The sequence below is a fragment of the Coffea arabica genome, chromosome 10e (genome assembly GCF_036785885.1).
Source record: "Coffea arabica cultivar ET-39 chromosome 10e, Coffea Arabica ET-39 HiFi, whole genome shotgun sequence".
In the NCBI taxonomy this organism is placed as follows: Eukaryota; Viridiplantae; Streptophyta; class Magnoliopsida; order Gentianales; family Rubiaceae; genus Coffea; species Coffea arabica.
In genome coordinates this window covers 35,465,400-35,537,488 of record NC_092328.1, presented here as the reverse complement: position 1 = coordinate 35,537,488, position 72,089 = coordinate 35,465,400, and the positions used below count along the sequence as shown (strand labels likewise).

Sequence of the window (72,089 nt, the reverse complement as noted above, 5' to 3'; positions counted from 1 at the left end):
TCGAGCAGTATCGCCTCAAACAAATGAAAGGCGGGCTCGGTACAGGGGTATGTAACGGTGAACGGGGACATGATAAGTGAAGTTCTACGGACTATAGCCTACCCGATTGACGGAGTGTCAATTCGTGGAGGTTCTTGATCGTGCAAGTGGAAAATAGCTCCTGAGAGTTTCTATATCCTTGAATTGTTTCCGTTTACTATTCTCGCTCGAATTGTCATTTACTTGAAAATTATTGTTTTACTTGTTAATTGGGCTTGTTACTTGGACAATGTGCTTGCATGAGTGTTCTTGGCCTCACGAGCGATTGCTCACCCCGTAGATTTGTTTTCCTTAATAGGTATGGACATGGAGCGAAATTCGGAGAAACCCTTTGGATGTACTTTTGTATTAGGGTTTTAAACTTAATTGACTAGACATTGTGGTTGTTGTATATTTTTGGGAATTGATGTATCTTTTGGGAATCTAATGTAAGAATTGGATAGCTGATGTATCTTGAACTCGTGGTGTAAGATTTGGATATTCAATTATGGAAGTGACTTTTCTTTATTAGGCTTATATTAATTGTTATGTATCGTTAAGCTTGAATCGATTTGTCTTGAGTTCTGGCGAGAGTTGGGCAAGCGTCCCGCGGATACCCTTTGGTTCGCCTTTGGGAGAAGTGGGGGCGTCACACTTGTTAACGTTGGAAGTTGAGGAAACTGGATACAGTTTGCAGAGTAAGGTTGGGTTCTACAGCATTGAGGGGAAAGCATCAAAATACTCTTGTTTACACATTTCTTGAAAGCTAGACAGGTCGAATAGTGGCGGCATTATTTATTTATTTATTTTTTCTCTCTTGCAGGTCCATACATGTTTCAATTAACAAAATTGGGGCAAATTTGTTATAATTGTGAAATGTCGCCCAAGAATTGAATATTCATGGTTCAAACCGAGGAAGAGGTGTGAATCAAAATCTTAAAGAGGAACAATAATGTTATAATGCAAAACAAATGATAGATTGCACAATAATTGGTTGAAGTTGGGACAAATAATTTGGAATTTTGGCAGGCTTGGGTAGTATCATGTTGGATTTGGAATTTCGGCAGGTTTGGGTAGTATCCCACTGACCGTTTTATCATATTGGATTTGAAATTTCGGCAGGTTTGGGTAGTATCCCACTGATCGTTTTATCATGTTGGAGTTGGACTTTCGGCAGGCTTAGGTAGTATCCCACTGACCATTTTATCGTGTTGAATTTGGAATCTTGACAGGTTTGGGTAGTATCCCACTGACCGTTTTATCATGTTGGAGGTGGAATTTCGGCAGACTTGGGAAGTATCCCACTGACCGTTTTATCGTGTTGGATTTAGAATTTCGGCTCTGACCATTTTATCGAGTTGAATTTGGAATCTCGGCAGGTTTGGGTTGTATCCCACTGACCGTTTTATCATGAATGGATTTGGAATCTCGACAGACTTGGGTTGTATCCCACTGACCATTTTATCGTGTTGGATTTGGAATCTCGGCAGGTTTGGGTTGTATCCCACTGACCATTTTATCGTTGGGCTTGGGTCTTATTCCACCAATCTCAGCAGGATCGGGTTTTATCCCGCTCACCCTTTTATGTTTACAGGTTTTAGCTCATGACAGAATAACTACAGGTAAGTATTTGGCGTCTACGTCTTTGTCTCGAGTCTCTTCGAAACTCAGACACAGAGGGACAAGCTGTAGACACCAAATTTTTAATTTTTAATTTTTAATTTTAATTTTATTATTTTTATTTTTATTTTATTGATTAAATGATAGTGGTATTCATTTTTACTTATTTTTATAAATTAAGTTCATAATTTTTATTTTTTAAATTATTTTTTACATTAAAATTTTGAAAAAAGGAAAATTTTCACAAAAAGATGTTTTAATGATCATAAATTCAATTTCTTTAAAATGAATGAGAATTTTGCAATGTAACTTTTTTTAGGAATTAACTGTCTTTGTTTACCTAAATTAGTTTTGAAAAAAAAAAAAGAGCACACACGCGTTTTCTTCTTCGGCAGAGGTACAGAAGCATGCATAGTACTAGAGTTGCAGCTGCATGCCTGTTTGTTTTTTTTTTTATTATTTTCTTCATTCTATTTTCCTCCACTCGATCAAGCTAGTACCTAAGCCACTTGGCTTTAATCTAAACATCAAGAAGGATCTAGGAGGAAATCATCTAGGGGCACAAGATAATTACCAGAAAAAGGCAGAAAACCCGCACCATTGATGCTAGGTTTTGAGGATATCTGGTGCCTATAAAAAGGCCACAAAATGAGAGGGTTTAAGAGGACAAAAAAGGGGGTGGCGGCTGAGTAAAGAAACTAAGGGTTTCGGGTGAAGAGGGAACAAAAAGGAAAAGAGTGGAGCAAGAAAACAAGGAAAACAGCAGGGTTTTCGGGGAACCGAGGAAAAACTAAGCTAGAGGGGAGGCTATGGAAGAATCGAGAGGGAGTGGGGCGGAAAAAAAGAAACCAGAGAAACTATGCAAGAGGAAACCTACGGGAAACTAAGGAAAGAAACAAAGAAAAAGAGAGAAAAAGGGGAACCAAAAAAAAGAAAAAGAGAGCTGGGCTACGGAAGAACCGAGAGGGAAGTAAGGGTTAGGAAGAATCTGGAACATTGAGAGAGAGCTAGCAGTGAAGGAATCTAGGCAAAGATCTGGGCAAGTGAGGAATGGAAAAAAGAAGAGACGGCTAAAAGAAAAAGAGAGGAGAGCTTGGGAAAAAGGCCGAGAGGAAAAGAAGGAGTTTCGTGGGTTTTGAGAGAGGCTTCGGGCAAGAGTGAAGCAAGGAGAGAAACAAAGAGAGGCGTTCGGCTGGAAAAAGAAAAAGCTACGGGAAGGAACCGGGAAACGAAAATCTGGGGAGAGGGTTGGAGAGAAAGAAAGGAGGAAAACCAAGCAGAAAAAAGCAAAGAAAAGCTTTGGGAAGGAGATTGAAAAACGAAAAAAAACTGGAACAGCAAAGGAGGGTTTCGTGGGAAAAGAAGAGACCGAGAGAGTGAAGGGAGGAAGGGAGATTAAGAGAGTTTCGGCGGGGCAGTAGAGAGCTGGAAGGAGAGGAGAAAGGCTTGGAAAGGTTACGGGAAATGCAAAAGAAAGGTAGCTACAGCTGTGGGGAAGAACAGAGCAAGAAAAGACGGAAATCTGGAAGGGAAGAAAGAATCGAGGCTCAAGGCGACTAGGTCGGCAGCACTATTTTCCACTGGCGTTCCCTTGAAGATCCGGTGGATCCGTCTTAGCCCTTTTCCTTGGTCAGCCCGCACTTCATTTCGTGGTTAAGGTAATATTCTCATCTTTTTCCAGTCAAGTATCGTTAGATTTAGATCAGAATAGTCTAGATCTTTGCTGCTGTGTTTTTGTTGTTTTCTTTTCGTGGTTGTTTGCTTGAGTGTTTAGTTCGTGGTGAATTTGTTCGCTCTTTGTTGTTCTCTCCCCTCTACATCAGTAGATATTGATTTCATGTGCTTGAGTGTTTAGATTTTGTATGTGTTTGAACTTGAATCTCGACAAAACTGAGTTAAGAAAATGCAAGTCATTCGAATCTGATGCAAGGAAATTTCTCCTGTATTTGGACAATTAAAGAGCACTGTAACATGTTTGCCTAAGTTATGCTTCCCCTGTATGTAAGAAATTCTAAAGTCTTCTCTTGATGCAATAGTCAGAAACTGTTTGGTTGTGTCAAATCAGTTGCAGGTAAAAGAAGAAAAGAAGAAAAGTTGCAGGACCTTTCCTCGAATCAGATTTGCATGCTTCTTTGTTCTGAAATTTTTGTGCTTAAATCCAAGGGTTTTTATGTTGAAAGCTGAAAACAATATTTGGTGATACTGTTGCCTGGGTCAGATTTCGTTTGGTTGAAAATGTGTGCGTAAAAATCTGCTGCAACAAACTTGAAGCACTCTGCTTTGTTGCAGCAGTGATGAATGATGCATTGTTTGGTCACAAGAAGTCTTGGTTTGCTTGAACTTTCAGTTTGATGGTTATTAGAATGTGTTATTATGAATAAATAGCAGCAAGGTGTGGTATAACAGCAGGCCACAACATTGACATTGTTTTACAATTTTGAAGCATTAGTTACTCCAGTTCTGTTTGAAACGTTGTTTGGCCGCAAGATGTGTTTTGCTGAAATTTGTGTTCATAGGCAATAGCTTTGGGGTGTAGCATTGGTTCAGTATGTTTGTAGCCTCTCCCCTTTTGCTTATTTTGGGTTCGGTATTGGGTAATGGGTAAGTGTTGAGATGACTCTTTGCAAGGGTTAAAATGTTTTCTTTCTCATTGTGTTCTCTCCTGCTTCACGTTCCTATCTCAGAACTCTTGTTGGCCAGAATTGGGTAGCTCAGTTCGTGTTCTTGATGCTCCATTTATGTTGTTAAAATGGCATGTAGGTCACTCCTTTTCCTTAGTTATGCCATAAGACATGAATGAACGAATAATCGAAGGAAGTTGCAAGGTCATAGACGAATGAAAAAAGAAAGCTGTGACGGAAATCACAGAAATTCTTCTTCTTCTTCGTAGCTTGCAAGCACGAAAATTTTCCAAAAATTACACTTCAGCCTCTCAAGTTCTCCATAGTGCTACTTTGGCCCAAAAAATTGGAAAAACTAAACAATTTTACCCCTTCAACATGTTGTTTTTCTTTGGCATGCTTTAAGTTGATTTTTTTGGACAGAATATTCATGAGTTTTGGGATGAAATTTTGAAGGTTTAATAAGTTTTTGATAGATTTAGTTTTAATTTGGATTTTTGTAAAAATAGTTGGATTTGGATAATGCTTTTTGTTTGGGGTTTGGGTGAGAGGGTTTTGATTTATTTTTGCAATTTTATCATTTGGTTTACGCAGGTTTCACCTTAAACCCTAATTTTATTTTATTTTAGTTTAGACCCCTAATACTTGTAATAATAATGATTTGACCCCTTAAACTTCTTTAATTCTTTCAATTGGGTCATTGTTTGTATTAATTGTTGAATAGGGGTTATTTTTACTTTTATTTGAATGCTTTGATTGATTCAATTTCGTATTTATTTTTATTTCTTGTAATTATTTGTTAATTAAAGTGATGCCTTGACTATTTTATTGTTTTGGAGGGTAAATAAGTAATTTTGTTTCACTAGGTCACCAATTCAAGGGAGGTACACTCTAATCCTTTATTTTGATTTTATTTGACCCTATGTGCCCCTATGTGATTTTATGTCCGTTTTTGCATGTTTTTTTTGAATGTTTTTATTTCATTTAATTATTTATTTGCTTTATTTGTTTAATTTTGTATATTTATTTTAGTATATTTTCTTTTAATTATTTAAGAGGCATTTAAATGCCAAATTGTAATAGTACGTTAGGGGGTTCAAGACCTGTATTTAGATAGAATATGTAATAGTTAGGTATTTATCTTATTTATTTTATTTCTTCCCCTCTTTAGATTGTAGTTAGGACCCCCAAATGTAATAGTTAGAACTTTATTTGCTTTATTCGCCTTGTGTGTTTTGCATGCTTATGTGTTTACGTGTTACTCGCTTACGTTAGGGGGTTCAAGACCTGTATTTAGATAGAATATGTAATAGTTAGGTATTTATTTTATTTCTTCCCCCCTTTAGATTGTAGTTAGGACCCCCAAATGTAATAGTTAGAGCTTTATTTGCTTTATTCGCCTTGTGTGTTTTGCATGCTTATGTGTTTACGTGTTACTCGCTTTCTTAGGGTCTTGCATCTAGATATCATGCTTACGTGCTATGTGCTATATATGATTTATGTGTTTATTCATTTTATTATGTTTTATATGATTTATTTGATTGTAATAAATGCATGACGTCACCACACTAGTCCAACGCTAGTTGTGGCACCTTTTTCTGATTCCACACTAGTCCAATGCTAGTTGTGGCCCTTTATTCCGATTTCTCGCTAGTCCAATGCTAGTGAGAACTTATAGACATGGGCTAGTCTAACGCTAGACCCTTAGGGACTGTTCACGCGTTAGACCATCTTTGTGTGGACACAATCACTATATTTTCATGCATATTTTCTGCTTTTTAGGGTCTTTTATCATTTTTCCATGACATCCCCTTATATGTATATCTCTTATCCCATATTCTCCCTTATATGTATATCTCTTACTTCCATGTATGAGACATGACATTAGACTTGCATTTCATTTAAGAAAACTAGAGTTAGGTTAGATCATTTGCTTGATTAAATAGGAAAATTATCCTTCGAATATGGGATATGGACGAGTTTGGCTTTCTAGTCTTAGCACGCTCATATTCCCTCTATTAAAGGGAACATTGAAGTCATGAGTATTAGCTCCCCGCACCCGTTATGATGCATTCCTTTATGTCATGTATATTTGTATAATTATTATTTTCTTTTCTTTTCTTCGAGTCTCATATTTTTGCATATTCGTGACCTCTTCAAAGAATCACTCTTGGGCATCACAATTAATGTGATTTGTACCAATTAAGCTTTGAAGAGACATTTCGACCACCCGATATCCTCCTAGGTTTAGGTTTTGCATCCATATAGTAACATCCAAATGTGATAAATTTTTAGATTAAAATAAGAAAATTTTTTGACTAAATCACGCAACTAACCTTGGTTAGGTTGAAAGGGTGCCTTGGATTTTATCCTTGCCTTCCCTTTCTTCAAATGTGACTCTTGAACTCTCTTCTCTGATTTTTGAAGATTTGGAGTCGTTTAAAAAGGGTTTTTCTACTTTTTCTTTAAAAATTCATTTTAGGTGACTTGGTATACCTTAACTCATTACCAAGTGGCGACTCCTATTTTATATTAAAAACCCCTTTTAAACTATTATTTTTGGGTTGAAATCGTCGCACTTTTAAGTCCCATTTAGACCCATTTTTCTTTATTCATTTTTCTAAAAAACAAAAATCATTTTTCAATCAAAAATCAATAAAAATTCATTTCTTTATTCATTTTCTAATTAAAAATTCATTGTTCTCAAAATTAATCAACAAATTCATAAAACATTTATTTTTCATTTTTTAAAAATGGGGCGCGACAATATGTTAGTGATTAGAGACAAATAGAGAGACAATACATCTTTCCTTGACATTTGTCAATTAACTAACCAAGCTTGACCAACCAAATTTGACCAAGACCAAGCCTTCTTGTGTTCATCATTTTCTTCTTTTTGCACACAGCATGGATGAAATTTTGAGAGAGGAAAGGGAGAGAAAATACAAAAAATCCAGTGTTGATATCTTGCTTGAATCATGAAGAATCCAACAAAAAATCCTAATCTTCTCCAATCAATCTTGAGGTAAGCTTGGAGGGAAGCTATTGGAGGAGTTCTTGGAGGAAGAAACTCTTAGTACTTCTTGGTTGCTTTTCATCTTAAGTTTGTGGGAAACAAAAGGTAAATTTGCTAGACAATCTATCTTTCTTTTCCTGTACTTAGCATATGAAGTTTTGTGAGTAAAAAGGATAAGACTTTATGGAAGATTTTGTTTGTTTACTAAGTTATTGATGGCTGATTTTGATGCATGAAGTGGTAGTCTAGGGTAAACTTTTATATTTGCAATTGTGATGAAATTCTTTGCTAAGAATACCTGTTAAATAACTCATGACATGTTGGATAAGATATATTGTATATTTGCCATAGAATTAAGGTTGGAAGTTGGAAGTTTTGTTGGGAAAACTTGGGAGAAATTTGCTGAAATTTCTGCTAGAGTTGGCCTATTAGCAGAGAGAGATTTTTCAGCTTTACTTTCCAGAATTTTATGGTGATTTTGGCAAGGTTTTTGCTTGAGATGCTTTGTTAAACCATAATCTTCATATTTATGTTGAATTTGAGCCAAGGGAGTGAGATTTTGTTAAGAAAAGTTTCATTTTCTCAAGTTGTTAGCAATCTGGAAATTTCCGCAGGAAGCTCTGCGCAACTTTGGGAAATTAGCTATAACTTCATATAGGAAAGTCGAAATTGAGTTTTGTTTGTTGCATTTGGAACTAGACTCATAGAGCTTCCAACGGTATAAAATTCAGGGTTTAGTTCAATATCTATAAAGATTAGTAAATCTGCAAAATTTCTTGAAAATCATGACTATTTTGTTTCTGCACTTGTGATAGCAGTGATTTTTAAACTGAAATTTGACTAATCTATGAGTTGAATTTCATGAAGATGCCTTCTAAAGTCTATTAGCGCTTCGAGTTTATTGTCTAATGGTGTAAGTTTTGTGATTTTTTGACTTATGGAACTCAAGTTATACCTTTTTAAAAAAATGTCACCAAAGTTGGAAATTTTATCAAATGGATTGAGTAGGACTTGTAAACTTTGGAAAAACATTTCTGGGTTTTAAACCTAACTTTCTTTGGTTAAATCCTGTTTATTTTGATTTGAAATACTTAGTGGTGTATTAACCTTAGCATGCATGAAATATTTCACTTGATTGGAGCAAACCGTGAGTATGAGCTGTGAAATTTCAGGTTTATTTGCACATTTTGGTTGAGTAATGACTTGTTTCTACTTTGCATGATAGACCCTATATGTTTACCTTGAAAACTAGTAGAAATTTGATAATTTGGCTGGAGAGCAACTTGAAGAAACTACTGGAAATCCACTTGATTGTCCGAGTGAGGAAGAGAGGAAAATTTCCAGCTTTTACACGACTTTTAGGGCTGTAAAATTTTAGATTGTTATCCAATAAACCTCATAACATATTAATCTTCATATGCATGTTGAGTTTAAGTGATAACTAAACAGTTTTGTTCAAGAAAAACTCCCTTAGCAAACTGTTTTCTTGCTAGAAAATTTTCCAGCTTTGAGCTGTAGAGAAAACTTGAACTTTCAGTTTTTAAATGTAAATTTTCTTGTTGAGTTTTGCTGGAATCCATGATTAGTACCTCCTCTATTGGTACAAACCTATTTTTGTGTGATTTATGGTTGAAATAAGTATGAGAGGGGCTGTTTTGGTGACAAAAATGAGGAAAGGCTTGCTGGAATATTGCTTGCTTAAACCGTGGACTATATGCTAGGTCTTCCATCTTATAACTTCATTTTGTTGAATTTTTTCAAAGAGACTCATGCTCTATAGTCACTCAATGATGCCTTGCATGATTCATGTTTGAACCATGGCTGAACTTCAAGCCCTTGATTTGAAATTTTGCTACAATCTTCATCATACATTCATGTGATATGCCTTGATAAAAGTTAATGTAAAGTTGTTTTTGGTGCGTTAAATCCAAAAGGGTATAAGGGAATTGGAGGGGTAATGCTTGAATTTTTGGGGTGATTTTAGTGAGACAATTTTATTGAAAAGCTGAGAGTAATGGTAAATTTTCAACCTTATTTTCATGAATTTGGTTGCAAATTGATATGTCTTTCAAGAGAAGTTTTGAAACTCCAAGTTCTCATTTCTTTTTGGCTAATAGTGTAATAGATTCTTGATGTATTATCTAATCACAGGATTCGAGAGTGTCCAAGAGGATGAACCAGGGTTTGAAGTGGAAATATTATGATCAATTGGTAAGTGTCCCAACCGCAAGTTCCATGTTACTTGATCAAATGTGACTTGTTGTTAGAAATTGTTAGGGATTCCGAATTGTTATTTCATAAGCGAGTATGTACTTTATCGCACTTGAACTTTGTAAAACAAATTATATGATCCTGCATGCGGACTTGCATGTACATGTGTATGATTATAGGCCGGCTATATATGTCTCCTTGCAACGGCTAAACTGGGCTCTTTGCTGGTACCCTTATCCGAGATGTCAGGTAAGTTAGACAGCCTTGAGTTACTCATGCGTATGCGTAAATGGAAGCCGATAACAGCTGAACTGGGCCCTTCATTGGAACTCTTACTTGTGGCGACTCCACTTCCCCCTAAGGTGAACCAGAGGGTTGGCGGGCCGTCTGCCTAGCTCTCGCCAGGACTCACGCAAGAAATCTAGCCCAAATCCTTCCGAAGTATAGCCTAAACGATTACAATATTGATCCTCCAAAAATAGACCAATAACTAAGACCACATTAACTTCAGAGAAAACAGTACCTTAAGATAGCGACTCGTCGATTCTTAAATACCTTACGCATTACAAACCACGGAATAAAGTCAAACAGTCCCATTTAACAAAGTCATACAAGCCACATACATTCTTACAAGCCAAGTAACAAAACCAGGGTTTGCACTTCTCCAGCTTCAAGTGGCAACCCGAAACAAAACTACACTGTTTAATTCGAATTACATTCATAACAAGTAAAGTAGATTTCAGGTCTTTCTCACATGCCAGAACCTGTCAAGGAAAACAAAATAACGTGGGGTGAGCTAAAGCTCAGTGGTGCCCCAAAACATGCAATCACATAGAACAATAGCGAGTATTAACTTCAATTAAAGTAAACAATTAGGAAAGCGTTTAACAGCACAAGATAGGATACAGGGGCTCTCAGGAGCCATTTCTCCATGAGCTTGATCAAAATTTTCCGTAGTCGACCCTCCGTCAACTTTCACTACCTAAGGTCCGTGTAGATCTTTTTATTTTTCTTAACTCCGACCACCAATCTTACCCCTGTCCCGGGCCCGCACGCCAAGCACGAAAGTGGTAATACTCGAGTATACCTTAGACTGGTCGAGGGATTCACCCAATGACGTTACGTCCAACATTTATAGACTGGTCGAGGGATTCACCCAACGACTTTACGTCTAACACTTATAGCAAGTGCAAGCAAAATATTCACGAAAAACACTTCAAGCAAGTCGCCACTCGAAAGGCTAGTGTGATAAAGTACACACTGCTCACTTCGATGGACCAGCAATCATTTTCCAATTATCACATATCGAGTCACGAAAGCACTTTAACCAAATAAGCATAGAACAAGCAAGGACACTCACCAAGAGTGAAGTTCAGAGATCAAGTTGAGAATCGAAATCCGCGTTCTCGCTAAACCCTAAAATATCAAATTTTAAAAACTATAAGTTGGCTATACCAGTTCTAGGGTTACGTAGGAAAAGTTGTCTGTGTATATAACTAGTTTATCCTTTCAAAACTGAATCAACAATTTGCTTAAAATCAAAACTAGTAAAAGTGTTAAAATATTTCTTAGGGTTTCTTGCCGAACAAGTTTTCCCACGCTTTTTAGTTAAAGTTATTAAAATCTCATTTTTTTTTTGGACAATTTCCTCTGGAACAACTAACCAGGGACAATTTCAAGGAAAGAGAAGGAATAGAGTAGAACCTAGGGTTTTAAAACTAGTGAAATCATTTTCTAACAATAACAAGGTTAGTTTAAGCTAAAGGAAGAAATATCGGTTTGACAAAGTTTAGAAGTCCCGACACACGAGTTTCTTAACGTTAGCGTTCAATACCAAATTTTATAGTTCAATACTAGGGTAAAATATATTTAAATAGCTTGACTAAAGATACTCAAGTTCACAGGATCAAAACGGACTTCATGACTCCGATTCACATGCACATTATATCTCAGATTTGCCAATATAGTAAAATCACATTTCAACCAGCAATTTCACTAGGGCTTCGTCAATCATTAGCCCTAGGTTTCAACAGATTCATTTGATCAAAAATTAAACAAATGAGCCAAGAGCTTCATCAATCATTAGCTCTTAGCATCAATTAATCCCTGCTCATGACAACTCAATTGAAAATTCAACCAAGTAGCTTCCATTTAAAAAAAAATTCCAGCTCAACCTCTCGGTTACTCCTAAAATTTCCAGCAGCTAATTGGTCTTAAATCCAATTTTTTCTTCGGCTGAATCAGTGTGTTAAGTACCCAAAACTAACATGCAAGGCTACTTAATGAAGTTACCATCATTTCTAGTTCAAATCAAGTTCGGACAGCACCTGTAATCATCCACAATTTCCAGAATTTCTTCAGCTATTCTCGAGTGAACTTGCATGCGTCAGATTTCTGTTTCATTTTTTTTTCTTGTTTAGCCGAACTGATTAGCCTCATGCACGACTTAATTGTCTTGTTCTTAGTCAGATAATCATGTTTATCAGCTCATGTTACTACCAAGAGACAAAATTAGAGCTACATTCCAGATTAAGTTCTCAGCTAGGCTTGCATGCCAGCTCATCCCATTTCATTTTTATTTTTCTGGTTTATACCAACTAATTAACTGCATGCAGAGCTTAATCATCTTGTTATTAACCAGCTAATCACAGTTATAAGCTCAGATTATCAAGAAATAAACAAATTAACTCTGCATTATCCCATTCAATTCTCGGCAAACACATTCCTTCGCACATCAGATTTTTCTTTTCCTAAATTCATCATCCAAACGCCTAAGCTTCACACGCATGGCCATAGATAGCTTAATCTACCCTTGATCAGTTAGTTTCAGTCCAGAAATTACCTCACCGAAAGTTCACTCACGCGACAGAAAGCTGATGTTTCTCTCCTCTCGGCTCGCTCGCGACTGGATGTGTTGGTCCTGGTTGCGGATGGTTGAAGCTGTGGTGTTTCGGTTGGAACTGGTGAAGATGGTGATGATCAGTAGCTCACTCGACTGCCTCTCGCTCTCTCTCTCGCTTGACTTCCTCGGACAGAACAGAAATACAGCTCGCGGCTCGCTCTCTCTCTTCACCTTTCTCCTGCTCAAGCCGAGGAGTTCTCCCTCTCTTGCTCTCGTCGATGATCACGAGGTGGAGAATGGAGTGGAGTGTTTGTGGTTGAGGCTGATGTAGTGGAGTGATTCGCGGTAGTGGAGGTTGAGTGTGTGTGTAGAGGGAAGGGAATGCACTTCGGCAGAAATGGAAATGTTAGTGTTTTTAAGAGTTGGCCGAGGATACTTTGTGGTTGCATGGAAATTTTTGGGATAGTGGTGGGTATTTTAGTCTTTTCACGTTTCCTCCAAATTTCTACTCAAGTCCTCAATTCTAATCTAATTCCAAAGTTTACCCCAAATGTAATTTGAATGCCTAATAATGTACTAATCTTACGAGAGTTCAATTATCGAAATTTTTATGTCCTAAGTATACTTAGTATACTTATATCGATTTTGTTATAATGCTAAGTTTCCAATTAACACTTAACCTTATTAGGGATTAAAATGAGCTATCGAAATTTCGAAGAATTTATATTAAGGCAATAAAATTACTCTAACTCAAGAAATATTAATTTAACATAGCGAAACCAAGTATGTTAATATTTTGGCACAATTATATTATTTATCACATAAAATTATTTCTACGTACTTATTTAAAAACAAGTAGATATGATGCTAGAATTTATTAAAGAATTAAAATTGCAATGGAATATGCATTGATATCTATATATTTTTTCAAGGTTCTCACATTACTTGAGACCAGCTTTAGAGCGGTCGGGTAAGCTGTATAGCCTTGGGTAAAGGAAGAATTTCCTAACCTGTTTACTTGTGACTTGAACTCGTGACATGCTTGATACGGAGCGTCAAGTAACAGCTAACGGCTCCAATCATTACTTGCGTGAGCGTTGGGTGACAGCCAACGACTCCACTCATGAATACTTGAATAGTTGGGACTTTAAGCCCAAATCATGTATACTTGAATACTTGGGGCTATAAGCCCAACCCATGGTTAGTTGGTCGAATCGAGTCAGCAAGGGTTTAGTTGAGGAGATTGACGAACCTTGGATACTTGATTGGTGTTCGGGCCCGGTAAGAGGATGATCGGTGGACGGAGATTGGCATTTAGTGATGATCTACGAACATTATAATTTCATGGTTGACGGAGTGTTAACAGACCTCGGACAAGCTACTGTGGAACCTGCTCCTGAGAGCAGAATATATCCTTGGATATGAATGTGTTCTTTACTATACATTATTGCATGATCTATCTGATTACCTACTTTACTCTATATTATGTCATGATCTAGCTAGACATGACTTGTTTCTTGATATTCTGTGGATCGTAACATGCCTGCTAGTTTACTTGCATGTTTTTCTGGAACCTTACTGGGCAAAAGTTCATCCCATTAATTTGTTTTCCTTACAGGGGTGAGAACATGAGAGTGGAAGTTGGAGAAGGCATAGTCTTTGTCTAAATTTTGTTAGTTGCTCACGTGAGCACTCCTTAGCTATCTAGCTGGCTTGTTTGGTTTTATTTTGTAAGTTTGACTCCTTGGCTATATTTAGAGATTGTATGGGCATTTGATGGCCATGATTGTATATATTTAAGGTTAGAATTGTTATTGCTCTTATTGTTACGGTTATTATTTTCTAAATTTTTTGGTGCATGAGTGAGTCCTGACGAGAGTTGGGCAGGCGGGTCGCCAAACTTTTGAGTACGCCCTAAGAGGAGGTGGGGTCGTCACAGATAACTTCAAATATATTTCTATATAAGATAACTAAATCATACCCTACTAGTTTCATATTTCTTCAAGTTCTACCATTACCATTTCATCAACATCATTTATTATAAAACTAAGCATAATGAAGTTCACCAACAACATAGTACTTAGCCATGACCATATCAAATATCAAAATGTCAATTAGCCCTAATGGATAGCAAAATTAGTGTAGAAAAGAGATCAATTTTGTACCTAATATTTTGATAGACAATTCACCTGTGACAGCCCCACCTCCCCCTGAGGCGAACCAAAGGGTTCGGCAGACTGCCTGCCCAGCTCTCCCCAGGACTACGGAGTCAAAACACTCGCAAACCCTACGTAACGCACGATAGAACCCCAAGAAACTAACAATCGGAGATTACTAAGCCGAGAACACGAAGGCCAAACCATTCTAAGTGATAACACTGCGATCAAACGATTCACGTACAACGAACAATGAAGAAGGAAAATGAAGATGAAAATGAACAGTAGCTGCCACGTCACAATCCGGCCAAGACTTGGCTGGATATCCGGCCGGATTGCCCGCCGGATTCAAGGCAGTGAGCAACCAAAATTTTTTTTAAATTCCCCTGCTAATCTGGCCAGATATCCGGCCAAGAACTGGCCGAATATACGGTCGGATTTGATGAACAGTTTCCCGCCAAATTGTTTTCTTTCCTCGTTTGAACTCCGCACTCGTCCAAAATCCCAAACCAGAATATGTGAACTTTATATAGACCCGGAAACTGTACATTCCCAACAAATAAGTCGAAGAGACATTGATAACAACTTATATACACATATTGGCAACTTTACAAGTCAAAGGGGTGATACTTGATCAAAGTACAATTAGGGTTTTCTTATACAGAGAAGCATAATCAAAACTAGAACTATAATTAGCTCGACTCTTTTCTTCAAAATCATGGTTTCCACAATATTGCTCCTGTAAGGAAAACAAAGGTAACGGGAAGGGGTGAACTTACGCTCAATGAGGTACCCAATATACCAGCAATCAAGAATCATGGAATCAATCAAATGATCACGCCAAATAAGAAAATGAATAACCATCTCAAATAGAAAGATACAGGTGGCTCTCAAGAGCCAAATTCCCTTTTCTTCACTAGTGCTTGATCAAGTAGTAGTTGACACTCCGTCAACTTTCAAGTACAGTAACCAGTCCGGTAGAGCACCACTTTACGCCAAATTCCGTCCACCAAACATACCCCTTGCCGGGCCCGAACACCTCAACAGTAACAGTGGGTAGTAATACTCGAGTATACCGGAAATCCAGAGTCTCCAATACCCAAAGATTCCCCAGGAACAGTCCCCATGGTTTGTCAATTTTCCTCGACCAAGCCCTTACTAGCTCGATTCAATTGACTCCCTACGAGGTTGAGCTCAGGTTTAACAAGAAGGTCGTTGGATACACTTCCAAACGACATCAGATCAAGCACAGTAACAGATTCCAGTTTATATAGTAAACAGTCACTCAGGCAAGAGAACGAGTGTGATAAAGTACACTATCGTCTCATTCAGAATAAACAAAGTTCAAAGTCATTCAAGTCACAGATTTCAAGTACAAGTAAACCAGTTAATCAACAAATCAAGGAGTGGTACCCTCATCAGTTCAAGCGAAAATAACTTCAAAAGTTTCCTCCCAAAGTATGCTTTAATCACCAAAAAACCCTAAAATAACGAAGGCAAAACAATTATTATTTCCATATCCACAACCCAGTGAACGGATTACACAATTTAGGTTCGACTACGAGTCATATGCTTAATCAAGTTAACTACTAATGCAAGGATACAAAAATGTGATTTTGGGCGAAAAGGTAACATAAGGACCTAGGAACACTAACAACCCAAAAGCCCCTTCATTTCTACCAAGAATCAACTCAAACTTGAAGGAACCAAGTAGCCTCACAATTTGGACAGCATATCCCCTAACTTTTCTTACTTTTCCATCCTACAATCAACACCAAATTTCATCTCAAACCAACCACAATTGCACATACGATTCATAGGCGATAAAACACATCTAATTAGGGCCACAATACCCTTCAATTTGAGCCAATTAATAGCTCCAAGACCATACACAAGAAAGCCCCCAAATTGAAAGCCTAAAGCTGAAATTTACTTCACAAGCTGAAATTTTTCGTAGACAACCACAATTTGCATATAAAAGCTTCATTTTGCACATAACAAAGCTATCATTCCATGGCCAATCATTAATCATCATATGAGGGCAGAAAAATCACCAATAAATCTGAAATTTACCAAACCCTAACTCAAACCATAAACTTTCTCACAAAACTACCTATTTAACAATATACTCCACTAATATGCAATTATCAAAAGTAAAGAAGGATTTTCTTGGCAAGTTATCTTATAATCACAAGAAAGATGGTAGCTTAGGCTTCTTCCTCCCAAATTTACTCCACTAAAAGCTTTAATCCTCCTTAGTAAGCAACTTTGATGGAGTAATTTGATAATTCAACGGTTGAAACTCAAGATTTGAGCAAGAATTGAAGTTGAAGTTGAAGAAACTCTCTTGGTTTTTCCTCTCAAGGTGGCCGGCCAAGCAAGGGAGAAAATTAGGAAAATCTTGGTCAAAATTAGTTTTAGGAATGTTGTGAAACCTTTGGTCAAAATCCAACTCCAATCGGGTCGCGACACTTGGCACCTTATAGGGTTCAAGCTTATCTTCTTTCTTCCAATGGTTAATCTATCTAGCTAACCTCTAATTATCTCCTAGCACCTTGTAAAATAATATCCCTTAATACAAAACTTCAACTAGTTGTCAAAAATATATCGCATTTACCGCACTAGCGGGTCCTACGTCCATAACTCACCTCAAACTTAACATGTACTGACTCATACCAAAAAAATGATTTAAAAATGATACTCACTTATAAAAATCTCTGAAAAATTAATATAATAAAATAAAGTAAGGAAAATGCAAGCGGGAAATATAAAATAAAATAAGGGAAATTTTACGGGTCCTTACATCACCAGCAAGCCTACTACCAAAATCTTCCACGAATCGTTTACTTAATGGAGGGATTCCTTCAACAGATAGAGGATTTTCAATTGTACCTTTCTCTCCTATTTCTCTATTTTCCAATAGAGAGCAAGGGAAGTAAGAGAAATACGAGTTCCCAAAAAGACTATTGCTAGACCTATCCTTTTGACTTGTTTTGATGTGTTAGTTGTTACGTATTTTTTCTTTCTTTCCTTGGATTGCTATATTTACTCTCATTGGCAGCAATTAGTATTGTCGGCTGATAGTTTTGTTTGCTTTCCAAACTTTTTCCAAAAGAGATTTTTAATTCTTACTTTTTAATGTTAATAAACTGTTTGTCAATATGAAATTTGTGCTTGTGTGTGTGAAATGAGTGTTTGAGAGAAAAATAATGTTTATTTTGTGTGTTTGACAAGAGATTACATTTAAAAGCACGTGTTACGGAAATAAATGTGTGTGGAGAAAGAGAGAGAGTATTTGTGTATATTAATATGTGCATGTATGAGAGAGAATATGTATATGTGTGAAAAATACATGTATTCCGTATCAATTAGCTGTTTTTAAGTGTGTTCTCAAAAAATTTGACCGTAATAATTTATGTAAAAAACTTTTATTGTGAATAATTCAAGTGTTTTTTATGATGTTTTTGGAATGTATTTTGGGGTATTTTTAGAATTTAAATTTTTTGGGATACTTTTTAAAAATTGACACCACCGCCAACTACCCATCGCCACCACCAACCACCAACCACCCACCACTGTCACCACCAGCCTCCCTCCTTCTCTGTCCTTCCCCTTCCTTTTTCGCTTTCCTCTCCTCTCCCCTCCCCCACCATGTCTTGATCCTCCTTTTCTCCCCTTCCCCAATTTGGCTGAGACTAGATCGCAGCCTCTAGTAGCGACCAGATCACGGCCAAATCATGACCAAAAGGTCGCGACTAGTCACGATCTAGCCTTCACCAAATCAAGGCTAGATTTGAGGGAAGAGAGGAACAGAGAGGTGCAGGTGGTGGGGGAGAGGAAGGGAAGGGAGAAGGAGGAAGAAGGAGAAAGAAGGCGAGATGGGGTGGTAGTGGTGGTGGTAGATAGAAGAAAAAATAATTGTAGAATTATTTTTAAAATTTTTTTTATAATTGCGAGCTGTTTTTGAGATATTGTGTGGATTAAGGATTTTTTAAATTATTTTTATTTGTGTATTATTATAACTTTATTTTAAAAAATCAATTTTTGAAAAATAGGCCAATTTATATGGAGCCATAGAAATGTGGCATAATTCTGTTGACTGAATATTAATGTGCTAGTTGAAAACTTCAACAAATCAAGTGATACAAATTTTATTTAAAATTTTGTATACAAATTAAGAAGATTTTAATGTATTTAAGTATGAGCAAATTTTGTGATCAAACAAGTAATTAACACATTTATTTTAGGGTTAATTACATTTAGCTCCCCTGAGATTTGGCCAAACTATAAATTGGACCCTTAAGTTTGGTAAAACCACAAAAGGTCCATCTGTTCCAAATGTCTATAACATATACACCCATGCTGTCATTCTACTAACATTAACCATTTAAGTTGTAACATAGTTAATAGAAAATTGTGACAAAATTCCTAAACTACCCATGATTATTGAACCCAAATATGTTCTTCCTTTTCTTTGTCTAACTAAAATCGCGCCTCCTTAGCAATACTTTGATGGAATTCCACCAGGTTTTGTTGCAATTGCAGGGCAACCATCTATCATCAAACCTCATTAATTAGAAGGAAGACAATCCAAATCTTTGGTAAAACCCATAAAAACATAAAAGCTTCAATTCACCATGACCTTGGTTAAACCCATTTGTCAACCTACGTTATCCAGGAACTTCCAACCTTCAAAATCTGCCAAAATAACACAAAATCCATGAATCTCCTAATATCCAAGCCAACTACTTTTTAAATTTACCCAACGAAAAATCATTCATAGGCAAAATTGGTTCCTTTCTTCATTGACTTTGAAAACCCTACCAAAATAAATTTTATATTGTGAAATTATTCAATTTAAGCGCTATGTGTCTCTTTATGTTTCTAAAGTAAAACACAAGAATATCCAAAGACAAAGAAGGAGATATATGGAGAAAGAAATGGTTTGGATGGTGTTAAATCTGGACTCGATAAAGGTGGGGTCAGTTGAGGTCCTGCTGGAAAACAAGATAGGGCTCTGAACATATCAGAAGTCTGAAGAAACTGGGGTTGTTGGAATAGATTGTTTGATTTGATGGTGGTAGTTGTAGTAGAGAAATACTAGTAAGAATAGAGATCAAGGAGGTAGATTCATTTTGTTCATTTTTTTTCATCATTTCCTTTTCTTTTTTGCTTGCACGGCTTTATCTATTCATTTGTTTCTGTTTCTTAATCTTTCTTTCTTCATTTCGCTTTCTTCATTTCCATGGACGTATAATCTACAAAATTTTCATCTTCGGTATCTTTATCTTTATCTCTTTCTTTCCTTTTTTTTTAAAGTAATACTTTTTTCTCTCTCTCTTTTTTTGGTGTATCAATCTAGTAGTAATACATAAAGGTTTTTTTTTTTGGTTATAAATTAGGACACTTTTGTCATTTCAAGACTTCTGTTAATTGGGCTTGCACACCGTCAATGACAAGGGGGTGAGCGTTATTTAGCTAAACCATAGAGTTGGTTTGGTAGTTTGGTCAAACTTCAAGGGAGATAAATGTAATTAATCATTTATTTTAAGCACTCTATGGATAACCAAACGCCCCATTGGACCCTTTTTAAACGGTCAAATACAAATTGACTGAAAGACACTCATTGATTCCGATGGTCATTTTGTAATATGGTAAAACTTAGGGTCTGATTTGTAATTTGATATCAATGAAAACAAGAAATTGGTTCAAAACAAGAAACTCCGAGACCGACCGCACTTTCAACTGCAGCATTTACTAATTTACTCCTGCCACATCGGTACCGAAGGTAGAACTACGAAGTCTATTACGAGTATTTCTTTTTCCCAAGTCCCGGTCGCCTGCCTGCCTGCCATGCTTTGGTCTTTCTCCAATTCTTTACTCTCTTCTCCTTCTGGATGGTACTTGAATATGATGCAGTGAGGTTCCAGTCACCTGTATCTACTCTTAGATCCAACTTATAAGCATGATCTTGATTTATTAATCTTTATTTCTGTGGGTAAGCAACTTTACTCCTCGGTTTATCTGTGCCTGTACCTTGTTTATGTATATGTACATGTATCTGATTTGTGCCTGTCATTCACATTGCATATCTTGTGCCTTTGTTAATTGTCGATTTGGATAATATCTTCCATTCTCCTTTGCGGGTTTTGTCGTTTTTAACATTTTATGTTCTGGGCACCCAAGTTCCTTTTTGATGTGGTCTCAAAGCGCAATGAAGTTTTGAGTTTTCTGTCTTTATTATTCCCGTTTGACATCGTTTATTGTTGCTCATGCCCTCCGGTGTAATTGTTAGTATCATTAGTGTTATTGTTATTATTTGCTTTTGGTTTTGGCATTTGGGGTTTAGTCTTACCCTTGTATTGGGTTTTAGGAGTTTGGGTCATGCTTCATGTAATTTGGACTTGTTTCTATGCTTTATCACTAGTTGAATCTGAGATTATAGTGGAACTTAAGAAGTTAAGCTTTCCTGTGATGGTTTCTGATGCGTTCTTGATTTGCAGCTTGGGTTTATGCAATGAAGTCTGAGTGGGATGTAAGGGATCAGAGTTGCATTTTACAATGATGATTTTGTGTAAGTTCTTGTGGCTAAAATTGGCTCAGGGTGTTTCCTTGTAAATCAGAAAAAAACATTTCCCTATGATCAAGTATTTTGGGCATTGGTAGATCCTCAACTTTGTGGAAGAAGGCTCTTTAGATATTCCTGATTACACAAGATTCAATTCAAAGCTTGTCAATGAAGTGAGTTCCGAGACAGGATGGGTGGTCTTTGCTCAAGAAGGTCTACTGATGAGAGTGCTTTACATGGTAGCCTTCCTCATGTAAATGGTCACCTTAGCTACAGTTCTGGGGTGGTTTATCAATCTCGTGGATTACCAGTGCAAGCAAATGACTATGCCATGCAGTCCCCAGCTTGTGAAAGCATGGATAAGCAAAACAATAACGATTCCTTTTCGTTTCCTGATGTAAATAATATTCCTCTTGGAACAAATCTGGATGATATCAATGATGGAATTCCTCGTTTATCTAGGGCTTTGTCAAATAAATCAAGATCAACAAGGTCAAAGCAAGTGGCGATTGCAAAGGTATGTCTGCTTAGAGTATTCTTTTGAAGATGATTCGCTGTTTCATTTGGTTAGGGTTCTTGATGTCATGTTCTAGTGTAAAGTTCTGGGGATGTGGATAATTTGTGATTCTATCTTGTATATAAATAGATGGCATTATTCATAGGTGGGAAGCTATCCTGCTGTTGCAAATAGGAATGAACAATGGAAAGTGGATAGCTGGTAGTCAGTGGTGGAAGATGCTTGATGAATTTCTTGAAAAGAACTAGGACTACCATGTAGCATTAGTTTTGCTTCACCTTTTTTGAAGTATTCCAGCTTTTATTGAATTGAACAATAAAGAGCTGTAGTGAGACATCAACAAAGAACTTGACTCCCTCTTCCTTCTAGTTCCTGTGGCTAATGTGAAATAATTTTCATTCAATGGCACTAGGATTCATTTGGAAAATGGGAATGTTAATTTATACCATTGTTGATGTACATATTAGGAACTGATGTGACATTTTCAAAGGGTAACATGGGATGGAATGACTATTTTATCATGATTGTGTTTACAATAATTTGGTGGGGTCTCACTGAACGCATATGATTCGTTATATGGTTTGGAGGCAAAGTTGGCATTTAGGCCTTTGATACATATTCCTCTCTCTCTCTCTCTATCTATCTTTCTTTCTCTGCAACTCACATAGAGACGTACTCACACCATTGTTTTTGGGTACTGGACAGAGATGATATCAAAGGAGTTAAGTAATACTTGTTATACGTGGTCCAAGAAAGAGTTTTGACTAAAATATTTTTACAAATTGAAGTGTAAATTACTGACTGCCCAATAGTTTACAATCCACAGATAAGTTTCAAACTTGAATTGGCTCTTTGGATTCCAAAATGCCATCATTAGAGGCTTTAGTTGTAACCCAGTGACATGGTCGAATCAAAATCTTAAAGCTGCAGAGTTTTGACCATGTCCAATAGTCTTATGTGGATCTGAAAGCATAGTTGAGCTTTTAAAAGTTGGAAGAGGGGTATTTATAGTTTTCTCAAATGGATCTTTCTTTGGATATGCTACTTATGGGAAACTAAAAATGGAGATGTTGGCGTCGATCATTTGGTTATTTGGTAGCTATTTGATCTTCTGCAAGCATTGCCAAATTTATTGGATGAATGTATGTTGGAAACAAAGAATAGAACTCAACATTTGGTGTCACTTGATCTATGACTAGAGTATAATTGTTTATATGACAAACTACAGTGGATTATATGCATTGGGCCTTTATAGTTTACTCTTTTGTTTGATAAAGGTGATATCCATGTAATAGACGATGTAATTACTGTAATAGACTATGCAATTCAAAGAAAGGGAGAATTGCATTTCAGTTTGTCCGATTCAAAGACCTCCTAATACTATGACATCCATATGAAATAGGACTTGATTAAAACCTTTTCAAATCTGAAGTCTACTTCTAGCTGACGGCTGCAAGAATGTTTCAGAAGATTGTTTTTGCAAGGTTGAGGTTAAGATGTTTAAAAGTTAATAGTTAGTGGTTATTGGATATAGGGTGATATTAGCAGAGTAAATGCTTACAAGTATCATCAACATAAATGAGCTCATTTGGACATGCCTCCTTGTAGTGATTACTTGAAGTCAGAAGCTTTTTAAGATCATGGAAAAAGAAATTAGTCCTTAACCTAAGTTTTTAAAGTTTTCCCGTCTAAATGAAAAGGAGAATGTTACTTTTTCTAAGAGTGATAAATGATCTAAGGACTAGTTGATTTTAGTGTTATACAATAGATACAGGAACTAAATGACTATTTTGCTTCAACACTGGAGCAGTTTCCAGGGAAATATCACTGCCCTGCTCTACTTAAATTAACTACGTACATACATAGTGTATACAAGTACGCACAGATATCAGATACATATGCACATATATTTCAGCATGTTAGGCTGGCTTGCACGGGGTTGAAAGTGCAAAAAGGGAAGATGAAAAATAAGAAGAAAGAACAGGACATGAAGAAGAGCACTGTGCCCTAAACTCATTGCAAAGCAGAAACTTAATTCAACCAGGCAAACTTTACATTTATGTGAATGACAGTGTGCTATAGAATTTTTATCACTTGGTGGTATTAAATATTTTTCTTTTTTTTTTTATTTTGAAGAAAATATTTTAAATTGCTAATGGGTGAAAATAGAGTTTTCTGGATCTTGGGGTTGGCCAAGGTGACCTGCTCTATCTGTAAAGTGGATATGTGAAAGGTTTGTACAAAGTGATTCATCATCCTCAACATGGGATGATTACTAGGGATGTTTTTTAGGTGATCAAATTGCTGTAAATTGTAAAAGATGTCTAGGTTTGACTAAGTCATTGACTTGATTCATAACTGTAGCTAATTATAAAGGTAATATGGTATGCCAAATAGGGAAAGAAATAGCAGCAACTTGGGTACTATTTAAACTTTGCCTAATGAATGTAAGAAGTTAACTTTATACCTAATGTTTTAATTTTGCCTCTTCCTGTCGAATCCCTAATCACCTGCTGATACTCAGAGCTGTACTGTTGTCACTCATCTAACACAGATGACCCCAAATTATTTCGGTGCTTGAGCCCTTGAAAACAATCATACTGTAAACTTCCTATTATTTGAGGGAAGCAAAACCTTCAACCATATATTGTTACAGGACCGTTCTGATTTTATGATTGGACTTAGGAGGTCTAAAAGGCAAATTTCACCTGGCTTGTAGATTAATTTCTAAATGACTATGACTATGTGACCCATGGAATTTATTTAAACAGTATTCCGAAAGTCCTTGTACTAGTTTGTTCAAGTGTGGTTAATAGCTTTCAGCACTGGAGTAGAGGCTAATTATCAGATACAGGATCAATTTCAGCCCCTCTTTCTGGTTTTAATCCTTTACCCGATTATAAGTTCATAACCCTAGCCCATTCCCATTTTGGGCGGAACAGGTTTACTAATTCTTTGATTCTAGTTAGTAAGAGGGATCTTGAACTAAGAAATATACCCTAGAAGCTAAAAAAGGCTATCCTGAGCAATTGCAATAATCGGGTTCATTGATATTCCTGGTATAGTAGATGGATATCATTTGAAAATGAATAGTTCAGAAAGAATCGAACTTTCGATCGATCCTGGTACTTGGGATCCTATGGATGAAGACATGGCCTCTCTGGATCCCATTGAATTTCATTCGGAGGAGGAACCTTATAAAGATCGTATTGATTCTTATCAAAAGAAGAATCAAGTATCTTGGTTAAGCAGGATATTTGGTCACCACATTGAGAGCCCAAATATTGGACAACTAACGGATACTGTTAGAACTGGTCAAGACACTGCAGGCTTCATTTATGGCTAATTTCTTAAAATATTGTTAAAAAAAGTCGGCTAAATGATGGGAGTGGTGGGTTTGTCAACATCAGCACCATGTCCATGCAGCACACAAACTTTTTTTTTTCTAATTTTTAAAATTTTGAATTTTTTTGAAATGTTACTTTATGTTTTTTCAAATTTTCGAAATAAAAGGGCTGCATGTAGTACATGTGGCTCCTATATTGCAAAAGAGCCGCTCTAGGAGGGGCCCTTGTGCAAAAAAAAGAATAAAATAGGGGATGGCATGTGCTCCATGCAGCACATGCGGGCCCCCCTCTTAAAAAAGAATTAAAAAGATAGGGGGTGGCATGTGCTCCATGAGGCCCACATAAATTTTTTTTTTAAAAAAAGTAGGGGGATGCATATGCTACATGTGGCCCCATAGTTTTAAAAAAAAAAAGAAATAGGCTTGAAAATTAAATATGTGAATATAAAAACTTATACAATTTCTAATTTTAATTGGAAATGTGAAAAATTTGTAAGAGAAAAGTTTCAACTAAGTGATACCATTTTAAGTAATTAGCCAACAATATAAAAAAATTTTAATAAACTATTTTATGTCGGATTGGTAGAGCACATGATTTATTTTTGAGAGTAATGTTCTTAAAAAATTGTTAAGTGCTTAATATGAAATTAGTAAAAATATGACAATAAATAAACATGTATGCAAACTTGGTCATGGAAATATGTTAGAAATAATTCAAAACGGGCAGAGCAAGCAGAGGCAACAAATATAGGGAGCAAATAGCTTACCTGTACAAAGGAGTTGCTGCTTTGAAAATCTTGAGGACTTGACGAAGATTGCTGCTGCTCAGTTGCTCCACTTGTTGTTTGAGTAGTCTAGCAGATTAGTAAATCTGGAGAATAGAAGAATTTGAAGCCTTTGTCAGCTGCAGAGAAGAGTGGAAGAAAATTAAAGACTGGAGAAGAATTTGAAGCCTCTGTCTGCTGTGGAGAAACCTAGTGGAGTGTCAACTGCAGAGAAACAAGAGGTGTATAAACCCTAAGAAAATAGCCGTTGGATCTACTTAGCCAATGGATGAAACAAAAATCCCCACCCCCCACCCCAAACTTTTTTTTAAAAAAATTCCAATCTTTTTAATTTTTTAAGGAGGCCACATGGAGCACCTGCGGCCCCCTATTTTATTCTTTTCTTTTTGTTTTGCACAGGCCCCCCCCCCTGGAGGGACTCTTTTGCAATATAGGTACATGTGGCCCTCTATTTTGAAAATTAAAAAAAGTAACATTTCAAAAAAAATTCAAAATTAAAAATATACTGTATGGGTGTCGATGTTGACAATATCGGCACCCCTAAATGAAGAACAAACCCACAATTTACCTCATTTTGCCAGCCTTTTGTTTTTAATGACATTTTAAGAAATTCTCCTTACATTTACTGGTATAAGGCTTGCTTCTGCCTTTTTTGCTTCTCATTTCTCATTCTGTTTTGAACTCGGTATTTTCATGTGGCCATATGACCAAACTGGGGAAGATAAGAAGTTCTTATGTGTCAGGCATATTGAGTGGCCTACTATTGTCCATACCTAACTCTTTCTTTTTCATGTTCCTGAGGAGAAATATTGGCATGGATGGTTTACTTGGAAAAGGGAAGACTTCTGGATTGTTTAGCACTCTTGTGAGCTGGCCTAGTAAGGCCTCAAGTTGTTGTGGACGAATATTGGTATGTTGAGTATCTAAAGTTTGAAACATGTATAGTGGGTCATAAAAGGATCCATCATTAGATGAAATCTAGAATGATGGTAAATGTTGGTTCTGGGGAATCTGAAATGTCTTACTAAATCTAAAGGATTTTCTAGAAAATCTGTCCTTGCAGGACTTGGTATTAGAACTATATTATAGCTTTGTTAATGTAAACTGCAAATTTGCTAAATTTGAAGGCAATGGCATATGCAGCTCTTATAAACTCCAAAGAATAGAAAGGAATGATTTTGCTGCTCGTCCCTTGCTATAGAATCTGCTAGTCTTCTCTTGTCACGGAAGTGAACCTTGGTCTTGGAGAATAATGATTGAAGGTGATATGATAATTTTCAACTCCATGTGGTGTATGGATTTACAGAGACCAAAAGAACATGGTCAATGGGCCCTATTTGGCATTTGAGTTTTTTTGTCAAGTTTGTTTGCTACAAGGTTTTTAAAAACTTTAGCTACAGTAATCTCAAAAAACTTCTTAAAGTTTTTAAACTATACACTTCAAAATATTCAAAAATTTACATCAAAAATTTTGTAAAAAATTTCTATGGTAAGCTACAGTAAAGTTTTAGACAAACACCCAAAAAACTCACTTGCCAAACAGGGCCGCATGATTGAAATCACAGATCATGACAAAGAAGCCTGAACAAATGATTAAGAAAACTTCAAAATGCATATACATATATATATGTATGTGTGTGTGTGTGTGTGTGTATAGATACACACACACACACATATATGGCATGTGTGTAGGATATACGTGTTGACTGGTTTTATGTCAGTTTTCTTGTTAGAGAGATTTCTTTAGGTTGTAGGTAGGGGTGGCAATTTTCGATGTGACACTGCAGCCCGACTTGAAATGAACAAGTTTAAAATGACCTGAACATAAGCAGGTCATTGTTGGGTCGACCTGTTAATGACACGAATGTAAGCTGGGCGGGTTGGGCCCAACCCGCAGGTTGACATGCTAAGCCGATAATAATTGAGCATTACCAAACCGTCACTCATCTTTGTTATTTTTTTTCCTATTATCTGTATTGTAAACTTTCATGCCTGATTATGTAAGGAAGTATAAACTTTATTTTTGTTGAAACCTCTAAACTTTGAAGTTTGTTTTATGTTTGGAAGACTTTTTTATGTAATATATCTTCAAAAACTTTGAAGACTCTTCTGTGTTTTATTATGTAGTATTTCAGTAAGGGATTTTCTTTTTGTTGGAAGCTGGGTTTGAAGTTTTCTTTTATATTTTGAAGAATTATTGTGTATCTTGTCATTGAAAATGGGTCAAAGCGTGTGTTAAAAGGATTCATTTGACAAAGATTATTGTCCTTCAAAATGCTTAAGGGGTTAAACGGGTTGGGTTGTGTCAACCTGTTAATAAGCAGGTTATGGCAAAACATGACACTAATGTTTAGTGAGTTGGGTTTGGGCTGAGATTTTTTGGCACGAACACGAGAACAACATGACACGACCCATTGCCACACCTAATTGTAGGTAGACACCTGTCACACAATTTTAAGATGGGAATAGGTCCAACGTATTCTGGCATGATGTGGTGAATTAGCACATGATCTAAAAGCTCAATTATTCAGAATGACAATGATTTATTTAATTCAACACTTTGACCTGTATCTTGCCAAGCCTGCCTGATATTTTGATGGGACAAAGATGTAGTTTTATTCCTGGAGGTTGTCGTGAGAAAGGCTTCTACCCATGTTAATACTTTGTTCACTTATGGCCTTAAAGAAATAGTTAATTAATTATTGCTATATTACATGAACCTTTCATTTCGGCCAATTGCTTTATGTTGACACCATATGACAAGGTTTCATTTGTGGAAAATTTTAGTCTGCGGCTAGTTGCTTCTTTGATACTTCAGCAGAGAGGAGAAAAGAGCAAATCAAAATTGAGGATCATGTGAAATGTGATGAAAGAGATTGTGGTGAAGCAAACTAAGGGAACTTAAGCTAGCAGCACTAGTGTAATAGTTGAACACTGGGTTACTCTTAGATTGTGAAAGACCACAATAGCTATGTTGACTCTGTGGAAGTGCACCAACACCCACGTCTTGGCAACTTAGGTTGAAATAATCACTCCATCTTATTTTTGTTAGCGAGATAAAGGAAGGTGCTTTCTGGTATATATTCATTTTTTGGGTAGCTAAAGAAACAGATAACCTTTATGCTGCATAGAGGGTGTGGTGCTCTTATAGCGTGTCAACAGTTCAGGTTTATCTTTTAATTTGATTCAATATGTTGCTTTGGTATTCGTTTCTTGTCTCCATCCATCTGAATTAACCATTTCATCTATCTTTTACCTGTGATCCTGTATTAGAGTTTTACTTTATTTTCTGGTATTGTCTGTTCCCAATCTAATTATCATGTTGATTCCTTCTTTACCTAATGGTTCTCGATTCAGAACTCTTTTTTCCTTCTAAACTTTTACAGTGTTATGTTATTGAATAACAGGTTTCAGAAGTGAGTACATTTTTGGGCAAAGCAGGCTCAGTGGGTCTGGGGAAGGCGGTTGATGTGCTGGATACACTAGGTAGCAGCATGACAAATTTGAATGTCAGTGGCGGTTTTGCATCTGGAATGGCAGTGAAAGGAAATAGAATATCAATATTAGCTTTTGAAATTGCAAATACAATTGTTAAGGGTGCGAACCTTATGAATTCCCTTTCAAAGGAGAGCATCAGACATTTGAAAGATGTGGTGCTCCCTTCTGAAGGTGTGCAACGTTTGATTTCGAAGGACATGGATGAACTTCTAAGAATTGCTGCAGCTGATAAGAGGTGCATTTGCAACACTTAAAATGTCATAATTTTTGCGCCTCTATTACTATATAATTAAGTTATTGTTCTTTAATGGCTGCCATTAGATATTTCAATCATTATTAATTTCACTAGGGACGAATTGAAGTTGTTCTCTGGAGAAGTGGTCCGCTTTGGAAATCGTTGCAAAGATCCTCAGTGGCACAACTTGGATCGCTACTTTGAGAAGTACTTTCTATAGCATTGCATCTGGTTTCACTTTTTTGTTCTTATTGATGCATTTCAAATGAGATTTGACATTCTGTAGTATATATATCCTAATATTTAGGCTGGAATCAGATTTCACACCACACAAGCAATTAAAAGAAGAAGCTGAGATTGTGATGCAGCAGCTAATGACATTGGTTCAGCACACTGCTGTGAGTGCTAACTCTTGATGTTTTCATTGTACTTCTTCATTTTAACAATACCATTATATGATGCAATAGGTGCAGCTTATGATGTCCTAGACCTTTTATCCATTTTCTAAAATTAAACCTTACCTGATTGTTTTATATCTTGAAAATCATCCGAGCTCTCCTACGTCAATTGTGTGATTATATTTGACATCAAAAACAGATAAAGCATGGGTCTGAAGGAAGAAGCCTTTTAGGTAGAAGAAATTTTGCTTTGTGGAAAAACAGCTTGTATTGGGACGTGTTTGCAGTATTGCAACGTGGAGCGTTAGCACTGAGAGGCTTTGTCCTTCAAAGCTTCATTCTTTGCAATTTGTTTGTAGCACATGCAATGTTGTCTATAAGCTGTAAAAATAGTTGGGTTATTATTATTATTATTGCAATTTGTTTGTAGCACATGCAATGTTGTCTATAAGCTGTACAACATAGCTCTAATATAGCTGGGTTGTTGTTGCTGCTGCTGTTATTATTTTTTTCTGCTCATGAAATTTTGTTGTGTAATTATTTCATGCATTCTTTCTTGCCCTAAAATTTTTTCCATTGGCAAAAAGAAAGCAGCACCATCGTCCTTTTCACCATTTTCACTTCGAAGAGTTCAAAGATCAAATCTACATTCAACATACTATTTATAAATTCCTACAGATGCAAGTCAAAGGATGCATACAATTTGCTAGATGCTAAGCCTTTTACTCTAATAGTGATACCTTGTTTTGGATATACATACATAGTTGATTCAAATACTGTATTGGTTCTCATGTGGTGCTGTATGATTTCTGAGTTAGCTTTCTTTTCAATTCGACCAGAAAAAGAGTCTCATAGATGTTTTAGAGACGGGATGGGAGTTTGACTAAAGCTTAGTTTTTTGTTCTTTGGAATGTGTTCTATATGGTTGATGTTGTTATAACTTATAATCCTCCTTTGTCATTCCTTTACATGTTTTATCTTGCATTAGGAGGTTTGATATCAGAACATTTTATATTTTTTGACTTGTGTTTGTGGAATGGGATAGTGTATGAATTCAACAAAATTGGTGGTTTTGTTATTCAAAAGATGATATTTGCTTTATACATGTATTCAAAAGGATAATTCCAGTATTTCATTTACGTGTGGGAGCGAATTTCTGTTATATTCTTGTTCATTGTCTTGATCTTTGATGAGATTCTGGCACACATAATTGTGTTCTCAAGGGGATGGGTTTCTGATTTGTCCTATTGAATGATTCTAAATAAGAGAATTTACCAAAATGTCCTTAGAAAATTGATATTAGATGCATAATTGTAGAAGCTTTGAATTTCATCCAGAGATCATGTAGCAGCTGGATAAATGATCTTTGCTGCATCTTCTTGTGAAGAAGGTTGAAGAATGTTGCTTTGTTCTTTTGGAAGATGACCATGTTCTTTTGTTCTACCAATGTGATAGTTGTCATTTACTTTCTCATCAAAGTTTCAGTGCACTTATGGAGCTAATCTAAATTTTTAAGATATCAGAATAGAGCTCTATAGTGAGAAAATATTTGTATGCCTCAATAGAATAACATTTGATTTACTTTGGTTTTAGGAGCTATACCATGAATTGCATGCATTGGACAGATTTGAACAAGATTACCGGCGCAAGGCCCAGGAAGAAGACAACTCAAATTCTACTCAGAGGGGTAAGGAAGTTTACATTTCTTATAGAGGCTTCATCTTGGTTATTCACATTGTCCATTGTTTTACGGCTTCTCTTATGTAATTTTGTAGATAAACTCGTAGTGGAATGTTGATTGTATGCTTTGCTTTCGGTATCTCTGACATGGTTTTGAGTATTCTGCAAATCAAATATCTTTGCTTCTAGACATCAATCTTAGGCCCATGAAATGTTGGGGATCATTCCCATTTGTTCACTTTTTATTCAAACATGTTGGCCAAGTTAGGAACTACTAGTAGGTGCTAATTTGCTACTCTGCTTTTCATTTTTCTTACCAGTGCTTAGTTTTGAATGGACTATACCTTAAAAGAAGTAATACTTACATTTTTCTTGTGCTTCATAGAGTTTCAGCTTCCTGTGTTCCAATCTTCAATAGTCCACAGAATAAGATAATTATTCTCTAGTAAACCTAATTGAGCAGATATACTTCAATGGATATAGTAAACCTAGTTGAGCAGATATACTCCAATGGATATCACTTCTGCAGATTTTAGCAATGTTTTTTCCCTCTTTTTCTTTCATATCAACAGACTATATAATGGATTTTGATTGTGATTATTTGTATTGTCATAGGGCCCAACCTGCAATCTTTTTTTAACTTTCCACTTTAGGAGAAATCCATTTTATCTTTTTTTCCAATACTTTCACAGATTGTGATATGAGAGAATGAAACTCTACCTATTCATTCTGAAGGTTTGTTTTGAAATGTGTGAAATTAATTGTATTCTACCCCTTTAAAATTTTGTGGGGCCATTTCTCAATTTTTTGAGCATAAGCAACACTAGTCAATATTGTTACATAATTTGGTCTTTTACTGATTGGTTGGATCTTTGTTGGTTGGTGTTAATTCAATATTTTCAATGTGTCTTACAGTTCTGTTGTGCTCATTGTTCACTGGTACTTTATCTTCAGTTGTGCTCAAAACTGTTGTGCTCATTGTTCACTGGTACTTTATCTTTAATCACTGAAAACTTATTTAGCAAGTTGGTAGATTATGTGCTTCTACGGATTCAATTGATTCTTATGCTTATAGCATCAGTTTTGAAACAACTTTATTGCTATCTTTTTGTATTTGTAGGTGACAGCCTTGCAATTTTAAGGGCAGAATTGAAGAGTCAAAGGAAACATGTGAGAAGTTTAAAGAAGAAGTCCTTATGGTCCAAGATTTTGGAAGAGGTATCCATTCACTGCATAATTGATAATGATTGCTTCCTTTTAAATGCTAATTTGTTAGGTGGGACAACTTGATTAAGTAAGCCATTAAGAGGGTAATTTGATTGGAAACACCTTAGTTCACCAATGACATTTTGGAGTTTCTTCTTAAGCTTAGCTAATATAACTACTTTATTGTATTTCAGGTTATGGAAAAGCTTGTGGACATTGTCCACTTCCTGCATCTAGAAATTTATGCTGCTTTTGGCATGGCTGGTAATACAGTGAAAACTTCAAAAATATTACTTTCAGACATTTACGTGGGCCTGTAACACTGAGAACTTGTTTGCAACTAAAAGCAGAAGAGTGATGTGCCATTGGTTTTTTCTTTCCTAACAGGCTTCTTTTGTAACTGATGCTTATTCATATCAAGTGCTAAAATGCTGGCCATATAACTTTTTTGTGCATATTGATTCTGAGTTGTATCAGTCGTGCATTGAATTTCTTTTTTGGTTTTAATAAATGGAAATGCAAATTTAATCTCTGGTCAAAAGTCAAAATGTGCTTGCAGCAAGAGAAAATTCATTGAAAAGGAGGACTCTTGTAATTTGGATAGTTTTGTTTCATGTATCGATGAAAATTGGAAGTCTTGTCTTTTAATATTTTCTTCTCTTAATTTTTTTTCCATACTTTTGAACAAGATATTGAAATACATGTTAGCTAAATTGAAAGACCCCAAAGAAGCACCATGTACAAAGGCAATACAAAGAAATCATCTTTTCACTGTATTATGACATGTAGGGGGCCGTTTGGTTTAGGGGTTTTGGTACTTGGAATTACAATAATTCCAATACTGCACGCTTGGTCCAGTGCAATGGGAATTGAAATATTGGAATCATGCCTTAAAATTTGGCCATTCATGATTCCCGACCAAATTGGGAGGAATTGACCAAAACCCTCATTAGTGGGCCCTCTAGGAATTATTCCATTTCCCTTTCCAATTCCAAAGCAAGAACCAAGCACCCCCTAGGTTTTACACCTAAGTTATGTAATCTCTTACTGCATGTCTATTGACTTCTTGTATTTGCAGATGGAGATAGACCAATAAAGAACAGTCATCAGCGATTGGGTCCTGCTGGGCTTGCTTTACATTATGCAAATATCATCAGTCAAATTGATACACTTGTAAGTCATACTGCCACTTACAGATACAAATTATGCAAGGAATTCTTATGGTAATCCCTGCTCTAGTTCCTAAAGTTTTGATTTTTTTGGTTAGATAGCTTTCTTATGTCTTTTGATTCTCATGTCCAGTCAATCAGTTTCTTCAGTAGTTGCCAATAATTTTTGTCACTTGAAGATTTTGATGTTTAATTATTTTGTGTATGCAGCACTTTCTTGTAAATCATTGAATCATATTCCTATGCCACCAAACAAACTTCTGCAAGAAATGCATTTAGGAAAATGGATATCTAGATGCTCCGAATAATCTTATATATTGTGGCTATTGGGTTGTTCACTTTCTTTTCCATCTTATATACTTGTTCGCCACTATCATTTGGTTGTGAAATTATGTGATGGAACCTTAGGCAGATGAGAACAGAACTTTAAAGTGTATTTTTTTTAAAACAGTCTACCAGATAGAGAACACCAAAAGGTGGAATTGTTACAGTTGAATTAATTGGTCTTCTTGATACGCATCCACCATTTGAATTTTTAGTTCATATCTTACTTATCCTCTGGAGGTACACTTTATTAGCTTATTGATTTCATAGTTGACTGTCTGACATGACACTTGCATTTCAACCATCTTCTGTAACAAAAATGCTTTGTTTCTCATTTTTAAATGCTTGGGAGTTAATAGAGGGAATGTGCTTGGTTTGTTTCTTTTGTTCTTGGGATAATCTTCACATAGTGTAATTGCTTTGAAAGAGTAGTTGTGCTGGTTTTTAGATTGTTTAATGTGTTATTTTGTTCCAGCTTTTCAACAGTGTCTGCAAGTCCACATCAGGACTACTAGGTGTGTACAGCAGAGATATGCTTGTGGTTTATTAATTGAAAGAGAGAGTAGAACCCCTTATGATTGAGTCTGAATAGGAACCAATAGTTTCCCCCCCTAATCGTCTTAATATGGGCCTTTCTGTGGTTCTTTGTTTCTTCCAGGCTTTGATGTGTTGTGTTAGTATAGGTGTAAAAGAACCTGGCTGGTCACAAGTAGCTGGATACTTCAGTAAAATAAAAAAAAAAATTCAGCAACTTGGATTTTCAGAGCTTAAGCTTTTAACCCCACCAATCTGACCAGATTTTTATACTGGTTCTCTTCCCTGTTCCTCCTGTCCATGTTTCTTTTCTTGTGAACTTTGTCTTTTGTCCTCCTGCCCCTCTCACCTCTCTTGTTCTATTTATTTTACACCTCTCATGTTGACTTATCTCTATCTTTCTGAACCAGCCTTTCACACTAATCAGTTCTCCATCTTCTCTACAGTGAATTCAATGTCTTAATAGAAGCCACTAAAAACTAATAATCACTATAATCACAATTCTGATTAAGACTATTTACTCCATCTAGATTTGGCCCAGCCTTTTCTTCTGAGAGAGAGAACCAAATCGTAACCCTTAACTTTTTCAGTTTTTCGGAAAGTAGTAATGTAAATTTAAAATGCTGAAGATGCAAGTTTTTGAACGAGATTATCAGATTTGAATCATTGGATGTTGAATGGATTGCATTATTAAGAAATTGATTGTCAGAAGTTGATTTCTGTTAAGCCTATCTGAGTCATATTCTAGTCATGATGGTTTACTCGAGTCAAGATCAAGCCAAAGAACTAAATTTTCCTAGCTCATGCTCAATTTCAAGTATGGTATTTCTATTCGAGTTCAGCTTCAGCATAGCTGCTGGTCAAGCTCCACTTAGCTTGATTGTCCTGCTAAGTGTAATATATAAAATATCATGAAAAATCCTAAAATACATGATTTCATGTAATTTTGATTGTTACATATTGTATATTACAAAATTACATTTCTCTAATTGAAAATCTAAGCTCTACCAGTGAGTTTTCCTTCTTTTGTATCTTGAAGAGGCTGGCAAAAGCTCTGCCATTTTGTTTGAGATGCCACTTTTTTGTTCATCAATTATAAGATAACAATACTTTCGTTTTCCATCATATTTTGGGCACATGGTGATTTTGCTGAATTATGATTTACTTTTGTTTTTCTTCGCGTTTTTTGAAAAGCTATATTATATCAAATGCTACCAGTTGTACTATCCGATGGCAAAACCCACTCCTTTTTCTAGGTTTGTGCTTGACTGTATCTTTTCCTGAATCAGAATTTTTTGTCTTGAGGTCCAGTCTGTACATGACCTTGAGAGTGGCGATAGCTTTAGAAGAAACCAGTTAATGAAATGTGTTGAATATTGTAAAGAAAGAAAACAAAGGAATAACTTGATATAAAAACCTATAAAAATAAGTTCTGTAACAGAAATTCACAAGTTATCATGATGCTTCAAATTTATCTAGAAGGTAAGATTTGGAAGTGTGCGTCTTTTTTTTTTTAAGTTAGTAGTTGAACTCTCTAAGCTGGATTTGATCTTGCAATTTTTATTTTTTAAAGTAGCTGATTCTATAAATTTAAAATCAGGTTACTCGTTCAAGTTCAGTGCCTCCAAATACAAGGGATACTTTATATCAAGGACTGTCCCCATGTATAAAGTTAGCTTTACGTTCTAAATTACAATCCTTTCAGCTCACGGAAGAGGTACTTTTCTAGCCGATCTTTTAGGGAAATTACAATTTTCCTCTCTTAATGATAGTTTAATCTTAAATCTTTATGAGGTTTTTCTGTTTTATATGCTGCTGTTATATTATTCATCTATATCACACTTATTGGTTTCCAAAATTGTCTTCTTGCAGATGACTGTCCAACAAATCAAAGCTGAAATGGAGAAAACTTTGCACTGGCTTGTACCTATGGCCACCAACACTACCAAGTAAAGTACTATAGAGACATTCTGTATGCTGTGTGAACATCTATACTCTTCTATACGTTGCTTCCTGTCCTTGACAATTGGCATATTTAGTATCGAAGCTGCTAAACTCATTTATCCTTTCCTCTTATCATTCCTGCAATATTCCTTCAATTTCCTGATTATAATAGTTGTACTAATTTGGTCCTTTCTTCCGAATCAAACATGGTTTAAACCAGGGCTCACCATGGCTTTGGTTGGGTTGGAGAATGGGCAAGTACTGGGTGAGCTGTATTCTGACGATATTTATTGTATAGTATTGTTATTCTGTGTCTTACTGTGTACTTGCTTCTTCTTAGGTCTGAGATGAACAGGAAAGCTAGTGGCCAGACCGATTTACTTCGAATAGAGACGCTGCATGATGCAGATAAAGAGAAGACTGAAGCTTATATTCTTGATTTGGTGGTGTGGCTTCATCATCTTGTCACCCAATCAAGGGCTGGAACTAGATCTCCTGTTAAATCCCCTATTCGCTCTCCAAATCAAAAGACAAAGTTGACAACATACAAACCAAACTGTCCATCGCCAACACTGACCATCGAAGACCAGGAGATGCTTCGTGATGTAAGCAAGAGGAAATTGACTCCTGGAATAAGCAAGAGCCAAGAATTTGATACTGCAAAAACAAGGTTAAGCAAGCATCACAGGCTAAGTAAGAGTAGCAGCCATTCTCCTACAAGTGAAACTAAGAAGGAGCCCTTCCCCATCAGAAGGCCATCTTCTGTTCCTCTAATCGACTTTGAGATTGACCGGATCAAAGCATTGGATGTTATTGATAGAGTAGACACAGTTCGTACAGGACAATTGTAGGCATTATAGCTGGATTGAAAGGAGATTTGCATTTGATGTTTGTGCAGTCATCTTCAACATTTTCAGGCAGTCGCTTGTCAAGGACAGGACCTTTGAAAAATAGAGTGGACCAACATGTACCACCTTTCCTCTCAATTCTGCACTAATTTGGTCGAGGATAAGGACAGGTCCGCGAGAATTTGTGGATGAAGATGGGTTAACTGTCCCAACTCCCAAGGTGTTTTATTAATGTCTCGAGGTATTTTATTAGTCTTTTGAGTGAAATGTTCCAAGGGTTAGGGTTGATTTTTTCAAATCGGTAGTATCAGTTTCATATGTACAGTATTTTTCTCAATAATTAAAAGTCATGGTTTTGTTTTTGGCTCGTGTTGTCATTTTCTATTTATTTATGTGGAACTCTAGGATTCATCTAATACAAGTGAAGGAGCACTAGAGGACATGGTCGAAAAACATGTATATGGTTGAATAGACGGATCCACGCGACACTTTTTCTGACAATCATGTGATCTAGGCTTTGATCATGCCATCATGGGGTTTGGATAAAGCCTGCACTACCGTCCACCATGGTGATCCTTAGTTTGGGCAAAATCCATGGTACGATCTAGTTTGGCATTCCCCAAAGAACAACCCTCCACTGTGGTGTTCAAACAATGATGCAATCTAGGCATTGAATAAGCTATCGTCTAGTTTGGACAAAATTCACCTTGTGATCTAGTTTGTGAGAACCCGTAAATTTTCCTAATAATTTTCCTAGGGTTTTTCCCCTTTAATTGCATGTTTTCTGCATTTTCTGGCTTAGGAAAATTTTCTTGGTGGATTTTATGAGTAATTATAGTTTTTAGATGATTTTTCTAGCATTGGGTAGTTTTTGAAAAATTAAGGATATATAATGGACGTGGGCCCCACTAGTGCGAAAAGTTCGGAAAAATTCGGTCAATTAGGTTAAGTGTCGGATACTGCTTGAAATTTATCGGGTGTTAAGAGATAAGTAGAGGGTGAGATTTGATTGATGTGAGAGGAAAAAAAAAAGGGATAGGATTGCATTAATGAAGGTGACAAGTGTCACCATTATATTGGATATGACTTATGACAACTATTCACCTTTTGGACTTATTTGACCCATTGATTAAATATCTCAAAATTACCACAAAAATCACCATTTCTTACCTCCTTGGTGGCCGGCCCTCTCTAGCTAAGAAGAAAGAAAAACTCTCCAAGATTCTTGCTTCCATCTTGCTTGAGTGTAATCATCCAACCATTTGATCTTGTTTCTACTCCATAAAATCTCTCCATTTGGTACTAGAAAGTGATTTGGTGAAGTGTTTAAGGAAGCTAAGGTGTCCAACAACTCTCCCTCTCTTGTTTACTAGGTGAGTAGTGAATGAACTTCCTCCTACACTTAATGAAGCTTAAGTTGTGCTTAGTGGTAGCTAAAGTGCTGAAATTTGTGGTTTATTTCTTGGTTTGAGATGAATTGGTGAAGTTTTCAATTTATTGATGAATTTTCTGGTTTAACGTGATCATGATGTTGTGGTTATCTATGATGGTTGGTAATGAAGGGTAATGACTCTAGTAGGTGTAAATGATGGGTAATTGCAACCAATTTTGGATTTGGAAGGAATTTGAGAAAGTTAAGGTTTTATATCCCCAATTCTGGCCGGTTTTATATCTCATGGTTAGAGGCCGAATTGGTCTTTGCTTAAAACATGAAAGTTGTAGGTATTGATGTGTTTGAGGTGCCTGTAAAATTTCAGGTCATTTGGAGTAGTGTAGAGTGAGAAATGTCGATTTTACTGTTGCTATTCTGGGTTGATCAGAATGTGCGAACTGCGTCTGAAATGGGTTGTTTTGGCTGGAATTTTTTTGGATTTGGATGTTGGTGTCTTCTGATGAAATGTAGCTTGATGTCTTAGCTACCGCATGCCTTTGAAATCAATGCATTTGGACTTGTGTAGACTGAGTTGGACTAATTACAGCATAGTGTGATTTGTAAACCTGCAATTACGGTTCTGGTTTGGTATTCTGCATATTTGACCTAGTTGTGCTAGGATTTGGACTGAGTGGCCTTCTACATTGTTGTAGCCCTGTCTTTTAGCTTCGATATGGTGGGTCTTGCACCCTCATCCGATAATCATAGTGAAATCGGTGCCATTACCGCATAATGAGGACAAAACTGTTTTTGTTGTTAGGGCCAAATGAGTTACATTTCCTGATTTTCTGGTTTGTTATGATGCTTATATATGTTTATAAAACCCTTTTGGGGTTGTGATTGACATTGCCTTATGACTCGTTATCGAGTCTCATTGCACTTGTTTGCATGTTCTAGGAAGTGACGGTGGTGCACGACGTTCGTTTAACGACGGTGCATGAAACATCACCTACTTGAGTGGTGAGTATACTACTCACTTAAATGTTACAATGTGGCTTTGTTATATGTGAATTTGATGCCTTGAAGGCTTATTTGGCTATTGGAAGTGATTGAGGTGAGGGTGTACTTGACCGCCCTCACCCCCTTGTGATTCCATTCATGACTGTTTACCGTTTCACTGAAATACTGTACTTGCTATATGAGATATTGAATTCCATTCATGAAAAACTGATTTGGTGTCGTTTGAACGAATATCCAATGGCCTTACTGTATTACTGAGCTCAACCCCGTAGGTAGTCAATTGAATCGAGTCGGCGAGGGCTTGGTCGTGAAAATTGACATGCCACGGGGACTGTACTGGGGAATCTTGTAGTAATGAGACTCTTGGTTCCGGTATACTCGAGTATTACCAAAAGCTACTGACTGGAGTGCGGGCCCGGTTGGGGTATGTTTGGTGGAAGGAATGGGAGTGAAGTGGGTTCTACGGTTGGTATTCATAAACGTTGACGGAGAGTCAATGAGATTGGATCAAGAATATAAGCGTGGAAATGGGCTCTTGAGAGCCGTCCGTATCCTTTTACTGATTTGTTTTATTCCTTAATTGTGTATTTGAAATGAAAGGTTATGCTTAAGTGATCTTTGTTGCTTATGTGGTAGTAACTCACTGGGCTTAAGCTCATTCCGTTCCATTTGTTTTCCTTACAGGAAATGACCACTTTTGGAAAAGGTTGTGTTAGTTGGTTGTCAAGTTGAGCCCATGTAAATGTCTTTTGAATAGCTCTTTGAATGAAACCCTAATGTGTATTGGGTTCAATTTCTTTTGATTGGCAAACCGAACATGTATATCCATGATGAATCGTTTTGATATGCCGCTTTGGCTTTTGGCTTGTAAATGTTACATTTCAATGTATATGTGTTTGGTTGACATTTGGTTGGATTTCGGATTAACTCGTATTTCAAACGGCGAAAGAAAAATTTCTGGCGGGAATGAACAGGGCCAAATCCGGCCAGGAATCCGGCCAGAAATTGGCCGGATTGTCGGCCGGATTGCCTTGGAATTTTTTTGAAAATCCGGCCTTGCTCACTGGACAGTATCCGGCCAGATTCCGGCCGGATTCTGCTGTGCCAGGCCACTATTCTTCGTTTTCGTTTTTCAATTTTTTTTCTTTTGATATTTGTGGCTTGTCCGAGCGCACTTTTACTTTCCCGAAATGTTCTAGATCGCGTGTAACTGCTCGTTAGTCCTGGCGAGAGCTGGGCAGGCAGTCCGCTAACCCCTTTGGTTCGCCTTAAGGGAAGGTGGGGCTGTTACATAGTTCGACCGTCCAAAAGAACAAGTCTCAATTGGGGGCTATACTAGGCTATATAGGATAGTAGTGTTAGAATGAGTTCTTTCTAAAGACTATTTAGATTGGACATAACCCATACGATCTTGTTTGGCAGTTCAAATGAATAAGTCTAAAATTGGGCACATTACAAGTTTGTATATGATAATAATGTTAGAATGAGTTCTTACAAAATGCGTATAAACAATGAAATTTTAATTAATTTAAAAATTATAATTGGTTTACAATTTTTTCATGCCTTATGTTTTTTCAATCAGATATTGTCATATGTTATGCACACTTGGAGGTTTGGTTATTAAATTGTCAATTATGTTTTTTTATGTGGCATATTGAGGTGTTATAGCCAATTACATGTGTTGGAGATGTTTCTGCCAATCAAATCATGTCATATCACACATCTCTATGACTTGAAAATTATGAATAAATATCTAAATATTTATTTTTTTGTCGAAGGATAATATTTGGACTTATTTAACCCTTATGTATGTGTTATATATTGCAATTATTCGTTCAATTAAATTGTGTCATGTCATACGTTTCTACAACTTGGTTAGTCAAAGAAGACATATTAATATTGTCTTTTAGTTAATAAATATAAAACAAAGTGATAATATTCAAGGTAATGTAATCCCTATATGATTGCATGTCTTGGGAGACAAGCAAGGAAGTATGCATATCTTCAACCTTTAGCCCTTTCTACAACTACAAATAGGGGGCTCTTTCTAAAAGCTCGAAGACACATATATATAATATTCTCTTATATTCTTGAAGCTCCAAAGCTATGAAAGTTTTGCATCTTCAAGATTTTCAATTCTTCTTTATATCAAGATTTGATTCTTCAAGTTTCTTCAAATCTTTCATCATATTAAGGTTTGAAATCTTCATCAAATTAATCAATTTCTTTAAAACTTTCATATCAAGATTTGAAAAAGTCAATGGTCGATCCAAGAACAAGCTACGAGACCTTTGGATTAATGTTTGAAGAGAAGAATTGAAGGAAACTCTCTGTAGTATTAAGAAAATCCAAGAGATTGTAACTCATAACTTTTCTAAATTTTATATATTTCATTGTTTTTGTTTATTTTTCTTGTCATGTAATTTTCTTGCAGGCTTGAAAATTTGTTGAGTACAAATTTCTAACATGCTTGATGGGGCCATCTTTGCCTTTCATCTTTTCTCTTCATATATTCAACTACACATATCAAACTATGGCCCTAAAAAATGATAAATCTATGGCTACCGTTCCAAGGCTGCTAATGTCAAACCTACTGATGATGTTGCACATGTTGCTAAAAACCCTCACGTTGTTGGACTTGTAACAAGAAGTATGATGAGAGCTCTTCCTCTAAGTAGCATGGAGACTCCATCTACATCAATACCCACCTTTGGTTCAACATCATCAAAAATCTCTTATCCCACACTGGAACTCAAGGATGTTCCTACTTTAATCGAAAACTCTTGCTATGCTTGAGTTGTTCTGGATCCAAACCTTTGAAGCATGATGATGACTTATCAAGAACTGGATCAGTAACCTCCCATCGAACTCCACAATCAAAATTGCTTGTTGAAGATTGTGTTATTTCTTCCGTTTCTTCCATTATGCTTGTTATGGTGACAAGCATTCCAAATTTGGAAGAACAAGTGGCAAATATATCCAAGATGATGGAAGCAATGATGAAGCATATCAAGGATAAAAAAGGTATCATCGATTAGCTTCTCAACCAGAAAGATAGCATGCTTTAAGGAACTCACATGGATTTCAAGGAACAACAAGAACATGAGACTTCATCATCTAAAGGAAAAGACACAGTGAAGGACGTACACGCGACCTCCGAAGGAACAATTCCTATGGAACAATTAAAGGAGTTTGTTGAAGATGTGATCAAAACTAAGAAATAAAATGGCTAAAAGTCAAGTTTCACTTATTTCAAACCTTATACTGTGAGAATTGACAACCTCATTATGCCTGCTAGATATTAACCACCTAAGTTTCGCCAATTCAATGGAAACAACAACCCAAAACAACATGCAGCCTACTTTATCGAAATATGCAACAATGTTGGAACTTATGATGATTTTCTCATCAAATAATTTGTTTGATCTTTGAAAGGTAATGCATTTGATTGGTACACTGATTTGAGCTTAAATCCATTGATATCTAGTAGCAGCTTGAGCAAGAGTTTTTCGATCACTTCTATAGCTCAGAAAACTATTAGCATGTTGAAGTTGACTAATGTGCTCAATAGAAAAATGAGCCCGTGGTCAACCACAATGATAGGTGGAGAAGTTTAAGTTTAAATTGTAAGAATAGACTTTCTGAACCTTCTACAATAGAGGTATGCATTTGAGGTATGCATTGGAGTTTGAACTACATTTTGCAAGGCATCTGTCTAATAACTTTTGAAGAAATAGCTACTTGAGCTCATGACATGAAGTTGAGCATCGCAGCTAATGCAACTGATGGTCTGCTTGTCCAAATTCCCCATGTTTAAGCTTTTCATCAAAGCAAGGAGAACAATAGAACAAGAAAGGGGGCAAATCTCCTTCAAAACTCAACAATAAAAATTCAATGGTAACCATAAGGCACCTATGAAGATTGCAACGGAGGTCAGCTGAAAAGTAACTGAGAATATGGACTTCTCAGCCTAAGTTTTCTTTTATTTCCTTCAAACAAGGCAATGATACATGGCTAGAAGGGCATCCAAAGTCGCTTCATAAAAGTCCCTTGATCTTTGAAAAGCCGAAGAGATGGCTGTGTTTGATCGGGAATACCTTGAGGGATGCTGGCCACTCTGATAGTTGGTATCAGAGCCAAATGTTTGAAGGAAATAAGTCTCTATTCTCTATTTTTCCTCATATTCACTAGTCAATGTTATGAATATTGTCAATAAATATCGTGAAAATATGCACTGGTTAAATCTTTATGGTAGTTATGATGCTTGGTATAAACATATTCGTGATCGTCATTTTCAGGGTAATCTCTGGTGTGCATTTGAAGAATACAATGAAGAGGATTGTCTTATGTTCATAGATATGTATGAAGATGAAAAGAAGCATGTGACAGCCCCACCTCCCCCTAAGGCGAACCAGAGGGTTCGGCGGGCCGCCTGCCCAGCTCTCGCCGGGACTCAGTCGCTCACTACAGTCCTCAAACAAATATAAGATAAATCTCAATATAACTCAAATGAATTACAATATAAATCTCAAATATTACAATATAAATCTCCAATACATCAAATTCTCCAAAAATTACATGTCATAAGCGAAGCGGAAACAATTCCCAACTATACATAAAATGATTCCAAATCCAAACTGTACAAGATATAGGCCATCCAGACATGTGAATAAGCACAACAAGTCCTTCCTTCGCTTTGAGCCCTGTGGAGGGGAATAAAATATTTTTGGGGTGAGCTAGAAACTCAGCGAGTAACCGGTGAAATCAGTAATCAAATATATTTCACAATGTTGCATTTCGATCATTTCGATGATGTCATGATTCAGAGATCAAATGTACGTTTATTGCTCTCGTGAGCTAGTGAAATCATTGAACTTGAACACCCAACGCTCAAATAGATCATTTAACATTAACATTGAGAGGGAGCCCCTTTTTGAGCTCCAGATAACATGAACATGAACCATAAATAGAGTGGAGACGTTGGTGTCCAGCACAAGACTTTCCCAGAACTCATTGAAGCCAAAATCATATCATGAATCCACATGCAAGCACGCATGATATGCAATCAAATAAATAATGCAAGAAACATTTCACAAGTACTTTGGAAATAGTTTAAGGTCACTCACCTCCATGGCTCAGAAACCATCCAGCATATAACATTGCATTGCTCAAATCCAAGTCTTAGATCACAAACTCAATGCAAACAAATCCCTTCAAAGTTCGGACAGCACTTCCCCTGAATTTGCTAACTTTTCCAGCCATCCTGGCTTAATTATTTCCTCATTCCAACCCAAAGGTACGCACACAACAACAAGTTCATCCAATAGCCATTCAGCAAGCTCCAAGTAGCTAGTACAAGTCAAGCTAGGGAAAAGTCCGGAAATGAAAGTTAAGCTCAAAACCAGAAAAACAGTTTTGACGTCATTTTGCGGTAATGGCACAAAAGGCGTTACGATTGTCGGATGAAGGTACAAGACCCACCGTTTCGAAGCTAAAAGACAGGGCTACAATATTTCAGAAGGTGACTCAAGCCAGTTTCGAGTGTAACCAGGTCAAAAATGCAAGATACCATACCAGAATCACAAAAACAGATTCACAGAACGCATTCTAACGGAAACATCATAAAACAGGCTATCCAAGTCCAAATCCAGAAATTCCAAAACCAGCTGAAAGCTAAGAAACAGGGCTAAATTTCATCAGAAGGCCTCAACAACCAATTCGGAAGCAATTCCAGCCAAAACAACCAATTACAGGCGCAATTCTTACATTCGGGTAAAACCAGAACAGCAATAGTAATTTCGACTTTTCTCATTCTACACTACTCCGATTGACCTGAAATTTTGTAGGCACCTCTAAAATGTCATTCCCTACAAATTTCATGTTTTAAGACAAGGCCAATTCGGCCTCTATCTATGAGCTAAAAATTCGGACAGAATGAAGAACATTGAAACCTAGTTTTCCACTTTTCTTTCCAAAACAGAAATTGATTGTAATTAATCACTTTTTCCACCTCCTAGAGTCATTAAACATTATTTCCAATCATCATACATGACCCCATAATCATATCCATATGAAAACAGAAAAATCCCCAAAAATTATAAAACTTCACCAATTCAACCAAAATCAAGATATAATCCATAAAAGTGCATCTTATACCACCACCAATCATGAATTGAACATCAATTAAGGGAGGAGAGTGGTTCTTCACAACTCACCTTAGCCATACAAGAGATAGAGCAACAAATCACCTTAGCTTTCCAAACAACTCCACAAAACACCTCAAGACCACTTAGCAAAGAGATTTTATGGAATGATTTGGAGTTTTATTGGTTGGATTTGAAGATTGAGCAAGAAATAGAAGGAAGAAATTGAGAGCTTTTCTTTCTTTCTTGAGCAAGAACATTCGGCCAAGAAGCTTGCAAAATGAAGCTTATTTTGATCAATTTTTTGTATTTATTTGGTAAAGGTAAAGGTAAAGTCAAATGGTCAAAGTCCAAGATTAAATCACAAGGTGACACTTGTCACCTTTTTGGTTTAAAACTTATCTTTTTGTCTCTCCAATACAAATATCTTAACACTTTGTAAAATAATATCACTTAATACAAAATTCCAACAAGTTGTCAAAAACATAATGCATTTACCGCACTAGCGGGTCCCACGTCCAAAATACGCTCTTAATTTCTCAAAAACTAACCGATACCAGAAAAATCATTTTAAAACTATCTTTGCTCATAAACTTTATCTGGGGAATTTTTCTAATAAAGAAAATGTAGAAAAGGCGGGCGATTAAATAAAATAAACCCTAGAAAATTAGAAAATTTTCGGGTTCTCACACTCATTCTTTTCGGGGCGTCACAAACTCCCCTCCTTAAAAGAATGTCGTCCTCGACATTCCCTCTTGTACCAATCAAGTCAAGACATCCCGCAAAAATCACTAATATTTCAGACCAAACCCATAGTCCGGCATCCTAAACTTCAAGCCTAGGATACACTACAGAATCTGAAGCCTAAGCTCTGATACCAACTGTGACAGTTCTCAGGGTCACATCACGGGGTACCTATCAGCTTGCCATCCACACGCGGGCATCCCCTACGGAGAGTTTCGCTTCGTGACTCTTCACGAACGAGAGGCTCGGGGCTTTTCCAGACGAAGGACTTAAAGTCCCAACTGTCGGCATATGGCTCTGATACCAACTGTGACAGCCCCACCTCCCCCTAAGGCGAACCAGAGGGTTCGGCGGGCCGCCTGTCCAGCTCTCGCCGGGACTCAGTCGCTCACTACAGTCCTCAAACAAATATAAGATAAATCTCAATATAACTCAAATGAATTACAAGATAAATCTCAAATATTACAATATAAATCTCCAATACATCAAATTCTCCAAAAATTACATGTCATAAGCGAAGCGGAAACAATTCCCAACTATACATAAAATGATTCCAAATCCAAACTGTACAAGATATAGGCCATCCAGACATGTGAATAAGCACAACAAGTCCTTCCTTCGCTTTGAGCCCTGTGGAGGGGAATAAAATATTTTTGGGGTGAGCTAGAAGCTCAGCGAGTAACCGGTGAAATCAGTAATCAAATATATTTCACAATGTTGCATTTCGATCATTTCGATGATGTCATGATTCAGAGATCAAATGTACGTTTATTGCTCTCGTGAGCTAGTGAAATCATTGAACTTGAACACCCAACGCTCAAATAGATCATTTAACATTAACATTGAGAGGGAGCCCCTTTTTGAGCTCCAGATAACATGAACATGAACCATAAATAGGGTGGAGACGTTGGTGTCCAGCACAAGACTTTCCCAGAACTCATTGAAGCCAAAATCATATCATGAATCCACATGCAAGCACGCATGATATGCAATCAAATAAATAATGCAAGAAACATTTCACAAGTACTTTGGAAATAGTTTAAGGTCACTCACCTCCATGGCTCAGAAACCATCCAGCATATAACATTGCATTGCTCAAATCCAAGTCTTAGATCACAAACTCAATGCAAACAAATCCCTTCAAAGTTCGGACAGCACTTCCCCTGAATTTGCTAACTTTTCCAGCCATCCTGGCTTAATTATTTCCTCATTCCAACCCAAAGGTACGCACACAACAACAAGTTCATCCAATAGCCATTCAGCAAGCTCCAAGTAGCTAGTACAAGTCAAGCTAGGGAAAAGTCCGGAAATGAAAGTTAAGCTCAAAACCAGAAAAACAGTTTTGACGTCATTTTGCGGTAATGGCACAAAAGGCGCTACGATTTTCGGATGAAGGTACAAGACCCACCGTTTCGAAGCTAAAAGACAGGGCTACAATATTTCAGAAGGTGACTCAAGCCAGTTTCGAGTGTAACCAGGTCAAAAATGCAAGATACCATACCAGAATCACAAAAACAGATTCACAGAACGCATTCTAGCGGAAACATCATAAAACAGGCTATCCAAGTCCAAATCCAGAAATTACAAAACCAGCTGAAAGCCAAGAAACAGGGCTAAATTTCATCAGAAGGACTCAACAACCAATTCGGAAGCAATTCCAGCCAAAACAACCAATTACAGGCGCAATTCTTACATTCGGGTAAAACCAGAACAGCAATAGTAATTTCAACTTTTCTCATTCTACACTACTCCGATTGACCTGAAATTTTGTAGGCACCTCTAAAATGTCATTCCATACAAATTTCATGTTTTAAGACAAGGCCAATTCGGCCTCTATCTATGAGCTAAAAATTCGGACAGAATGAAGAACATTGAAACCTAGTTTTCCACTTTTCTTTCCAAAACAGAAATTGATTGTAATTAATCACTTTTTCCACCTCCTAGAGTCATTAAACATCATTTCCAATCATCATACATGACCCCATAATCATATCCATATGAAAACAGAAAAATCCCCAAAAATGATAAAACTTCACCAATTCAACCAAAATCAAGATATAATCCATAAAAGTGCATCTTATACCACCACCAATCATGAATTGAACATCAATTAAGGGAGGAGAGTGGTTCTTCACAACTCACCTTAGCCATACAAGAGATAGAGCAACAAATCACCTTAGCTTTCCAAACAACTCCACAAAACACCTCAAGACCACTTAGCAAAGAGATTTTATGGAATGATTTGGAGTTTTATTGGTTGGATTTGAAGATTGAGCAAGAAATAGAAGGAAGAAATTGAGAGCTTTTCTTTCTTTCTTGAGCAAGAACATTCGGCCAAGAAGCTTGCAAAATGAAGCTTATTTTGATCAATTTTTTGTATTTATTTGGTAAAGGTAAAGGTAAAGTCAAATGGTCAAAGTCCAAGATTAAATCACAAGGTGACACTTGTCACCTTTTTGGTTTAAAACTTATCTTTTTGTCTCTCCAATACAAATATCTTAACACTTTGTAAAATAATATCACTTAATACAAAATTTCAACAAGTTGTCAAAAATATAATGCATTTACCGCACTAGCGGGTCCCACGTCCAAAATACGCTCTTAATTTCTCAAAAACTAACCGATACCAGAAAAATCATTTTAAAACTATCTTTGCTCATAAACTTTATCTGGGGAATTTTTCTAATAAAGAAAATGTAGAAAAGGCGGGCGATTAAATAAAATAAACCCTAGAAAATTAGAAAATTTTCGGGTTCTCACACTCATTCTTTTCGGGGCATCACAAAGCAATATTTAGAATATTTGCATCCTATGTCTTATGCCATAGTTAGTAGACAAGTTGCAATTGATCTTCTGTATGTAGAAGCTCTAAAAAAGTAATCTATTTGTTATAATATGTCTTCATCTACTTCTTCCAGTATTACTACTTCTAGTGGTCTTGTGTTAAATAAAATTAATAGTAATAAACTAGATTATTTGTATGAAGTTTCTGTTGAACCAGAGGTGGTTAATTCTACCTCTTTGTCTGTTATTAATCCTTATACTATTTTTGGCAAACAATCTTTCTCTCCTTTAAGACAAATCAAATCTTTAATTAAATATCATCCTAAAGGAGTTAAAGAATATATCCAAGCCTCTAAGGTTGATCAGCATCCTATTCCTGCCACCAAGAAGGAACAATTTATAACACTTCATATTCCTAATGATTTTCCTTCACAGTGGAAGCAACAAGGGTATACCCATATTCATTTTGGAGCCATCAGGATTTCCTTATCATTTCATGGGAGAAAAGGATTACCAGTAGTAGCTCGAGTAGCTCTACTTGACACTAGATTCATAAAATATCAGCATGCTTGTATTGCAACCGTTGAAACAACTCTCAATGCTGGAACTGCATTTGTGACCCTTTTCCCTAATTTTAATATGTCTTTATCAGATCCTCACTTACTTGATGCTTTGAAAGTACAGGTTCAAATTATTAGTGCAGATCAAGTTACAGATGCTATTGCAGCAACTTTACACTATCAAATGGTGTATTGAGTCCATAATCATGCTCTTGATCTTACTATACCTGGTGGAGAAGATGCTCTTCTTATCCGAGTAGATGAAAAGAATACAGCCTCCTGCACTTATGTTCCAAGACAAATTTCTAAGTTAGATCTAATCTCACTATTACCCCATAGTTGGATTACTGACTATGAATCTCTTCATACTCAGGCCAATGAACCTCTTGAATCTTCAAATTCAAGAATTTGTCAAACTACAGAAGGAAGAATTTCGATTTCATTTGATCACTCTCATCTGAAATCTTCAAAGGCTAATATACCCTCTATAATGATTGCAGATGTCTCAATGGGGTTACCTAGCGAAGAAGGCAAATTATGGGGTCGGTATGATTATAATATTGAAATAGGTTTTCTCCAAGATATTATTGCCCATTTTAATAAAGATGGAGAAGCTGTTTATCATTTCCAGGATCCCATCTCCGGCCATATATATTTTGATGTTTGCACAAAGTGTGATGATTGTTGGTGGGCACATACATATGGAACATATGATTCAATAACCTCAAAAACGAAAAAATCTACTGCAGTTGATCCTCAACCACTTGATCATCCTTCACCTTGTAAACCAGGCCCTAAACCACATGAGCCAGATACTGGCAATTTTACATCAATCAGAAGCTGGTTTAATGGTTACCAAATTCCATCCTCATGGGTTTACCAACCACCAAAAACGGACCAAAAATCCCTTCATCCTTACTATAAAAAATGCCTTGATATTTTAGAAAAGGAAGCTAGGGATCAAACAAAGAAACAAGAATGGAAACCCAAACTGGTCCAACCAACTAGATGCTTGAATCAAAAGCTTGAATCTTCTCTCAATCTAGTTGATGAATGTTTTATGTTCAAAGAGGAAGATTTCCCAAAGTTGGAATCATTTGTTAAAAATGGTTCTAGGCATATCCCAAAGATTCAAAATGCTGCTCCTATGGTTCTACCATCAGGAGAAACAGTAGGTCCCAACCCTACTGAAGAAGTCCTAAATTGGCAGACAGAGAACTCTTTGGTTCAAAATTCTGCACTTACTTCTATTCACAAAAATGTTACGGAAGTACGAGGCAAAGTTGATCATATTGACACCACAGTCAAGACTCAGAATTCTCAGGTATCTCATATGATTGAAGTTCTTGAACGAAGACTTGAAGGACTCAGGTATGAATTACCATCTAATTCATCCTCCTTAGCCAATTTCGTCCTGAATAAAGAAAAAGAAACTTAATTTATTCAGAACCAAATTGCTACTTTAAGAACTACAGGAGAAGTTCCTAAATTTGATATTGGACCAAGTGAACCAGTCACAAAGGTAAGTTCAGGATTTGGTGCTACACCCATCAGAAACTGGCCAACATCTTTTTATTTTGGAGGAATTACTACTCCTAATCCTTCAGTGTTTTTCCCTAACCAACCACAGCAATCTTCTAAACCTTTTGATATTGCATAGGTTTTGCGAGAATATCGCAAAAACAAACAAGAAAAGCAAAAGGAAGAAGAACAACATAAAAGAAAAGCTGAGAAAGAACAAAAAAGAGTTGAGGAAGAAAGAAAAAGAAAGGCAAAGGAAGTTGTACAAGAACCTGACTCCTCATTAATGTATACTGTACATACTAATCCTACTTTCTCTCTTGAACAGGAAAGGAAAGCAAATGAAGCTACAAAGATCTATGACAATCCCCTTTCATCTATGCTAAAAGATCTTCATGATGATTTAGTTCCATATATATCAACATATTCCCAAGTATCTGATTTCTCTGAATCAGACTTTCAAGTGTCTGATAAAGAAGACTTATCAGTAGAAAGTCAAACATCTGAAGAAGAAGCAGGAAACCCTTCTCAAAATTCTTCTCATGATCAAACTTCTTCTGATGACCAAATCCCTATAATTAATATGGCAACTGAAGCTGAAGTTGTACATCCAGATGATACATGTCGCGCCCCACTTTTTGATGTGGTGGTGTGTGAGTGAGTAGTGTGTGAAAATAAAAGGCCATGGGACTTGAAAATGCTACGATTTGGCCAAACAAAGTTCAAAAAGGGCTTTGAATGAAAGTTGGAGTCGCCACTTGGTATAGAGTTAGGGTGTACCAAGTCACCCAAAAGTGATTTTTTGGAAAAGCGAAATAAACAAACCCTTTTTAGAACTTTTAGGTATACGTAACCAGAAAAAGGGATCGGGGGTCACATTTGATAAGGGAGAAGGCAAAGGCAAAGCCTAAGGCACTCCCTCACCCTAGCCAAAGCTAGTTGCGTGACTTAGCCCCACTTTTCCTAATTTTTCTACCCAAGGTATGTATCGCATGTTGGATATGACTAATGGATGCGAAAAGGAAAGAAAAATGCAATCCTAAATCTAAAATGTTTCTCATGAGGCTTTTAGGTCCCAACCACATGAATTGTGGTGGCCAATAAGGAAAGCTCTCAAGGAAGTCGTGATTAATGCAAGTGAGGACTTAAGTGCAAGTGTGCAAGTGTGAGAAAACAAAGGTGTTTTTGTGTGCAAATGAATGAAAATAGGATAGTAGATACATATAAGTGCAATTGGGTGCCATTTGTGAGATAGAAAAATAAATAAGTGATAGGAAGAAAGTGGTGAGAAAGTGTAGATTGAGAAAAACTCTAAATAGTGAGAAAATGTGGCTAAAAGAGTGTGGATGTGGTATAAAAAGAATGCAAGTGTATGACCTTAAGGGAATGCATCAGGTCGGGCACGGGAAGGACTCCTAACTTTACGACTTTGATTTTTCCTTTGGATTAGAAGGAAGAACTAGCGTGCTAAGGCTATTTTGTAGCCAAACTCGCTCGTTTCCCTTATCGAAAGGGGGCCCTCAAGCAAATGGACCCTATAACTAGCATGAGAATGCAAAAGCCTAAAATGAGGGGGAAAAGGTTGGAGGGGCATGCCAAATGCTAAAAACTAAGAAAAATGCATGAAATGTAGTGAAACATGCAAATATGAACTAGCGAGGGGAATCCCTAAGGGTCTAGCGTTGGACTAGCCCATCTATGAATTCCTACTAGCGTTGGACTAGTGGAAATCGGAACAATGAGCCACAACTAGCGTTGGACTAGTGTGGATTCGGGAAAGGGGGCCACAACTAGCATTGGACTAGTGTGGTGACGTCCATTCATCCATCATATTCATCTACGACTATAGAAAGCAAGTAGACATGCAAATCATCTATAAACACGTAGCACATAACACTTAGCATGCTCGACTAAATGCAAGGGCCTAATAAAGCGATTAAACACGTAGCAACAAAAGCAAGCAATGAACCTATTACATTTGCTAACTAAAACAAAAGGGGAAGGGGAAAAATGGACAAAATGCTCGCCAGGCCCTATCTATTACAAGCCAAGAGGTGTACACATACCCCATAAAGAATAACTTAAAAAAAATAAAAGTAAATGAACTAAATGAAAGGAATTAAAGAAAGGCAAGGAAAGCAAAGTAGACATGCAATTCTCACTTAGCACGTTGGAACACATAGGAGAAATGAAAATCAAGGAGATAGAGGTTACCTCCCTTGCAATTGGGTCCCAAAATGAAAGAAAAATGGCTTCAAAACAATAAAACGGTCAAGGTACCACTTTATTTGGGAAAATTAAAGAAAATAGGCAAACACAAGCTCACTTGGTCATAAAGCCCCTAAAGTCATGAATTAAGTGCAATTGAAACAAAGCATGGTAGTCAATTGAAACAAACAAGCAATGAAGTTGTAAAATTAAAAGCTACCAAGGACCAAATTGAGGAAATCATTCAATTGATTGGGCCATAGTAGGACAAGGGGAGACTTGGGGGGCCAAAGTGTAATTTTTGAAAGCTTTCATGCATGCAATATACGTAGAAGAAGTGTTCTTTTGCTGCAACATTTCTGCAATGAATTCCTTTCCAGTTCGTCATGCGAACATGCTCACCAAATGTCAAGATTTTCACTAACAATCATTGACTAAACATGCAACTTCATTGCAAGATTAAAACATGAATTGAAGCTAACCATCAAGGATAATGATTGAACAGCAAAAGAAGGAAGAAGAGAAAGATGCAGCAAGGTTTTCAGCTACAAAAAAAAAATTCGGCAACTGATGCAACTTTCTTCAACCAAGAAAACATCACCACATCCTCCATTCTTATGCGCAGGAAACATCGACTAAACATCATGGTTTACCCCAAGCATCAAACAGGGAGCTGGGTATGAAATCAACAAATGAAAAATGAACTTGGAGCATTGAACATAGCTGCAACAGAAATTGCAGCAGTAGGTTCGAACAAGCCAAAAGTTTCGAACTTAGCTGCAACAAACCAAAAGTTTCGAACATGGCTGCGGCAAACTTTCGACATGAATGTCTACTACAGCTTTGGCTCGAAAATTCCAGCAAAAACATATCGAACAGGAAGAAAGACGCTGCTGACTCTAACTTCTAACGTCCAAACAAGCAAGCTATCTTTTTTCTGATTTTTGTCTACAGCTTTGCAAGTTCCTGCTGCAAATTTTGCAGCTTCAATTTATTGTCATTTAGCATGCCTAATCATGATCATCTAACCCCCCCCATAAACTGAATGAAAAAGCAGGGCATGAAATGCAGCAAAGATGAAAGGACTTGCGGTGGTCATACACACAATATGTCAATGAAATGCAAGGGCAAAGAATAAACTTGGTCTGCGAAGTGCACGACAACGTAAGGGAATGACAGAAACGAATCATCTCTCTCTCTCGACCTTTGGCTATCTCCTGGACTCACCTATGGTAGCAAACATTACCGAGGAGCTCAAACTACTCCCCCTAACAATCCCAGGTCACAACCCCAACAAAACAGAGAAAGAAAAGGATCTATCGATTCAGCCATAGCAAACCAAAACGCAACCAAGAATAAAAACACTAGAAAAAGCTGCAAGCTTTCCCATAGGAATCACCGGATCTTCAAATAAGGAGACTTTGCTAAACTGAAAGACAAAGATGAGTTACCTTTCCCAGGAAGGGCTTTGGACAGATTTTTCTTACGTTGTTTCTTCGCAGCCTTGCACCGTGGCTCCCTCAAAACTCTCCCCCAAAATCCAGCCGCCCTTTGCCTCTTCTTGCTCTTGACTCACGGTGAAGTTCACGGGTAACAATGGTGGAGTGAAATGGTGAAAGTTTCATGAAGAGCAGCAGCTCCAGTTGCTACTTTGTCCCTGGAAGGACGGCACCCGATTCCTCTCTTCCTCTCTCTAATTCTCTATCTCACCCTCTCGGTCTCTTTTCCCTGCTCAGCCCATCACCCAGTTACCCTTCTTCCTCTCGAAGCTTTTCTGCCAAAACCTAGCCGCTCTCTCTCTGTTTTTTCCCAGCCGTCTCACACACTCCTCTCTCCTTGCTCTCGCCTTTTTCACAGCCGTCTTTTTTGTTTTCTCCTCCAGCCGTTCCCCTTTCTTTCCCTTTTTCTGTGTTTCTATCTCTCGGATTCCTCCCCTTTTGCGGCTGCAGTTCCCTTTCTTCTAATATCCGGCTAGCCACCCCCAAAACCCTGTATTCAATGGCTAGAAATCATCCCTCTCAAACCCTTTTTCTTGGCCATCCGATGAGTCTGCATTCGTCCCTTGCAAGTTGCCAAAAAATGCAGCGTGCCTGCCGCGACTGTCTTTTTTTTTTTTTTTTTTAATAATAACTTAACAAAAATATAGATAACTAATTAATAAAAAATAACTAATGGAGAAATGCTAATTGAGATAAAATGAAATGCTAATTTTCCTTTCTTTTCCTTTTCTCTCTTTTTCCTTTTTCCCTTTTTTTAAAGTAATTTAACAAAATGGTAATAAAATTAAATGAAAACCAACAATTTAATTAACATCGGATAAAAATGACTAAACTAGAAATAATAAATAGCAAAAAATTGCAATTTTTCATTTTTTCTTTTTTCTTTTCATCATTTTTCATTTTTCATCATTTTTCTCTTTTTCCTTTTTTTTCAAGAAAACATTGAATTTGAATAAAAACAACTAATTAAAATACAATAAGAGACACGAGACAGGAATCAACCAAAATAAATCTAAAATTGAACAAATAAATCCAAAATTAAACTAATTTAAAAAAATAAAATTCGAAACCAAAAATTTGGTGTCTACAGTTTGCCCCTCTTTGTCTGAGTTTTGAAAAAACTTGAGACAAAGAAGTAGACACCAAATACTTACCTGTGTTATTTGGCTGTGAACGACTCGAACGATGGGGACTGACCCCTTTTGATGAGACTGACTCGAACGAGAAGTTTATAATGGATTGATCTGAACAGGAATTTTAAAACGGGACTGACCCGAACAAAAGTTTAAAAACGGGACTAGCCCGAACAAAAATTTAAAACAGGACTGACCCGAACAAGAAATTTAAAACGGGACTGACCCGAACAGAAATGTAAATGGGATAGATCCGGACAGAAATTAAAATCATAGGATGCGCACTAGTGAGATTGATCCAACGGCTAGTGGCGATGATGAATGAAATGCATTGATAATCGGTCAGTGTGATAGAACCCGAGCCTGCCTTGATATAAGCGGCCAGCGGGATTAAACCCGGTCCTGCCGAGGTCGGCGGGATAAAACCCGGTCCCAACGTGATAAAACCCGATCCTGCCGAAGTCGGCGGGATAAAACCCGGTCCCAACGAAGTATGGACGGTCAGCGGAATAAAACCCAGTCCTGCCGAGGTCGGCGGGATAAAACCCGGTCCCAACGAAGTATGGACGGTCAGCGGGATAAAACCCGATCCTGCCGAAGTTGGCTGGATGAAACCCGGTCCCAATGAAGTATGAACGGTCAGCGGGATAAAACCCGATCCTGCCGAAGTTGGCGGGATGAAACCCGGTCCCAATGAAGTATGAACGGTCAGCGGGATAAAACCCGGTCCTGCCGAGGTATGAAAAGACTTTTGCAAAATGTCTTTGCGTAGAATTTTAAAAGGTTCTAATGAGGGAAACCATCTTGACTTAGAAAAAAAATAATTGCCCCAGTGTGTATTTTTGTAATTTAAACCTGCAAAACAGCAATAATTTGAATGTCAAACAGTGCCACCACCATCCGATCAATCCTGCCTTCAAGAAGTGTGTAAACATGAGTATTTGTGCGACCTTCGTCAATCTTCTTGCTGTGGCATTTTTCCAGGCTGACTTGGTATGCACTTTGCCATGTTGTGAAACTTGCGTAGCCGGCTTTGCTGAATCTCAACCATTTCCGAAAGATGATCGAACCCAAGTATGCTTGGTATAAACCATGGGGTTGTTACTCACCAAAATTCGATGATTAAGAAAAAGTAATTTCACATGTCATGCAGAAATGAATAGGTAAAAGAATGTAAACATAAACAACTGTGCTTAAAATGTCATGAATACAAGCAATCGAGGAAAACTGAGCTCCATAAAAAAAGGTATTTGCAAAAGAATATTTTTACAAAGTAATACAATTTTTGGCCAACGGATGTCATATTCGAATCTCCGGATATCTTTGTCCTGGAATTCAATATTGACGGAAGTATCTCAAAACGAAGAGAAATCCAAATGAGCCAAGTCACCAGCTATTCCTCCTCGTGCTTGCTTACTGCAAAACCTACCTTAGCGCCCTTCCGGGTTTTCACCAGGGTTGCCCCTACCCTTTTTTTGTTTTTGTTTTGCTTCTTTTTTCTTTCTTTTTTGTTTTCTTTTCCTTTTCTTTTCTTCTTTTCTTTCAAAGGTGCCCTTTCTGGTTCTCACTTAAAGAATGATGGAAAAACTCGGCCATGATCGACTCAAGAGTGTGAGTTGAAGATTGGTGGCATCAGTAAAATGCACTTCCCTTATAAACTTAAGCGAAGGCATTATGGACATCACTCGCCAGTTGATTAGCAAACTTCCCAATAGAAATACAGCAAGCGACGAAAGCCAGGACTTTTGCACTTTTGTAATGAGGTCAGGTGGGGTGCTTTTAAGAAAAGTTGAGGCTTGAAAGCAAATTTTTAATGAGAGGTGTGAAATAACCTGAGATTGCATCATTTTGAGATTGTTTCCAATTTTGAATGAAACCGAGGAAAATTTGCCCCAGTTTAATTGGATTTCCCTCCTTGCATTTTTCATTGCATTTCCTCACTTTTGCATTCTCTTTTAAAACTGATTTTCCCTCGGTGTGAGGTTTTTCTTTCTTTCTTTTTCTTTTTTCTTTTGAGCATCTCTCTTTCAAAATAAATTTGCCCCAGTGTGGGGTTTTACTTCTTCTTTTCCCTCTTGATCATCTCTCCTTAAAATAAAAAATTTGCCCCAGTGTGGGGTTTGCAATTCTCAGGGGCTGCCAAACGAAAATTATTGTTCTGATAGCTCAAAGGGGATGACTAGGGATGAAATGTTTTGATTGGAAAGGAAGATGGCCTGACTCTTGTTTCGCCCCTTGCATGATTTCCAAAAGAAATTTGCATAATCAAAAATAAAAACTTCTTACACATGTCTGAGTTGATAGGTTGAGGGAATGTTTGTCCATCCGTCTCTTCAAGGATAAGTGCTCCACTCGGTAGCACCTTTTTGAATGACAAATGGCCTTACCAGTTTAGACCAAATTCATCTTTGACTTCATCTTGCATTTGGCAAAACTCGCTTTAACTCTTTGTCATCCTTTTCTAAAGGACCGGTGGCGGACCTTTTGTTATGAATACAGGCCATGCGTTTTGGTAACATTGGCCATGGCACATGGCATTCAGCTGCTTTTCATCCATCAAAATCAATCGTCGGTGACGCTACTTTAACCAATCAGTTTCGAACTTGGCAAGGAAGGGATTTTCTCAATGAAGGGATTTCTCAATGAAGGGTTCTCTTCATGAAAGGGTTTCTCAATGAAGTGATTTCTCAATGAAGGGATTTCTCAATGAAGAGATTTTTCAATGTATGAGTTTCTCAATGAAGGCTTTTTCAAGAAAGGGATTTTCAACGCAGGGATTTTTTAATGACGGGATTTTTCAATGTGCGGCTTTATCGAATTCCCGAACAGTGATATTCAAAGGGTCAAATAATTTCATCTTTGGCCATCTTAAAAGAATTAAAAATCAAGACAATAATCAAATAAATAAAACAAACTGTGCATTTCATGAAACTCCAAATCAAAGCGGAAACAAGACAAAAACTTAATTGCAAAAGATGCTTTCATTAAACTATTCACATATGTAAGAAGTAGTTTTTGTGAACTTTAGTAAATGACAACCCCTAGATTTACCGAAATTCCCTTCGAGAGGGAAGATACTCGGCCATCCAAATTGTGCAAGGTTCCTTCAAGCTTTTCAAATTTCGTCATTGGAGGTGGATGCCTCCAAGGTGTCCTTGTATTTGGGAAAGGGGTTTGTACTTATACTTGGTCCTTGTTCACCCTTTCCCCTTAGCACTATTTCCCCAGCCTCGATCATGTCTTGGATTTTATGTTTAAGTACCCAACAATTGACAGTAGAATGTCCAGGAGCTCCAGAATGATAGGCACAAAAAGATTGAGGATCATAACCAGGGGGAACTCCTTTAGTATAGACTTTAGGAGGTATTGTACCAATTTTCCCTGCGGCCTTGAGCTGCTCATATAGTTGATCAAGGGGCCGACCTAGATTGGTAAAAGTTCTGTATCGGGCCGGGTCTTGGGTGCCAGCGATTTGTTGATAGTTGTAGTTCTGGTTGACGGGTAAGGTGGGTCTTAGATGATAAGGGGAGCGAGGTCTAATTTGAAAGTTATGTGGAGAAATATGAAATGGTGTCGTAGATGTGCTTGGGTAATTCGGTCGAGGTCGATGGTGGTTAATAGTGGTATGGTAAACAGATTGAAGGCGTGGTCGGTATGGATAATGGGGTGAGTAGGTGGGATATTGTTGGGATCGAGGTCGGAAAGAAGGGCCTTGGTTCGAGACAAATGAAGCCTCCTCTTCTCTCTTTTTGAATAGGGATTTCTTGTTATTGCTGGCTTGATTTTGCATCGCTTCCAATTGTGATTTCAGAGCCGACACGTTAACAATCTTTCCTGCCCTCATAAACTCATCATATTCTTCCAATTTATTGACAATCTCGGCAAAGGAACACCCGGTCATTCGAAAAATTTCCTCAAAATACGGGGGATCGTGTGCTTTAATAAAGGTGCGAATGATTTCATCTTCAGTCATTGGCGGCTCAACCTTTGCAGCTATTTTCCTCCATCTTTTAGCATAGGTTTTGTGATCCTCAGATGGTTTCCTCTTCGTCCCCTCTAGTGTGGTCCGTGTCGGTGCTAGCTCACAATTGTACTCGTATTGTCTTATAAACGCTTTGGACAGGTCCAGCCAAGTCTTTATCTCCTCAGACTTCAAAGTTGAATACCAATCAAGTGCGTCGCCTTCCAGACTTTCTGGGAATAGTCTTAAAGGTAAATTCTCATCATCTACCGGCCTACCCAACTTATTGGCGAACAATCGGAGGTGTGTCTTGGGATTACCCGTGCCATCGTATTTGTTAAACTTAGGAGTTTTGAGCCCCTCAGGCAATTGTACATTCGGAAAAAGGCAAAGCTCATCGTAATCCAGGACTCCTTGCTTGTTCAACCCCTGACTCTTTCTCTTAAACTCATCAAAACGGTCAAGGCGTTTGAGCAGCTTTATATCAACGGGAGCGGAGGATTCCCCCATTTCTGGCTTGGTTTGAACAGTATGGTCTGGTAGGAATGGCTCAGCGGCAGTGTGATAAAAGGTATGTGGCTCAGGTGGTATGTTTGAAGTAGCTTGGGGTTGTGGGCCTTGCATGTGAGTAGGAAAAAATGAAGGATTAGGAGGGTAAGTGTATGGCAAATTTATGGTGGGATAGGTGAAAGTTCCTTCGGGTGGAATAATGAAGGGTGGAGTAAAAGTGGTTTGGGTCGTGGGTATGCCAAACGATTCTGGCTCCGGTTGACTGACGGGTACAGGCTCGGGTTGAACTCCGCTGCTGATAAGCTCATCAATTAATTTCCTTTGGGCCGCCATCTCAGTGGCCATCTCACCAAACTTAGTAACCATTTCGGTCAGCTGAACCCCTAAACTCGCAGTTTCGGGTTGAGTTGTAGTAGCAGACCTATCCGACAGTTCCGGTTGTGAACTCATGTTTACACGACTCCTCTGGGCTCGACTACGGGATCGCGTTATGATGGGGCTTCGACGAGAAGCTATGTTTAAATATTACCTGAGAATTTTGAAAGGAATTGCCTTTAGATTTAGCCCTGGCTTAGCTAGTCCAATAAAAATAAAGAAAAGGAAAAGAAAAAGACACGAGTTAGTAAATATCCAAAAAATTCGGATGCATGTCCTATGGGGGAGCCCTTTTTGTGCCAAGGGTAGTGTAACATCCCGAAAATTAGGAGATTGTTTGTAAATAAGATACTAAAGTGTATTTCTTTGGGTTTGATTTAAAACCTTATTTTGTTTTAAAAAGATTAGAAACCCTAAAATTTTAATCAAAAACCCTAGTTTACTTGTGATTAACTGGTTTCCTTCAATATCTCATCTTTTAATAGAAACTCTAAATTCAATTTATGGAATTGGAAAATCCCTCATGTTATTTTAAAAATGTCCCTTTATTTGGAAATTATTATTTTTATTAAGGCTTGCTACCCCATTTATTCCACGATAAGTGTAAATAAACCTAGAAAGTAGGTTTTCACCTTTGGTTTTAAGATCGGAGTAAAATTAGGGTTTTCGCAATTTTTCACCGGATGAATTTTCGGTACAAAGTAAGGATTAAATTTGGAGATTAAAAGTGACTTTTAAGTGAGAAATAATATGTGAGTAGTAGCAATGATATAAGGTTAGTGAATGGGAAGAAAAAAAAAACAGTAGTACGTGAGTTTTTAAGAAAAACGGCGCGAACCGACGGGTCCCGCGCACTACCGATTGAACGCACCACTTGCCTACCATTTTTCTTACCAAACAAACTTATTGACTCTTGGATAAAATATCTCCTTAATTAACATCAGATTTGACCAAGAAATTGAAGTTAGAAAATGCAAGGAAGAAAGAGAAAATTTTGTGGTTGAGATTAAACCAAGTGTTAGCCAAACTTGTGGCTAGAATTAATTCTTATCTTTCCATCTTCTTATAAGACAAACTTAGCTTCATTTCCTTCCATTTCTGCATCATTCCAGCCGACCAAGAGAGAGAGAGAAGTGAGAGCTTGAGCAACCACATTCCTTCTTGATTCACACCAACCAAGTGCTAAGCTAGAAATCTAAACCGATTGATTGCAAGTTTGGAAGCTTGGGAAGCTAAGGAACCAAGAAATTTCAAAGGAAGTGAACTATCACTCATCCAAGCCTTGTTTTTGAGGTATTCAATCTGATCATGGTCCTTGATCTTTTAAATCTTGTGTTAAGATGTTATTTAGCTTAAGTTTTGGCTTGATTTCAAGATGAGCAAGTGATTGTGATGATTATTGGATGAAATAATCAAATCAGGGTTTTGGGGATTTGCTGCCAAACTTGATGTGTGACTCACATATGTTGTAATTAAGGTTATATAAAGGGTTTTGGTAGTGATTAGAACAAGAAATTGAGGAAAGTTACATTAAAAACTGAAAATCCCAGAAATCTGGAAAATTGTTCTTCCATTCTGCCCGTTTTTGTAGCCCTATGTTAGAGGCCGAATTGGCCTTTGGTAAAAACATGAAAGTTGTTCAGAATGGTATTTTATAGGTGCCCACAAAATTTCAACTCATTTGGAGCATCGTAGCTTGTGAAAAGACAAAAATACCCTCGCTGATCTAGGTCACTTTCCAGAATTCCGCGTGGACAGTTCAGTCCTTTTGATTGAGTTTATTCACTATGATCCGTTTAGATTTAGCCTTTCACCGAAACATTAAAGTTTTAGTACCCTGTCTTAGCTTCGTAACGCCTCCAAGAACACCTTAATTGGATCTTGGTAGACTGAGATATGGTCATTTGAGTAAATGCGGCTGATTAGCCGAATAGTTGAAACCAGGTTACATGAGTTGGGAATTTGATCAGGTTACATTGAAAATTTGACTGAGTGCTCTTCATGAAAGTTGTAGTGTTCTGAAGTAGCTTTAAAATTCCTCTAAGAACACCTGAATTGGATTTTTGTACACTGAGTTATGTTCATTACAGTGTTCTGCGTTTAAACAGCCGACGAATTGGTTTCTGGTTTAGTAATTCAAGAATTTGACCAAGTTACATTAGAAACTGGACTAAGTGACCTTCATGAATATTGTAGCTCTGTATCTTAGCTTCGAAACGGCATAGGTTTCATTTTAATCCGATAAGCGTAGCCTCGGATATGTTATTTCCGCATTTGTACGTCAAATCTGTTTTGAACTAAATTGAATTTCTGCACTTGTACTTAATACGATTCTTGTTATTATGATATTGTGAGCCTATGGAACGGCTCTTGACATGAATTGCTGATATGTATAATGTTGGGTTGTGTTTGAGAAAAAAAATGAAGCCTAAAAGGCTGGAAAATTAGGTAAACACAAAGGGCATGCTGCCCGAATTTTTACTCGAGGACTAGAAAACTAAATTAGCGACTTGAGTGAAGGTTAAGTATTTATCACTTGAACTAGTAAAGACCTTTGCTACTATGTTTCTTGAGTGTTATATGTTAAGACTTGGTCGAGCTCGTACCTCGAGGAAAAGACTTAATGGCCAATGTAAACTTGTATTTCCATGTACTTTCAACTCAAGTGTTATTTCCAAGTATTTATGCTACAAAACCTTATGATTTGAAAAGCGAGCAAGTGTTTCGCGAGTGTCTTTCAAATGAATTTCAATTGGTCGATTTTTAATGAATGGAATGTTAACGTTTCGAATTCGAATCGTGTTTCAAAGTTCTCAAACTGGAATTTTTATCGCAGATCTGGACTCCAAGCCTGGAGTGTAATTGAACGTGAATACTTGAAGCACTACATCTTTTGGTGAGTGCTTTCAAATACTGAATTGAACTTGATACTTGTACTTGATACGTGCCAATATGATTACATGTCACATGCGTGAATTGTTAGGGCAAGAGTGTACTTTATCGCACTTGCCCTTACATGATATACACTTGTTTATTGTTGCAATTGACTTGACATACTTGTTATGATGCGCGCACTTCCTGGAATTCCAGAAACCCTGCGGCAAGTTACTTGAGTCGAGCCGGCAAGGGCTTGGTCGATTGGGTAACGAACCCTGAGTCTCTTGTTTTGTCGAGTGGAGTGATATCTCCTCGGCTAAACGGTATACTCGAGTATTACCACACGTGTTTATTGAGGATTTTGGGCCCAGTAGGGGGTGAACGGTGGACGGAGAGTCGTGTAAGTGGTGTTCTACTGGATTGGTTACCTACTTGAAAGTTGACGGAGTGTCAACTGTTACTTGATCAAGCTCTGGAGATGCAATGGAAATTTGGCTCCTGAGAGCCTTCCGTATCCTTATACTTGAAAGTGATTATTGCTTATTGGATTGCTGTTCCTTTTGAAAATCGAAAAAGCACTTTATACGTGCTCATTTGGAAATTTGCTACTTGAAATATTATTGTCCACTCTTATGAGTTTTGATGCCGTTAACTTGCTACATGGATATTCATACTTTTAAAATGGGCAATTTGTTATTTGAAACCTCACTGGGCTTTTAGTTCATTCCACGCTATTTGTTTTCCTTACAGGAATACGAGTGAGGCGTGAGTCGTGAACAGACTAGCGTAGTCTAGTTGCTCTTGAAATTGTTTTGACTTTTGACTTGTACTCGCGCTATTCCTCGAATGGAACATGTTGTACTTGGATTGTATACATTTTGAACTAGTTTGGTGTATTGAGGCTTTGTACCTCGATTTCTATCAATGTAAATTATAAGCTTGAATTGTGAATGTTATTTATGGTTCATGGATGTGTGTGCATGACTCGATTGAGATAGTGAGTGAGTCCTGGCGAGAGCTGGGCAGGCGGTCCGCCGAACCCTTTGGTACTCCTTAGGTGGAGGTGGGGTCGTCACAGGTAGGCCTAGAATGATGTAATCCTCTGAGGTAGGCACGATACCATACCTGATGGATCTGATCAACTTATCGACATTCGATTAGAAAGTAATTTGGAAATTTTGGACCAATTGAACAGCGGAAGCTCTCCAACAAAATGAGGACAACTCCGAATGAATGATTGGTTTTGATTGGCACAAGAATTAATTTAACTTTGACGAGTTTGAAGAAATTTGAAATTTCCTAACACAGATCAAAACCCTAATTTATCCAAATCAAATAAAAACGCAATGGGTGAACAACTAGGTGCTTCAATCTGAAATTTGACATTAAAACCCTAATTAGTTGACTGGGTTGGATGAAATTGATGATTTATTCAAAAATTGACCGAATCACCGTAAAAAAGGTCAAATGCATTGAATGAAATTTGATTATTTATTTAAAATTGAATGGATAACCCTAAAAATGAACTAAACTAATCAAATAAATTGAATGAAGTCAATTGATCAAGCGGATCCAGTGAAATGATGATTTATTCAAAATCGACCGAATTTCCCTAAAATAGGTAAACTGGTCAAATGGATCGAAAAATTGACTAAATCACCCTAAAAAGGGTAAACTGGTCAAATGAAATTGAACCAATCTGATGATTTGAATTTATTCAAAATTGATTGAATTGACCTAAGAATGGGTAAACTAATCAAATGAATTGAATGAAATTGGTGATCTTATTCAAAAAATTGACTAGATTGCCCTAAAAATGAATAAATTTGATAAAATGGACTGGATGTAATTGGAAAAATAGTCCAGTTGATTGAATGGAATCGACGGCTTATTGTTGTGCATTAGTCTATGAGTCTTCTAAAATCAAATTTTGGCCTTAATTTATTTATCGTCTCAATAGCGAGGAACTATTTGTGAATCTCTTCAGATTAATGTCCTTTTTGCAAGGGATTTTTACCAATTTAGTAAAATGGCCAAAAAGTGATTATTAGACGCTCATATTCCAAAGATCGCTCCATGAAAATGATCGGATCCCACCTTACCTTGTGCACTACCCCTTTGGATGGTACGGGAAATATAAACGTGCAAGTCTCATTGGATTATATATCCGAGACACAGGGCGGTTTATTCCTAGTACGGGATCGCCTAAATGGCATTCCCTTTCTAGGGTTTATGCATGATGCCATTTTATTAAAAGCAGTAAAATATGCAATTCGAAATGAGACGTGACCTAAGGAACCCTTTATCTGCCAGGGTAGGCCTAAAATGGTATGGCATTATTAATTTATGAACGAAATATACCACAATTTTTAAACGTGCAATAGCCTATCTACAAGGGTAGGTCCTAAAAGAAAGGTCATGCTAGACCTCTTATTTCCTAACGTTTGTGAATGCAAAGGCAAGAGACAAGGAAAGTTAGTTCAACACATAATCACATAACACGTTGGACAATTAAATGATATAAAAAGCAGGAAAAGTAAATAAGGAAAGGGGTGGGATCTCTTCCTTCGTGCCTAGTGTCCCTAGTTCAGGATAAGGTCGACTCTACCCTAGGCAATTCTAATATGGATGCATGAGGTTGGGGTTCACTAATGCATCTAGACTCGATAAGGCTTCGGCTCCCAAGCCTTCAGACCTAAAGGCGAAGGGTCATCACTCCCAGGGCCCTTGGTCGGTGGCTCAAGTGATCCCTTAGGTAGCGCTATGGGCGCAGCGCACACCATCCGCCTACCCAAGGCGATCGATCCTAATCCTACAAGGCGGTGTGGGAAACGCCCACGAAAATAAAATAAAATGGGATAACAATAAATAAACGTGCACGTATGAAGAGCTCCCTATTTTGAGGGAAAGGGTTGAGAACCATCGCGAGGCTCTAAAGGTGACACACACCCCCCCCCAAATGCAATGCAAAGCGCGAGATAAAATAAGTAAAACATACATCCAAAAAACCAATCATACAAACATGAGCGAAGGAGTAGTTTGGTACGTGCGCGAGGCAAAAAGTCCTAAAATGGAAAATACAATCCTAATATCCAAATGCTATGCATAACAAGGGTAGAAAACGGAAAGGAATGACTAAATCAAATGCTTGGACCCACTTAGGAAGTCCCCAGTGGAGTCCCCAACTGTCGCGCCCCACTTTTTGATGTGGTGGTGTGTGAGTGAGTAGTGTGTATTGTGAACGTGTGTGAAGATAAAAGGCCATGGGACTTGAAAATGCGACGATTTGGCCAAACAAAGTTCAAAAAGGGCTTTGAATGAAAGATGGAATCGCCACTTGGTATAGAGTTAGGGTGTACCAAGTCACCCAAAAGTGATTTTTTGGAAAAGCGAAATAAACAAACCCTTTTTAGAACTTTTAGGTCTACGTAACCAGAAAAAGGGATCGGGGGTCACATTTGATAAGGGAGAAGGCAAAGGCAAAGCCTAAGGCACTCCCTCACCCTAGCCAAAGCTAGTTGCGTGACTTAGCCCCACTTTTCCTAATTTTTCTACCCAAGGTATGTATCGCATGTTGGATATGACTAATGGATGCGAAAAGGAAAGAAAAATGCAATCCTAAATCTAAAATGTTTCTCATGAGGCTTTTAGGTCCCAACCACATGAATTGTGGTGGCCAATAAGGAAAGCTCTCAAGGAAGTCGTGATTAATGCAAGTGAGGACTTAAGTGCAAGTGTGCAAGTGTGAGAAAACAAAGGTGTTTTTGTGTGCAAATGAATGAAAATAGGATAGTAGATACATATAAGTGCAATTGGGTGCCATTTGTGAGATAGAAAAATAAATAAGTGATAGGAAGAAAGTGGTGAGAAAGTGTAGATTGAGAAAAACTCTAAATAGTGAGAAAATGTGGCTAAAAGAGTGTGGATGTGGTATAAAAAGAATGCAAGTGTATGACCTTAAGGGAATGCATCAGGTCGGGCACGGGAAGGACTCCTAACTTTACGACTTTGATTTTTCCTTTGGATTAGAAGGAAGAACTAGCGTGCTAAGGCTATTTTGTAGCCAAACTCGCTCGTTTCCCTTATCGAAAGGGGACCCTCAAGCAAATGGACCCTATAACTAGCATGAGAATGCAAAAGCCTAAAATGAGGGGGAAAAGGTTGGAGGGGCATGCCAAATGCTAAAAACTAAGAAAAATGCATGAAATGTAGTGAAACATGCAAATATGAACTAGCGAGGGGAATCCCTAAGGGTCTAGCGTTGGACTAGCCCATCTATGAATTCCTACTAGCGTTGGACTAGTGGAAATCGGAACAATGAGCCACAACTAGCGTTGGACTAGTGTGGATTCGGGAAAGGGGGCCACAACTAGCATTGGACTAGTGTGGTGACGTCCATTCATCCATCATATTCATCTACGACTATAGAAAGCAAGTAGACATGCAAATCATCTATAAACACGTAGCACATAACACTTAGCATGCTCGACTAAATGCAAGGGCCTAATAAAGCGATTAAACACGTAGCAACAAAAGCAAGCAATGAACCTATTACATTTGCTAACTAAAACAAAAGGGGAAGGGAAAAAATGGACAAAATGCTCGCCAGGCCCTATCTATTACAAGCCAAGAGGTGTACACATACCCCATAAAGAATAACTTAAAAAAAACAAAAGTAAATGAACTAAATGAAAGGAATTAAAGAAAGGCAAGGAAAGCAAAGTAGACATATAATTCTCACTTAGCACGTTGGAACACATAGGAGAAATGAAAATCAAGGAGATAGAGGTTACCTCCCTTGCAATTGGGTCCCAAAATGAAAGAAAAATGCATGATATGTAGTGAACAGGCAAATGATGTGCTAACGAGGGGAAATCCCTAAGGGTCTAGCGTTGGACTAGCCCATTCTATGAATTCCGACTAGCGCTGGACTAGCGGAAACGTACATTCATCCATTCCACTCATTCATGGCTATGAAAGCAAGTAGACATGCCAAAACACTCGTAAACACATAGCACATAGCACTTAGCATGCTCGACTAGATGCAAGAGCCTAATAAAGCAATTAAACATGTAGCAACAAAAACAAGCAACCAAGGGGAAGGGGAAATGGACCAGGTGCTCTCCGAGTGCTATCTATTACAAGCCAAGAGGTGTACACATACCCCATAAAAGCATAAAAGGGAAAGGGTGAATGGACCAGATGCTCTCCGAGCACTATCTATTACAAGCCAAGAGGTGTACACATACCCCATAAAAACTTAAATAAAAGTAAAAAGCAAGTAAATGCATGCAAGGAGGTAAGGAAAGCGAAGTAGACAGGCATATTCACACAACACGTAGGAGCACGTAAGGTCAAATGTAGTGCAAATGAGGGATAGAGTGTACCTCCCTTGAATTGACGCCCCAATGAAGTGAAATTATTCAATTACCCTCCAAAATAATAAAAAGGTCAAGGCACCACTTTATTTAAGAAAAATTAAAAGAAATGGGCAAAACAAGGCTCACTTAGTCATAAAGTCCCTAAAGTCATAACTTAAGTGCAATTTAAGCTAAGCATGGTAGTTAATTGAAGCAAACAAGCAATGAAATTGCAAAAGTTAAAACTACCAAGGACCAAGTTGAAGACATTATTCAATTAGTTGGGTCAAAGTAGCATTAGTTAGAAGCCAAGGGGTCAAAATGCAATTTTAGAAAATTATTTCATGCAATCTTCATGCAAAGAACGTAGCTTATATTCTGCAACAAAGTTTCAGCCATTTCTAAAGCCTTTTGCACTATTCTAGCCGTAGCTTGCTTTTCAATTCATTGTCTTAAATGAAACAAAAATGTAATCTTCATCCGAACACAGCCCAACATCCCAATCCAACATCAAACCGCAATTTCTAGCAAGAAAACAAAGCTAAACATTTGAATATACAAACAGCAAGAGAAATTCTGCATTTTCGGCATATGATTTCAGCAATGAGACTTGCTGCATTTTCTTTCAACCTCTGATTTCTAATCCCAGCTTTGATTAGATATTTTCAACCCAACATCACCACTTTAGATTAAGCAAGCAAAAAACTACACAGCCCCCACGATTCAAACAAGCAAAATCTTAGAAAAAGCAACGTCATGCGAAATTCTGGACAGCATGCTTGAAAAACAAAAGTTTCTGCAATTAAAAAAAAACAAAGCTTGCGGCCCTTTGCCAAGCTCAACGCAATTTTCCAGGTTCACAGCTTCAAACTAGGCAGTATACTACATCATTAACATCATCCTAGCAAACAGAAATCTTAGCAACATCCCACGCAAAAAAAATCCAGGCAATTATGCAAGCATTTGATGAACTAAACTAACGCAACCTTTCTAGTTTTACCCTCCAAAACCAGATTTCATAGCCAAGCATATGCACTTTTGGACCATAAAATCCTTATGTTTAAGCACAATAAATTGAACAAAAACTGTATAAGTATCGAAGAACAACATTCTGTAATTTGGAAGCAGAAAAATTCATGTCAAACTTCGAACCAAAACCAGCAGACCCATCACTCGAAACCTTTAACAAGCTGAACATTTTGATGAACGCAAACCAGTTGCAAAACCAAACCATTAAAAACCAAACGAGGAACCCAACGAATAGCACAGAAACAACAACCAGATTTCTGGATTTTATCTTTAAGAAATTATCCTAACAAAAGGATCGGCAAATTAAGCTAACATGGAAGAATCAGAAATGAATGGAAACGGAAAGCGTAGACAGCAACAATAAACAGAAAGAAAAATCAAAATGACGATTCAACAAAGAACAAAAAGGAAAGGGACTAAGACACCAATCTAGGAGAGTACCTGCCCAAACGTTTTTGGATCAAAATCTGGACAGGAAACGTCATGAAAGAGCGGCCGAAGCTGTCCCGTTACGGCTCCGAAACCGCACCAGCAAAATTAAGCAGCGATCTTTGGGGGCGAATTTAAAGGATCATTCGATGTTTTCTGCCAACAAATTCTGAACGAAACCTCCTCCCCTTACTTCCTAGTTAGTGCAGAAACTGAGAGTTACTTAAAAGAACCAGAGATCAAAGAGAAATCTGATCCGGAACATGGCTCATAGCCGGCCTTTGGTCAGAAAAATTGCAGCTTTATCACTTCTGTTCCAATTTTGTTCGTAGCCTTCTTCTCCTCCGTCCATTGCTCATTTCCTCCTTGCTTATCACGGTTCCTTCCCCAAGCTCTTCCTCTCTCTGCTTTCCTTCTTCCTTCTTCCAGAACCCACGCCGTCAATCTCTTTCTTTCTACATCTATTTGCTTCAGCCGCCACCTTGCCCTTTCTTTTCTTTTTCCTCTCAAAGCTCCTCCTCTCCGTTTTTCTGGTTTCTTTCCTTAGCCCACCGAAGCCTCAGCTCTCCCCTTGCTCTCCCCTCTGTCCAGTTTTGCTCCCGTTTTTTCTTTCCGCTCCCGTTAGCTGCAAAACTCTCCCCACCATGAAGCTCTCTTTGCGGCTGATGTCTTCTTTCCTTTTTGTACCATCTCCCAATCCCCTAAACCTGCTCTCAATGGCCAGCAATCAACCTCCTCTCAGCCCCTTATCTTAGCCATCCGATGGGCATTGAGGTTGTGCCTCGCACGCTGCAAAAAAAAAAAATGCAGCGTGCATGCTGCGCTAATCTCTCTTTTTTTTTTTTTTTTTTAATAAAAAGAATGCATATAAATGATAATAATAATAATAACAAAATGACAGAACCATGCAATAATAATAAGAACGAAAACAAATAAATAATAAAAAAAAAAACAAACTAAATAAAAACGACAAAATGTCCATTTTTTCAAATTTTCTACATTTTCTTTTTTTCATTTTCATTCATTTT

The 72,089-nt window shown here is 37.3% G+C and overlaps 1 protein-coding gene and 1 long non-coding RNA gene across 7 annotated transcripts; both read left to right on the top strand.

The window, feature by feature from the left end:
- The first annotated feature begins 20,221 nt into the window (after positions 1–20,221).
- LOC113712190 (protein PSK SIMULATOR 1) lies at positions 20,222–37,898 on the top strand. Of its 6 annotated transcripts, none has more exons than XM_072066699.1 (14): positions 20,342–20,482; positions 20,988–21,058; positions 21,151–21,569; positions 29,108–29,433; positions 29,548–29,640; positions 29,741–29,831; positions 31,425–31,518; positions 32,632–32,729; positions 32,912–32,981; positions 33,796–33,890; positions 36,345–36,461; positions 36,617–36,693; positions 36,909–36,953; positions 37,029–37,898. In XM_072066699.1, exons 3-14 carry the CDS (start codon positions 21,243–21,245, stop codon positions 37,537–37,539), a joined length of 1,944 nt encoding a protein of 647 aa, XP_071922800.1. In that variant the 5' UTR covers positions 20,342–20,482; positions 20,988–21,058; positions 21,151–21,242; the 3' UTR covers positions 37,540–37,898. The 6 variants fall into 6 exon arrangements, with proteins under 6 accessions (XP_027091303.1, XP_027091301.1, XP_071922801.1 ...); XM_027235501.2 differs by having other exon boundaries at positions 29,720–29,831; XM_027235502.2 differs by having other exon boundaries at positions 20,222–20,482; positions 20,988–21,569.
- A 109-nt stretch (positions 37,899–38,007) lies between these two features.
- Positions 38,008–40,815, top strand: LOC140014962 (uncharacterized). The gene is made up of 3 exons (XR_011821714.1): positions 38,008–38,133; positions 39,866–39,928; positions 40,613–40,815. It is a non-coding gene; the product is annotated as an uncharacterized lncRNA (long non-coding RNA).
- The last annotated feature ends 31,274 nt before the right edge of the window (positions 40,816–72,089 follow it).

Bases quoted from the DNA above. Each gene is read 5' to 3' on its own strand.
- LOC113712190 (XM_027235500.2), top strand. From the start codon at position 21,243: ATGGGTGGTCTTTGCTCAAGAAGGTCTACTGATGAGAGTGCTTTACAT. The intron at 21,570-29,107 runs GTATGTCTGCTT...ATTGAATAACAG, and splicing joins AGCAAGTGGCGATTGCAAAG to GTTTCAGAAGTGAGTACATT. The intron at 36,694-36,908 runs GTAAAGTACTAT...GGTTTAAACCAG, and splicing joins ATGGCCACCAACACTACCAA to GGCTCACCATGGCTTTGGTT.